Below are 72,089 nucleotides of genomic sequence, written 5' to 3'. Positions count from 1 at the left end.
GGAGGTCAAGGAGCCTTTTCCTATTTTCTTCTAGGAGTCTAATGGTCTCAGGTCTTTAATCTAAGTCTTTAGTCTGTTTTAAATTAATTTTTGTTAGTGGTGGAATATCAGGGTTGAATTTTATTCTCTTTCATGTGAATGTCCAATTTACCCAACACCATTTATTGAAGAGACTATCTTTTCCCCACTGTAAATTATCACCTCTTTTGTGGGAAATCAGTTCACTATGTGTGGGTTTCTTTCTGGGCTCTCAGTTCTGTCCCATTGGTCTTTTTGTTTTTATGTCATCACCATACCTTTTGGCCACTATAGTTTTGTAGTAAGACTTGAAATGAGGAAGCCTGATAACTCCAGCTTTGTTTTTTCCTCATAAGGTTTCTTTGTTCTTTCACAAGTCTGCTTTGGCTTTTGGTGTTATTTGTTGTTTCCTAAGAATTTTAGTATTTTTTTTCTAATTCTGTAAAAACGCCATTGGAATTTTGACAGGAACTACATTGACTTTGTAGCTCATAGATAATATGAACGTTTTAACAATATTAACTCTTCTGGTCCATGAACATGGGATATCTTTCCATTTAACAGTTTCATCCATTTCTTTCACTGACGTTTTAGTCTGTAGGCCTTTCACTTCCTTAAATTTATTCCTAAATGTTTTATTGTTTTTGATAGTACTGGAAATGGGGTTTTTAAGTTTTTCAGAGAATTCATTTTTAGCATATAAGAGTGCACCTGATTTTTCTACTTGGATTTTGTTTCCTGGAACTTCACTGAATTCATTTATTAGTTCTAACAGGTTTTGGTGGAGTCTCAAGAATTTTTCTATATATAAGACCATGTCATCAGTAAACAGAGGTAATGTTACTTCTTCCTTTCTGATTTGTCTGCCTTTGAACTTTTTCTTGCCTACTTGCTCTGGCTAGGACTTCCAATATATGTTGAATAGGAGTGGTGAGGACCATCTTTGCCTTGTTTCTGATCTTAGATGAAATGCTTTCAAGCTTTCGCCATTGAGTATGATGTGGATTTTTTCTATGTGGCCTTATTAGGTTGAGGTATGTTCCTTTTATACCCAATTTGTTAAGAGTTTTTAATCATGAAAGGATATTGAATTTACTCAAATGCTTTTTCTTCACCTATTGAGACCATCATAGGATTTTTATCCTTCATTCTATTAATATAGTATATCACATTTATTTATTTGCATATATTGAACCATCCTTGCATCCCAGAGTAAATCCCATTTGATCACTGGGAATAATCCTTTTAATGAGCTGTTGAATTTAGTTTGCTAGTATTTTGTTAAGAATTTTTGCATCTATATTCATCAAGGATATTGGACTTTTTTTTTTTTTGTAATGTCCTTATTTGGCCTTTGTATCAAGATAACACTGGATTCCTAAAATAAATTTGGGATCTCTCCAGTTTTTTGAAAGAGTTTGGGAAGAATTGGTTTAATTCTTTAAACATTTGGTAGAATTTACCCATGAAGCATGTGGCCCTGGGCTTTTTTAAGAGAGATTTTTGATTTCTCATTCAGTCTCCTTTCTAGTCTATTGGTCTATTAAGACTTTTTATTTCCTCATGCTTCAGTCTTGTTAGGTTATATGTTTCTAGGAATGTATCCTCTATATACGCTGTTTATATAGTATAAAGACTTCCTAGTAAGAAGAACTAAAAACATTCATAGGAGAGGTATTGTTTATATATGCATTTTCTAAAAACTTAAGCTATAAAAGATTAAAGTCCTACATTTAATATATATATTATGTATATATAAGTATATATACACATGTATATACTTATACATATATACAAATGCTATAAACATGATATATGCTATTATAAAGATAGCCATTCTCCTCTAAATTGTCCAGACAAGACTATAGTTAATGTTCTATTTGTTATTATTGATTTTTAAAAGTGTGTGTGTATGTGTGTGTGTGTGTGCATATATAAATGGACAAGCTGAATCTTAAATTTATGTGAAGAAGCAATGAACCAAGTATAACCAAATATAATCAAAAAGAATAAAAGGACTGCCCCACTAGGTATTGGGATTTACAATTAAGCCATATTAATTAACACAATGTATAATTTGATGCAGGGATACACAGAGCAAATGTCAGTAATTACTGTAACAAATTGATGCTTTGGGCTGCAAATAATGGGAAAACAGTGACTCAAATGGCTTAAGTGATTTAATAGGAAATCCAAAAGCAGAGTTACTTTAAGGGTTGCTTAACTTTGTGGTTTGACAGCATCATCAAAAAAACAGGTTTGCTGTATTTCTGTTCTGCCATCCTCCATGTGGTGGCTTTGCCCTTGGGGCTAGTACCCCATACAGCCACAAGATGGCTGCCACAGCTCTAGGCATCAGAGCCAGAATCCTTGATGACAGAAGCAGAAAGGGTAAATAAGTATCTTCCTTTTTTGTTTTTCTCTAAGTTTTTTTTTCTCCTAAGTTATCTTCTCCTAAGTTAGGAAACCTTTTCAAAAAATCCCCCCAGAAGTTTACCCTCATGTCTTCTTGGCCCCTGTTACATCACTCAATTCCCAAACCAAATATATGCATTCCTAAATCAAATACTGGCAAGGAATTGAGGTCATCATGGTTGTCTTAGACATGTAATTTTAGGTAGAATGGATGTTGAGATGTCAAATATCAAGACAGTAATGTTCATCCCGGTTGATGAGAAAAAGATTTTTTGATGTTATTCTTTAAACTTTCCCCCCCAAAACAAAAAAAGCTAAATTAATCCATCACTGAAAGAAATTTAGATGTCCTACCTAAAAACCATCATATTCCATCCTCTCTTTAGATGAGGATAGTTGAAAAACATTTGTTGAGTTTCTACAAAATATCAGACACTGTGCTGAGTACGCCATTATATTCAATCCTTACAAATTTCTTCTAATTTCAGTGATTCTCATTCTATGAATGACGAAATGAAGCCTAGGGAAGGAACAGGATTTGCATGGAGTAACCTGTTGAGTATGTGGTAGATCTAAAACTATATACTGACCTTTGAATGAGGGCCCTATTCTTTGACCTGGCTGTTCTCTACCATTATTGAACTACCCTTATTTGTCCCCACCATCTAGCAAACCCCGGAGACTCCAAGGCAGTGCTCTGGAAGACAAGATGGTCTCAGAGCTGTCTCTCTAGGGCCTGAACAAGAGACAATGCAGAAGGGTGGGCCAGTCCCCCTCCATTCTCTCCAGAAAAGAAGGGATGCATTCAGACATCGGTCTCTCAGATCTTATGGTTTGACATATGGACCCATATACCAAGAAGAGTTGTCAAATATCTCCCAAGAGTGAGGATTTCTTTCCCATGAACTATAAGAATAAAGGATGATAAATTTCAGAATTCTTAAGACCTACTCTCAACCAACAGACAATGTGTTGGATTCATAGGAAATAAATCTGTCAACACAGCCTGGAAGAATTTAAGAAACACAGAAAGTCTGTGTAAGGCAAACATTCTTGTGTGTCTCCCTTACTCTCCCACTGCCACCCCATTCACAATACTTCTAACACCAGATGGGTGGACATTCCACACATCAAGGGACTCTGTGATACCAGCTGGGTGTCCTATAATTCAATTCTAACACTAAGTGCTCTAACACTAAGAGTTAATACAGACTCCAAGGTCAAAGTCTCAGTCCCAGGGGAGATGGCCTCCCACTTCAGATGTCAACCTCAAGTAAAATGTCCCAGGTTACCAGGCTCCTATGACCACTCCCCCAACTTGGATTCCATTATTTGCTAGAACATTTCACAGAACTCAGGGAAAACTTACCAACATTTACCGTTTTTTAGTGTTTTTTTTTCTTTTTTATAATAAAGGATCCTGTAAAGGTTACAAGTGAACAGCAAGATGAAGAACTACCTAAGGCAATGTCCAGAAGGGTCCCAAACATGGGGGCTTCTGTCCCTATGGGGTTGGGGTGTGCTGCCTTCAGCACATGATGAGTTTACCAACCCAGAAGCTCCCTGAATACTTCCTATTGGAATTTTTTATTAAGGCTTTCACATGGAGACATGATCAATTACCAACCTAATTTTAACCCCCTCTCTTCTCTCTGAAGAGTAGGAGATATGGCTTGATCTTTCTGGTGACCAGACCCCATTAGGGAATACAGTCGCCTCGTTAGAATAGAAGACTCTGCTACCAACTGGGAAGTTCCAAGGAATTAGGAGCCCTAGGTCAGGAACCTGGATCAAAGACAAAATATTAGAACAAAAGGTACTCCTAGTGCTCTTCTCACTTAGGACATTACAAGGATTTTGGTAGGTCTCCATCAGGAACTGGGGTCAATAACTAAACGTTAGTACAAAAGATTCTCCTAGCCCCCCCATTTCCAAGGGTTTGGGGAGCACTGTGCTAGGAACTGGAAGCAGGAATCTTTATGTATATAGTCAATATGATAATCTCCCTTTTCAGCCTCCCCATTGTACTCATTCATGAAAATCAACTTTCATAAACCTTGGGACACCTCGGCTTCCTGAAGGTGTGTGTGCATTAGGATGTCACCAATCTAGGTCAATGAGGCATCAGGTGATGAAGGGCAGAGCACCAGGGGGAAAGTCCTGAGAAGGATAAAGATCAACCTGGCGGATCAGGCAGAAACTAAACAGCCCAGTGCTGCGGAGGATCGCCAGACCAATGGTGCAGGTGTGATGGATAGGCCCCTCTGAGGCTGCCTATGATTGAAGCCACATTGTCAAAAACAGACAGTAAAACCAGGAGAGAGAAGCAGGAAGTTAGATGGTGCTGTCAACGTGCCAGGGGATATGCAGCAAAGAGTATGGACTTGCATGAAGAGTATGGAGAGGAAAAAAGGAGGAAAAAAAGGGGGTGAGGCTATGGATGAGTTTTTAAACAGCCTCCAAGGACACCCGTGAGAAAATCTGGGCCCCATCTGATAGCCTAACAATGATGAGTTTGCAAAAGGTAATCTTCTCACCTCCCAGGACAGGAGGTTCTCTGCTGGGACCTGGTCTGTAACTGGCTGGAACCAGCAGAGGTGGGACACCCACCACCTAGCAAACCCCGGAGATTCCAGTGCAGTGCTATGGAAGATGACAGGGTCCCAGAGCTCTCTCTTTAGGACCTGAACAGCAGACAATGAAGAAGGGTGGGCCAGTCCACCTCCATCCCCCCCAGGAAGGAAGGGATGCATCTGGGGCTATTAGGAAGGCTTGGCTCTGTTCTAGAGCTGCGGCTCATAACTCCCGAGAACCATGGGGCAGCTGCTTCATGAATTTCATCTTAAATTTTACTGTAGAAGGACAAGCCTGTTAATCTGCAGCAGACCACAAAATCCAAAAACCCCAGGGGAAAACTGGCAATGTGCTCTACAAAGTCCTAGGCATTCTGTGAGAATGTCTCAGGGATATAAGTGGTGGGCAGTGGGGACAAACAGCAGATGGGGCTCCTAGGGGAACAGCTTCCCCTCCACGGGTGTCAAGTTTCAGCTAATATTTATGAAGGATTTACACATGCCAGGCACTGTGCTGAACAGTTCCACCTGCTTAGTTCTCATAGCAGCCCTAATATGGGGATGCTGTTAATATTTCTATCATACGGGAGAGGAAACGGAAACCCAGAGAGGTTAAGAAACTTCCCCAGAGTCACACAGCAGGTATAACTGGCTGTGGTGGGATTTTAACAGAGCTCATCACAACTGTGTTCTCAGAGGTCCTCTGTAAGACTCCCTATGATGGAAGGGTTTTCTACCCACCCCCTGCCCCCAACAGAAGAGCATTTATTTCACAGGCAGCCACCTTAAGACTGACAGCCTGAGATGATCAAAATCTCTGATGGCAGCTCTGAAGAAGTGAGTGTCACAGCTGCTCTGCAGTTTATTCTGCCATCTGTTAAAATGAGGAGAATATTAAATATTGACCTCTTGTGGATCAGGCAGGCTTTGTGAGTTTTAAGGATTTAATGTCTGAAAAGTGCCTCTTGCAGTAACACTAAGCACCTTACAGTAGCCCTCTGGCAGCATCAGGCTTTCTCCCTTCCTCACCCCAGAGATGATGAAGGAGCAGAAGCCCATGTGAGGACTTTCCCCATACAGTCACCGCTGAGGGCAGTGTCAAGAAAAGGAGGAAGGAGAGAAACGGGGAGTCAGAGGTCTGGAAGTGCAGCCGATGGAGTGAACTTAGAGTAAACATGGGAAATGAATAAATTGATGTCTTTTACACTAAAAAAGGAAAGAGTTTGTCTTCTGATGAGTCACTGTGTTGCCGTGAGACCACTGAAAGACAGCCCTGGTGTTTCTACTTTACCTGTAAGAGGACTCCAGTTACATTTTATGTCCGATTTCAATCTATTTCCTTAGCTTAGAATTTCGGCAAGCAGCGTCGCCCTGACGGTAAAACCCAAAACTATGCAAAATGAGGTAACTGTGTCTTGTTATGCTCAGGCTTCATATTCTTTTGGGGGAAGTGGGCAGAACGTAATACATTATTATGCTAAGATGGAAGAGAGTATACACTGGCCCAGGAAACTCACTAAAAGAGATTCAGTCCTTGATCACCCAGGATTTTCTCTGAAACAATCTCCACTTCGGAAACAAAGTTTGAGAAAAAGAATAATAAGTTGCTTTTTTAAAACTTTGTACTTAATTTAGAAGTGTTTAAAATTTTTTAATTAACTTAAAATGTTGATGATACAGAAAGAATCTGAAATAAACAAGGAAATACTAGCATCTCAGTGGTAGGCACGTGGCTCTTTCTATGGATTTGAAATAGATCATACTTTTGAAAATAAACCCAAATTACTGAGAAGAGAAAAGTCCAGCTGGCATGAGAATTAGAAGCTCTGGACAGCCTGGTCTGGAGGATATAAAGAGCTCATAATTGGAATCTGAAGTCGAGTGAGATTAAGGTAAGGAACAAAACTCTGAACAATCAGGAGGCTGCCACTTAAATCATCTGAAGACATTTATAGAGCTCTACTGTATACCTGGGGCTTTTCCAGGCCTTGAGGATATAAGGTTGAACAGAATATATGTGCTGCCTAACTCCGAGCTTCCAGCCTAGTGGAAGAACAGACAAGAAATAAACGGGTGAATAGTTACGCAGTGTGGTAAGTGTTCTGACAGGGGTGCCTGGGTGGCTCAGTGGGTTAAAGCCTCTGCCTCCGGCTCAGGTCATGGTCTCAGAGTCCTGGGATCAAGCCCAGCAGGAAGACTGCTTCCCCCTTTCTTCTGCCTGCCTCTCTGCCTACTTGTGATCTCTCTCTGTGTCAAATAAATAAATAAAATCTTTAAAAAAAAAAAAAGTGTTCTGACAAACAAGCATGTAGGGCTGAGATAAAAATGATGAAGGGGTTTTGCTCAATTTAGACAAGGTGATTACAAACAGCCTCTATGAGGAAGTTCAATTTAGCTAAAAACCAAAGGAGAAGGAATAAGAGAGGAGCAATCCAGAGTGAGGTCAGTGGATATGTACATGCCTGAAGCAGGATTATGCTGTATAAGTCCCGGGGACAGACTAGAGTGGCTGGCATACGTCCTTGAGGAGGGAGAGGAGCGAAGATGTGGTTCAAGAAATAGTCAGGGGCCAGACCAGGCAACACTTTGGACAGATGGGAAGGAGCTGGCCTTTTATCCAAAACAAATACGGCAGCCACTACACATCGCAGTTACAAAGGACTACCTGATTCTGAGGATACCCTGAAAAAGATCACTCTGGCAACTTATGTGAAGAGTTGGCTTGGAGATTGGTCGGAGTGGAAGCAGGGAGAGGAGGGAGAACAGGGATCGTCTAACAGCAGCCTGAGAGCCGAATCTGGTGGGCTGCGCTGCCTCTTTTGTATGTAAAGTTTCATTGCAACACTACACGCTCCTGTTGCGGTATGGTCTGTGGCTACTTTCACACTACAACAGAGTTCACTGGTCGAGACAGAGGCTATATGGCCCATTAACCCCCAATATTTCCTATTGGCCCTTTACAGAAAAGATACGCAGTCTCCTGAGTTTGAAGTTAGCATCACTAGCCCCAATAATGTGATAACAGCCAGTCAGCTTTCATCCAACAGTTATTGAACATCTCCTGTGTTCTCAAGGGAAAGAAGGACCCTAGAAGGATAAATACTGATAATAGACCAGATATTTTCTTTGATAACTGTCCATTCCATCAGATCGGTCCCCTCACTTAGCCTTACCTAATCCTACTCTTCTGATGCCTCCACTGTTTTCTGAAGCTTGAAATCTGCGTCAAGTCCTAGACCATCCATAAAGCTTTCCCTGACTTATACCTTACCCTATTTTTGAGCCCCAGCCATAAGCATCTCCTATGTTATGTTCGTAGCCCTTGATTAGGCTCTATATACTTATGGTTTTAGATGACAAAACAGTTTTCCTATGGTTATAAAAACATGAACTCTCCCCACCTTGTCCCCTAGCCTCCGGGATGCCACTCAAGCTTTTAAGCCAATGAGAGAACTCTAGTTCCAAGGTGACAGCAGTTGCTTCAGAGAAAGAACATGACCCTAACAGAAACTTTCCTCCAAGGTCATCTGCCAGAACCAGTGAAAATGATCATCTCTTATCTTTGTTGTGATGGTACTAAAAGCTTCTGAAAGCCTGGGACTGCCAACATCCTGACAAATGGGCCTGTTCAGATACATACACCTGACCCACCTTCAGGAAGGGGAGAGGTAATGGTGAAAGAAGCAAATGGGTTTTCTGATGGTTTTTCCTGCGCCCTGCCTCTCACAGGACCTCTCATTTTTACTAAGGACACAAGCTGATAAATCTTGACTATTTAAGTTGACTGGGCTTCTGCCATTTCTAACAGAAATCCTGGACATTATAATAGCCTTCATCAACTCTGCCAAAAGAAGACCAGGTCGGGGTCTTTGGGTAGCTGTATAACCCTCCTCCTGGTGCCAGGGAAACACAAATTGCTAATATACTAAATGCTGGCTATTTGGCAGGCACACAGGCCTTTACACTTTGACCTTGGCTTCACCTACAATCAGACTCTGCTAAGAATAAATTTAGGGAGGGTCTAGTACAAACCAGGATACTCTACCTTTCATTACCACGGGGGCTGGCTTGGCCAGGAACTTGCTGTGTGACCTCAGGTAAGCCCTCAATACCCTCATGCTTTTCCCCCCTAGAAAATGAAGAAACTGGTCTTTCTGAACAACCATCTCCATGCCCATTCCTGAGCTTGGGTCTGCCCAGTTCCTCCAGGAAAAAGTGCATTTTTATCCCATCACTTTGGGACCAAGGTGACTGTTTCCACAGAGCATTATTTGATTTTGTTCTAGAAAATTTAATCTCCGAGCCACATGTAGAAGCAGGAGCCTGATATTTACACTGGACTTCTGGGTCGGCTCGGACTGGGCAGCCTCCACACACCAGGCAGGGACGGGCTAAGGGCAATGGGAACACTTTTGTTTTTGACTGTGGTTGCATCATGGGTCTCCTGAAACACCTCAAGAGCTCTTGAAAAATGTATCAAAAAAGGATAAAAAGATTTTAAAAAGTCTTAGAGGCCAGTATGACCTATGAAGAATTCTAAAGCTGGCTGAAAATGTTGGTTTTCTTGTTTCCTACAAAGACACCTTATTAAAAACAAAACAAAACAAAAAATAAATGATCTCTGGCAATGGTTTCTTGTTTCTGTCCTTAGCTGCATTTTCTTGAGCTCTGTTAGTCATGGACAGCCCGGCTATAATACAGGTCACGGTCATCACAGTGTTTCTCAGCTAGGGCACCGTTAACATTTTAAATGAGGTTTTTCTTTGTGCTTCAAGGTTCCCTGCATTACAAAACATGGACCCTCCCAGCTAAATGCCAGTCGTACAGTCCCCTATCATCAGGACGCACAGTCCAAAAAGACTCCTAATCATTTCCAATAATCCGAGGTGAACAGGTACTTTTACAAATGAGAGAACTGGGATCCAAAGATGTGACATGATTCCCCAAGATCACGCATGTGAGAAAGGGCTAAGGGACAAAACTGAAGCCACATATTTTGACATCCAATCCCAATAATCCTTATACTACCTTAAACCATCCCTGATAGCTGTGGGTTTCAATTCTACAGCTGATGTTGTTATAAAACTTATAACCAACCTATTAATATTAGTCCCAATATCAGCCATTACCTTTCAATTATACTTTGATTGCACTTGATACATTCCCATACTGTAGTTCAGCAAGTTTTTTCATATTCATGAGGGTCTTCCCTATCCTATGTAGCTCATCATACTCACATCTGTTAGTAGATAAGAAGTAGCCTACAGAATTCAAAAGCAGACTCCTAATTCTTGCCCATTGCCCTCAAGAAGCAGAGAGAGGAACCGGTGGGCATTCCCCGAGAAGGTGGTAATCAAAAGATATTCAGCAACCGAGGAAGCAACTCGGTCCATAAAATCCTAGCATTTCTGACATTTGGAGAGACCTGTTTGGTCAATGTTCAGGTCTTCTCATGAGTTGCTCCTAGTGAGTGATTCCACAAGTTGTCTAGGATACTTAGAGGGGGATGGTCTAAGTTTCCAGCAGTAATCAGGTGTTAGGGGGGAAATCGGCTCCTCTCCTATCCATTACAGCTCCCCAGATCCCACTGTCACTAAGTGCTAGAGGAGATGCACAGATAGGAAAAGAGAGAGGTTGGTTACGTTATTACAGTAGCTGGCATTTGCTCTGCATGGTCTTCTTACAATGGAGTTGCTGGCAACAAGGATGGAAAAGCCTGCCCACATATCCTTGGTCTCAGAAGCCTCCTCACGCTCCTGCACACACCATCTCCATCAATACTGTAGCAAGGTGAAAAAGGACAGAGCCTGAGGACTCTATGTTCTCATGGTATTTTCAGAGCAATTCATGAGCCTCTTTTAATGCATTTGCCTCTGCCAAGATGTGTTTCAGACAAGCTCATATGATCAATGATCGAGCGATGCCCGGTCACTTTTTCGGAGTTTGGTAGACCAACAGGTCTGGAGTTGCATTTTAAGAGCCAACTCTCTCCTATAATTCAGAGTCTTCCCCGCCCCCCGCATAAGAAATTTGAAGACAGAAAATAAATTGACTCAAAAGTTTAATGCAAGAACAAAGCTAAGGTCCTAGGTTTGTGAGCATTTAAAGCGGTAAATATAAGGTCATGGGAATACCAATTTATAGCTAATAAACATCAGGGGAAAATGAAAAATAAGTATCTGTGTGACTGTGTGTGTCTGTGTGCATGCAAACCTCAAAAAAACGTGGTAGTGGCAGAGTTTTCTTTCCCGTTTTTAGCAGTGGTATTAGAAACTCATTAGGAGTCAATTACCGTTTTTATTTCTCTGTAATATCCAATTACGGTTTTGCTGTCAAAATGTTCCTGCATATCATATAGGCCATTTAAAACTAAAATTTTGCCCTTCCCTCTCCCCCCCACCACCAAAAGAAGGTCAATTTTGAAATACAAGCTCCAAAAGTCCTTTTTTAATTTTTGACTCTTATTTTTCAGGGAAACCAGAGAAACTGGCCGATTCCTACAAAAATGCTGGCAGCTAAGCACAAGGATGCCCTCTTAATCTCCCCTCCCTTTGTAAAGCTGAGAGCTATCCAGACTGTTCATCCAGATCCATTCTTCAACAAATATTTGTTGCAAACAAGGAGAAAGCAATACTGTTAGAAAGGAGAAAAAAAATGCTACATTTGTGACAGAGAGGGGGGAAAAAAGACCCTAAAAAAATGCAATTATCCCGCATGCCTTAAAACTAGTCGTAACTATTTTAAATTACTTTGTATATAAATATCAGTTACCCCAATGGGAAAATGTAAAGACCAAAAAGAAATGCCAGAAAAGATGGAGTAATAAATCTGGTACTATAGTTGGTAAAGTTATGCAGGACAGAAATGCTTAACACCCCTCCCCACACCCCCAACTCACCTTCAAGTCTTTCCTGTGAGGCATATTTGCATGAAAACTTTCTGATAGTGGGGTGGGGGGGGGGGATAGAACTTGGAAGCAAATCAAAATAACGGTTTCAGACAAAAACCACTAAGACTGATCTTCAACTCAATTATTTGCTAGGGATGAGGAGCTCTCACTACAACGTATTTGTAAATAATCTACTGGCATAGATTTGGTTTGCTTTAAAACACAGCTTTGTACCCTGCTCCGCCACTTTTTCATTCTTCTCCTCCCCAGACCTCAGCTTCATCCTCAAGAGGTCCCAATCCAGAAATAATCAGGGAGAAGATTATTGTCTTGTTGCAAACTACAGGTGGTAAAGTAGTAGTAGATGTGTTTTGAAAATCTTGTCACAATGTAGACAGCAGAATTTTCAAAGCTAAAGTGATTCAACTCAACTCTGATCATTTTGGATCCAAAATTCTTTGGCCAATAAAGTATCTCAAGCCTTCTGACCCTAAATAGTCAAAATCCTCAAGCAATAGAAAATCCTCTTTTGTATTCCCCCGGAGACCAATGTTCATGAGTAAAGATACCCAGGCCAAGCATGTCTTGCGTCTAAGGACCAAACTTTTGTTTATTTATGTGTGCGTGCACATACATACACACACACACACACACAGTGGGAGGATTGTTTAAATAAATCCCAAGGACAGAGTAGATGTTTTAGAAGAGCAGTCATCAGAAATACCATAGATGAAAAAGGCAAGAACCTAACAAAGATTCTCTCCTAACCAAATATTAGACTTCTTGAAGCCCTTTTTGATTAGACCTTATCCTTGGGCCTAGTTTTCAAGTACATGAACCCCCTACCCTCCCTGGGGGCAGGGTGGGGTGGTGGAACTGATAATCTAGTCAAATTCCTCCTCCCTCCCAACCCCCAGGTAATACCTGATCACTCTGGCCTGCCTTCTGCAAGCCTTCTGTGACATTGACTCATCCAGAAATGTCCCATTAGTAAATTTCCCATCCACTGAGCCCCACCCTGCTCCTTGGGTCTAAAATCCCCACTGGTTCATGTTTTTTGGGTTTGGGGTTTGTTTTTTTTTTTTTAAGATTTTATTTATTTGGGAGAGAGAGAGAGAGGAGCAAGAGAGAGAGCGAGCGGGGGGAGGAAGAGGGAGAAACAGGCTCTGTGCTGAGCAAGGAGCCTGTTGTACCTGAGTTTTCGCATCTGAGAGACCACCAAGGAGCCAACACCGATGCAATCACACAAGGGTTTATTTAGTAAGCTTAAGCTTGGGCCTAAGTACCAACACAGCGGAGTAGGAACTTGGACTGGGAGCTTAGTTAAGGCAGGGGTATTTATGGGTTCCTGTTACTAAAGCCGGTGGGGATTCCTGGAACCAAAGCAGGGTGGGGGTTCTTGGAACTAAAGTAAAGTAGGGGAAAGTTCAGCCCTTGGGCACAGGGGTCTGAGATGGCTGCGGGAGCTAAGATGGCTGTACTTATGATAAGGTTAAACCTGAGGTTGGATGGCCTTAATTTTTCTCAGCCTCCACAGAGCCCAGTGTGGGGCTCTCGATCCCAGGACCCTGGGATCATCACCTGAGCTCAAGGCAGATACTTTTGTTCATGTTCTATTTGGAACTGAGCCCAGTTCTACACTGAGGTCTCGGTTCCCTGTTGCAATAGTTCTGAGTAAATCTGTTTTTACCACTTTCACTACTGTTTAGCTCTGGTTTGCCTTGGTGGAAAATCATGGAAGTGCAAAAAATAAAAAGAGTCTGTGGGAGGGCATTTTTGGGGTAGTTTGCATTCATGTGAGCACCTCCTGTCTTTTTGTGGGGTTTGTTGTTGTTTTTTTATTTTGTTTTTCCATCGAATGGCCTCTAATGTTCAAAACACCATGAATGCAGGTGTGTCTTTTCTTTTTGTTTTCAAGTCTTAGCTCAAAAATCCTCTCCTCACTTTCTCACTTCCACAGAAGTGGGTGATGGCTACATGAATTCAGGGTTTCCTGTGGCTCCTATGCTCCTAGTCTTAAAAGTGGCTTTTTTTCAGAGAAGGAGCCAAACGGGAGGGGTTGGGGAGGGGGGGTGCGCAGAAAAGACCATCCTGGGTAACTGATCTAAAAAGAAAACTTTCAAGGTGGTCAGGTCACTGAAGCTTAATTGCTTCAACCTTTTTGTTTCCTTGACCTAGAGTCTTCAATGATTACAGTTCAGAATGTTACCCTAATAAAATTTTCTCTTTGTCATGTCAGCAATTACTAAGAGAATAGAAATAAACATTTGGAAATGGTTTTAACAACAAAATCCAGGGGGGTTAGCTATGATTTGAGGATGGGCTAACGAAAAAAGAAATTTTTAACAATGCAGGAAATGCAGCTCACCCAGAAAATGCCAATCCCCACACATTCTGATTTATTGAAGATGTGGAGCTTGCTTCTGAAATTGTCTTATAGGATAAAAAGCAGTGACATCAACTAGCAAGGCAGTGTTGAGGGTATGGGTTCTAACCTCTATTTTGACCATTTTGGCAGAACAGAAGGCACTCCAAGGAAATGGTAGGAGCTACACTTGGAAAGGGGGGGGGGCAAGGTGAACCAAAGATTTTGAAGAAAAGAAAGCCCTAATTGGAATTATGACTTAGAAAGCTCCCTGGGAGAGCTGATCCTTGATGAACTGACAGGGGAAAACACCATAGACAGAGGAACCAGTTAGGAGGGTATGGGGACAGTGCAGACAGCAGGGAGCCTGGCAGCAAGCATAGGAGAGGGTGGATCCCAGGGAGCTCTGGAAGGAGAAGCGAGATAAGAGGCTTGGTTTGGAACATGCTGGCTTCCACGAATGGCATTTGGACAGAACTGTTGGGAACAACGGGACATGATGGTGAAAGTGAGGAACAGGTTATCGGAAATACAGAACCATAGAATCAGAACCAGCTAAAATTCATGGATTTCCTGCAAGGTGCCAGGCCCCTTTAACTGTATAGGAGGTATTAACACAGCAAATTCATCTATACAACCAAACAGATACCACCTGCTGCAAAAACCAAAGAGCCCGAAGAGACCTCAGGAGTAGCCCTGCTCTGACAGCCCGGCCTGGAAACGGCGAGATATGCCGCCCTCGCTTGGAAAACCCTCGGCCGTGCACGTGGGTTCCTCAGCCGTGCACGTGGGTTCCTCGGCAACCGTGTCCAGCCAGTTACTAGAAAAATCCTATAACCCAGCTCCTCTTTCCTGGGGGGAGGGTATGGTGAGCTGATAAATGCTGCAGCTGGACCAAGGGGCTGGCGTGCCCTGACCCCAAGAGAGGGTTGTATTCGGCCGCTCCCTTCGAGCCCATCTCCGAGAACTTGAACCCTAGCGTTTCATTCCTCTGCCTTGATAAGATTCTTCTTCTCCCAGATCTTCCTGGCCCCCAATCAGGGAAAAGGTCTTCCTCTCAGTAAGGATCCCCCAAAGACTCAAGTGGACCCCAACATTCAGGCACGTGTCACTCACTTATCTGGCTTCAGGCAACCATGAGCTTTCTTCCCTTTGTCCCACTCTCTACTTAGTAAAACTGCCCGTTAAAAATAATGGAAAACCTCCTAAGTGCCCAGCAACACTGAGATGGGCTCATAAATTAAGGATCCTCCACGCACTCCAGTGCCATTCAACACTTAAAAATTCAACGAAGCTTATCTACTTACCACTGGTATGGAACAATCCCTAGACGCTCAGTTAAAGGAAGAAAAATGCTAATAGTGTGTTTTACCACCATCTGAGCCAGGAAAGAGGCTCTGGGTACTTGTATCCAACAGCTCTGGTACAACACTGTTTTTTTGAATGACAAGCGGTCGCTCTTGGAACGTAGTGCCCACAGGCTTGTCCCAGGGGTGGGAGTGGGGGGTGGTGTCGGGGGTTGGGCGGGGAACAAAACTTACAAGGAAATGAAGGATTCTAGCCACTACTTGACTTCTTCTATTCTACGGAAATCAGTAAAAACAAGTTTTCTGTTAGTGTCTTGTTACCAGGATACCATTTTTTCCAATTACTCACAAAGAGCAGAGATTATTAACCCTGTGATTTTCTTCCAGGGGGACTATTCAAGATCGCACTTCCTGCCATCCACCGAGGTTAAATAATGAATTACGAATGGCACAAATGTAATGAAATTCTCAGAATGAACTTCTGTGCGCTCCAAATAGGTTTTCTGGTCAGGGTTGAAGGGGGCAAAGAGAGGAAAGGCAAGCATTAAGAGTGTGAAGGTCTGATGGACCTGATTTGATTTTGTAGAACAGTGAGGAAGCCCCCAGAGCCTCTGCGAATGTACCCTAATTCCATTCAACAAACATGAAGCCACAGTGTCTGGGAGATTTTAGAATGAAATGCAGCAGGAACCAGTTGCAATGGTGCTCGCTGTAGAATTACCTTTGAAAGAACTTCTTTGCAATTTCCAGCGAAGGAGGACAGCTTGTCAAACTCTGACCTCAGCAGCCTTCCCTGTACAGAAAGGGAGTCGGTCTAGAAAGGCCTGCCCTGGCTCATTATCCCTTATACTGAGTTCACGGGAGATCTGGGAGGCCCTCAGGTGACCCCCCACATGCAGGTCACTGAGGGGCAGAAATGGGTACAGCTGGTCTGAGGGCTGAGGGCTGAGCCTGGGGCTCTGGCTGTTTATCACACTAGCAAGCCAAGTAAAAGCCAGAGCAGCCCCTGAGAGCTTGTCGAAAATGCAGAATCATGAGCCCTACCCCACACCTTCAGAAGATGCATTTTAACAAGATCCCCAGGTTATCTGTAGGCACATATAATTTGAGATGTACTGATGTTAAGTAGCAGCCATGAGAAGTGCTGCATTGAATACAAAACAGCAGGGGGGGTGGGAAATGCCTCCCTTTTCAGCGTAGTCTTGCAGAATGTTCCAAATTTATTTTCTCAAATTTTGGCATGGCATGGAGGCTTTGGGAAGATACTCCTGCCGACAAGCATGACCTCCCTAGTTCACCCCATACCAAGGGGTGAAAGAAGTAGGAACACTGCAGTGAAGGTTCTGTTGCAAGTGTAATTACTAATTTAGTCTGATGTCGGGCAAGTTCTCTGCCATTTCTGCATCTCATTTTCCCTGTGAGTGACATGAAGACTTTTTTAGAAAGAGACCATCTTCTAAGACAGTGACTGTCTACAGTTCTATCCATGACAAGAACAGTATCTGCTACGAGGTCTTCAATTTCCCCCCTTCATTGGCCCCTGGATTAGACAAGGCCCTCTTGCCGGAGCCTGTTTTGATCTTTTAGGCTTTCTTGGTTGTGCTTAGCAGCCTATCACTCTGCCAGAAGCACTCAGATTTACCTGGAGGCCAGCCTGGTCTGCATTTCCAGGACTCTTTGCTTTAGGGGACCTCTTAGTCACTCAAAGACACAGATTGTGAAAGTCTAAGCTTCTCTCAGGACATAAGGCTCCTTCACAGAAGGAGGGATTGCACCAGTACACAGAGAGAGAGTTTATGAAGATTAATAGTTTAGCTTCTCTGGTATTTGTTATGTGGTGATGACTGAGATCAATCTACCACAACATAAGCCCAGCTGATTACCCTGAACACAGAATCCCAGGGTGAAAAGTCTCCTTAAAGATCAAGTACCCCAATTATTATTTAAATATCCCCCTTTAGAACACAATAGCAAGCACATCTTTCAGTCACTGTTTAAGTATCCTGATTTGGGGGAAAATAATGACCCCAAGAGAGCCCATACCATTCCACTTGCTCTCTAGAAGTTTCCCTCAGCTTATAGGTCACTTCTGGTCACTCTGCCAACTGTGTCTGTTCTTCATCATAAAGCCCCTCAGCCCTGTTTCTTCAGGGTAGGCTTCCAGCTACTGTTTTCTAATGAAGCGTCCCATCCCCAGTTCCTCCTAAGACATCGTTCCAGTAGCACCCGGATTTGACATCTGTACTCTGGCTGTGGAAGAGAGCAGGACTCATCGTGGCTGTTTTGCTCGCTCTTTTTCAGGAAGGACGTGAAGGGAAGGCATGATGTGGAAGGACGATGTGTTGAGATACATTTTATGTTTTGTGCTTCCTCTTTGTCTCACCATGCTACCCAGAGCAGGTAGGGGGACCTTTGTGCTCCCATACTTCTGGGGTGGTTTGCGTTGCAAAATTAAGAACATTCTTGACTTTTGTTTTCCAGGATCTTATACTCCTTGACAGACTTGGGGGGTGGCAGGAAAAGCAGAGAGAAGGGGTGATGGCCCTCGAAGCAGAATGGGTGAAGCCAAAGAAAAAATTGAGAGATTCTTCAAGAATGAAAAGGGGATGGAGGTAATCCACAAAGTAGTGGCGACCTTTGCCAATGTGATGCTTCAGAGATGTGGCATCCCATGCAGAGAACCTATTACATTTTCAATAACCATTGGATATATTGCTTAGGCTATGGTTTAAAACCTTGAGCCCAAAGCCAGAACATCTGGGATTAAACCATGGCTCTGTGTGAGTCTGTGTAACCCTGGGCAAGCTCATTACCCAGCCAACATTTCAATGCCTTTATAAAATGGAGATAATAATAGTAGCTGGCTTGTAGGGTTTTGTGAAAATTAAATAACATAATCCCTGTAATGTGCTTGGTACATTTCTAAGTGCTAATTAACTATTATACATGGAGGAAGTTGACGTAAAAACATTTGACAAAATTAAACACATCATAAAAATGTAAGTCATCATTATTAAGTATTTGGTATTTCAGTTGACTTGAAAAGAAATTTCCCCATTTCCTAAAATAAATTAAACATCTGGATCTAAACATATAGAATTGTAACAACAAAAGGAGAGAAAACATTTACATCCACAGATGGGGAATATTACTTATTTAGGCCTAAAAATAACCCAACACTGTCATATAACTTGGATCCTGTTCCATAAATAATCATAGGAAGGTTAGTGATGGGACGTTAAAGTACAGTATTCAAAACTTCTTTTCTGCATATACATCTGAATATGAACATCTTTTAAAATTAAAGTTTTCCTTCATCTCCCAGGCAGATAATACAATGGTCTTATCAATAATTCATCCTGCCAAAGAAACTCATTACTCAGCCAAGGCTATGACGAAAATCCTGTCGAGAAACCTTGTTTTGGCTAAATAAGACAACTTAATTTAGTGCGAAGTGAATAATCCGACTATAAATCATTCATTCTGGGATTAAACATTATGGATTTCTCCATTATATATGCATCCCAGGCCTGGACACGTATTGCTTGGCCCTGAGGGATGGCCCCACGGGATGGCCAACCCAGTGTTCTTGGAGCCTCTCTGAAGCTACCAGGTCTGGTGGGCAGAACAAAAGCCAAGTAAAGGAGAATTTTGGAGAAGCTAAGAATTTAGAGTTGGAAGTCCTCAAAGTCAACCTTTTGCATAATCTGGGTGTCCCCTCCGTAACTACCCTGAAGGCTGGTCATCCCCTTCTATGGGAATACTACCATGAATGTGGAGTTTACTACCCATTTTAGTTAAAACTTTCTACATTTAAAAGAACAGAAAAGACAACTCAAGCTAGTTAAAGCAAAATGGCAATTTATTTCCTCACATATACCGCAAGAACAGTCTAAGATGATACTTTCAGTCTTGGCATGATTGAGGCTCAACCAATGTCACCAGGATTTGCTTTTTATTCCCCTGTCTGAGCTGTACTTCCCCTTGAAGAGTCGCACTTGCAAGCACAGTGGCAGCGGCAGCCTCCCATGCTCTTCTTCACAGACAGCAGGAAAAGACCAACATGCTGCATAACTGAAACAAAAGGCTTGGAATTGGGTCCTTGGGGCTCTAATCAGCCTAACTTGGGTCCTGTGTCCACCCTGACCTACTCATTAGTGCGGAGAAGAGGGGTAGGGTGATGCAGTGCTCTGATCCCCCAGGCTCGGTTGGATAGCAGATAAGTTGGCTGCAAGGAAACTACAAATAATGGAAAGGCAGAAGAGAAGTATCAAAGCAATCAGAACAGATGAATGCTAGGTAGCTACAACCCTACTCACCACATATTCAAAGTTATTCTGGTAAAGCATTCCTTTGGTTAGATAGAAATTGATTTCTGGAATTTAAAGTTTCCAGTCCTAAATTTGCCTTCTGGAATTACATAGAACAAGACTACTTCCTCTTTTCAATGGTGGTTCTTCAGCTGTTTGTAACACATATCAAATCTCCCTTGCTCTATTCTCCTCCAGTTAAATGTACCAACATACCAGAAAGAAGACTTTGGGGATTAGAAATAAATCAATGCATACTATTAAACAGTAGAATCTTATTGTGGAAGTAAATATATTGTCGTTCTGTTCATCTTTGTTTCAAAGAAAATGGTTTTATTAATAAATTTGGTAATGGTTAGTATTAGCAAAGCTCTTGGGGAAATACACTTTTAAGACCAATGATTCTGAAAATGTTCATTGGGTAATTTGGACTAACCATTGAAGACACAGAAGCCCAAACAAAATACTTCTCAGTGTTCTTTAAAATATCAAAGAGCTGGGCACCTGGGTGGCTCAGTGGGTTAAGCCTCTGCTTTCAGCTCAGGTCATGATCTCAGTCAGAGTCCTGGGATCGAGGCCCGAGTCAGGTTCTCTGCTCGGCAGGGAACCTGCTTCCTCTTATCTCTCTCTGCCTGCCTCTCTACCTACGTGTGACCTCTCTCTCTGTGTCAAATAAATAAATAAAATCTTTTAAAAATAAAATAAAATATCAAAGAGCTAACAAAATAATGAAAAATCACTAGGCCTAAAACCAAAGAACATGCTAAATCAGAAGGAAGTCTAGAACTCAAAGTTGCCTTTGTTTTGGAAGTGTTTTCTAATCTGGAAAAATATATCTGCAAAATTAAATTGTGGTTTTGGCTGCCTCATGAAGTTAGATGAAAAATGTCAGGGTGTAGAACTCATCAAATTTAGGGAGGTTGGTAAACCATTCTCAGTATTAGCTAGATCAAAAATGGCTATACCCTCAGGATAAGGGTGAACCAGTAGGAACTCTGGGCTCTCAGGAGCTTGCAACCTGACTTCATGTCATCTAAGTAATCCATGGAGCTTTAAGCAGTAGACTTGAGTTATGATGGTCCTAGACTGATGACACACAATATAGCAAATGCAAGTTCTTTCTGGAAAAGATCACGATATGCTGGGACTCAAATTATTCCTACAAATAAATACCAAATGCAATAACCTTTATACAATCAAGATAGCCAGGCAGACAAGAAATTAAGACACCATGAATAAGAATATGACAAGACAAAAGACAACAAAAACAGAACCCAAAAGACCCCAAAGAGTGGAATTATCAGACAAGCCTGCATAGTATTTTCAAAGAAATAAAGTTAAGCTTGAGTTCCAAGTCCATTCAATGGCAAAAAGGAACATCTCTTTAATAGATGGTGCTGGCACAACGGGACGTTCACATTCAAAATAAATAAATAGATAAATAAAGTTGGACTCCCTACCTCATACCACACACAAATCAAAATGAACCAAAGGTCTAAATATAAGACCAAACCAAAATACTCTTAGAGGAAAACAGAAGTATATTTTCACGACTTTGGATTCAGAAATAGATTCTTAGATATGACACTAAGATAACAAGCAACAAAAGAAACCATATGCAAAATGGACTTGATTAAAATTAAAAACCTATGTGTAAAGGGCACTATCAAGAAATTGAAAGACTAAATATAGTCTATATATAGGAGATATTTTCCAATCATATATCTGAGAAGAAATCAATATCCAGAATATATAAAGAACTCCTACAACTCAACAACAAAAAGACAAAAACCCAATTTAAAAATGAGCACAGGACTTCAATAGACATCTGTCCAAATAAGATGTACAGATGACCAGTAAGCATATGAAAAGATGCTCAACACTAGTAGTCATTAGTGAAATGTAAATCCAGAAGATATCACTTCATACCTACTAGGATGACTATATATTTTTTTTCAAATAGGCAAATAACAAGTGTTGATGTGGATATAGAAAAATTGGAACTCTCATACATTGCTAGTGGGAACTTAAAAAGGTAGAGTCACTGTGGAAAACAGCAGGATGGCTCCTCAAAAAACTAAACACCCAGAATTACCATATGACCCAGCAATTCTGCCCTCAGGCAAATGGCCAACGAAATTCAAAGCCAGTACTTGAATAAAGACGTGTATGCCAGTGTTCACTGCAGCATTATTCATGACAGCTAAAACACTGAAACAACCCAAGTGTCCATCTTTAGACGAATGAATGGATAAACAAAGTGTGGTATATACCTACAATGGAGTGTTACTCATCCATAAAAAGGAATGAACTTCTGATATATGCTGCAACACAGACACACCTTGAAAATATTACACTATGTGAAATAAGCCATATATAAAAGGACAAATAGTATACAATGCTATTTATATGAAATATCTAGAATAGGGGAATTCATAGAGGCAAAAAAAGTACATGGTCATCACCAGGGGCTGAGGGAACAGGGAATCTCCAGTTATTGCCTAATAGTTTCAGAGTTTCTGTTTGGGATGACAAAACATTTTGGGAATAGATCACGGTAATAGTTGTACAGCATATAAATATAATTAATACCACTGACGTGTACACTTTAAATGGTTAAAATGAAAAATTTCATATTATATATATATAAATAACAGAAATAAATAAATTTCATTTAATGATTTTTTTCATTTTACCCATTTTAGGTATACATATATTTAAGTGTACATATATATATCTCTCTCCACAATTTAAAATATATATATATATATATATATATATATTTATCTCTCTATATATCCACAATGTAAAAAGAAAAAAAGAATCCAGATAGAACCCAGAGCCTTTTTCTTACATTCTTCACTATTTGGCAGGGATGAAAACACCCCTACAATGAACCAAGATATATAAGGTGGATTTAAAATTGAAATGAAAAGTAACCCAGCATACATCTTAGGGGCAATAAAAATTCAGTGCAGGGTCCACTCTCCACATTTCTGGTGCTTTAAAATTATGATTCAAATTAAAAATGGTGCCCCTGCCATCTTTCTAGATCTTCATCCCATTGGAAGCCCAGAGGGGGTGGCAAGTACAAAAGGCATGCATGAGAGGCAGGAGATGATGGCAAATGACAGCCATAACTAGTGCATAGAAGCTTCAGGAGTGACAGGATCACTTTGGAACAGTTTTGTGTGGAACACAAGATTAAACCAGAGCCAAAGCTCAGGCAGGTAGGGGAAACTGACGGTACTAACCAGAGGGTGAGAATGTTCTGGGGCTGGCTATGGTGAACCAAGAAAGGACAGAATCAGAGCAAAACCAGAGCAGGGCACAGGGTCCGAAGACAAAGGAAGGAAAATTTTTAAATTTTTTTTTTTTTTTTTTAAAAACAGGATCAGAATCCAGGAAAGGGTGTCAGGGCAGAGTGGTCAGGAATCAGGCTAATTACCATGAGGGCTGCTTAAATGTCAACCTGTGAGACACTCTCAGAGGATCCACTGCCCCATGCTTCAGATCTCTACCAAGATCATTAAAAATTCAGGTAGCAGGGCCCAATCCCAACTCAGTGAATCAGCATCTCTGGGGGGTGGACCCAAGTAAATGCACTTTAACATACTCTCAGATGAATCTTAGGCCTTCTAAAGTATGAGAACCCAGATCAGGGGACCCATGTGCAGCTCCTGAGGTAGACCAGAAGTCCACAAGTTCAACATTCCAGTTCTGCAAGCACAGCATATGTATCCTCAGGGCAGAACTCTGCAGATCCTGCCAGCAACTTCCAGTTAACATAGACTTATAACACTACACTGACTAGGGCTGTGGACCTGAGCTAAGAACAGTGCCTACTAGTCATAGAGCCGCTACCCTGTGCCAAGCACTGGGCCAACTGCCCAGTATTGCTACACTTAATGCTTACTTAGGAGGGTCTCATGACTATCCCATATTTACAAACAATCAAGCTGAGGCTAAGAGATGGCAAGCAACTTGTCCTGGGCCACCCAGCTGGGCAAGAGCAGTTTTGGGCTCTAGGCCCATTTAACTCCAAGACCTGTGCTCTTTCCACACACCAACACGTTACAAAATTTTCAACAATAGTTTTAAAAAAAAAAAGGCAAGAAAGCAGGGGACTGGAGGTGGAGGTCATAGCATTAATTGATGGTGAGTCTCAGGTTAATTAAAAAACTTTTCTCACTACAGCATACCCAGGGCACCGTGGTGAAGCAAGACTCTGCTGTCTTTTCTAATCATCTTGATCCCCAAGCCAGAAGGTATTGTCAGGTAATGTAATCTTGTTCTGGCCTTTTCTTCATCTAGTGAAGAAGGGGCTGAGATTAAGTTTGGGAAGAGATTGAAAAGCAAAGCTCAGAGGAACAGATTAAAATGATGCTGAGGCATCCCCAAGCAGGAGAAAAAAAAATGATAGGACTTTATTGATGGAGCTGCTGAAGGGAGATAAGACACATCTCAGAGCTACCAGAGAAGGGAAGGAAAGAAGCTGAGGAGGGAACAGAGATAAACAGGGTGGAGAGAAGAGATAAGAGGCAGCATGAGGGCGAGGCAGGGAAGAGGAAGACGGGATCAGGGGCTCTGCCGGAGAGTGGGGCCCAGGCCCTCTGCTTTCTCTTTTCTCAGGTATATTTTTAAAGGGGGAGGGAGCCACACTCACGGAGTAAGTTAAGTGCCAGATCCTGATTAATCTCTGAGCCCAAATACACAGTCCCATTTGAAAGTAAGGCTAAACTTGAGTCTCTTCAAGAATGTGGGACCCTCTGGCTTTGTGCCCTTCACACTCCCGCATCCATTTTCAGGTTGGCCCAATCAACACTGAACCTAAGACCCCCAGTGCAATCCCATCCACCTCACAAGGGAGTAGAGTCATGAAGAGCTCACTAAGGCCCTTCATACACCTGGAAGGTCCAGAGTGCAGGGGTCAAGGACATGGGCTTCGACACTGCTCCAGGGTTTGAACCCCAGCTCAACTGTGGGCTACCTACTTTATGAATCTGGACTTCCATTTCCTCACCTGTCAAACAAGAATAAAACTGGCAACCCCCTCATAGAGAGATTCTTACGATTCTATAAAATCGTGCATGTAAAGGGCGTAGGGTAGCATCTGACATCCAGAAAGGGCTCAAGTAACATTAGTGATGACTACTAGCGCTGTTATTAGGCTCAGGCACAAAACTAGATACACACAGTAGGCACCCCATGAAAATACTTATCCATTGGGTTGAGGGGGAATCCGGACATTTGCTTCTAGTCCTGTCTCACTCACCATGGTGGGAACACAGGCCGTGACTTTACTTCTCTGTGCTTCCATTTTTCTCTCCTACCAAATGGGGATGAGCTCTTGCTCTGACAGAGTATTGTGGGTTTGGAAACTCTTAGAAAAGTAGGAAACCGCATAGAAATACAGAAGAGGTTATTTCCCTTACTCTACCGTTGCACGTTTACTCCTAGCTGCCTACTCTCTGACATACTTACAAAGTTTCACCATGGCTAAGAATTTTGCCACCATTTTCTTCACTGACCTGGGCTGAATATTTCTGCCTCATTCTTCTACTGATGCCTGACATTCGCATGAGACGTTCAGTTCCCCGGCTTCAAGAAGGTGTGCATGCAGAATTTCTAAGCTTTTTTCCTATTTATATCCCTCCATTCTTTCTGCTACTCAGGTACATTAAAAATGATCCAAACATTTAGAATCACAAAATGCATAATACAGATGGAAGTGGTTCTGTAGACTGGAAGCCGTCAGAGAAGAGGGACTGGGTCTGTCCAGTTCATTTATCTGCCCCAGCACCCAACAGGGCCCTTTGGCACACAGGAGACACCCAGGATATTTCCATTGGATGAATGTGTCAGAAATCAAGGTCGTTGACCCAACAGCCATTCCCAGTTTCTCCCTTGCTGATTGATTGTAAGTTTTGGCTAAATGGCTATGTGTACATCCTGGGGCTGAGTCATGATTGGTGTAAATTAGTCCCAGATATCTCATTCCCCTTGGCCAAAGGATAGGCATGTGATCCAGTGAAGTATATGGTCGATGAAACATACGGGAGGGTTTTCTGGTAACTTCTATGGCAGATTTCCATTTTTGATAAAGGGTAAGAGTCATATTAGGGGAAAAGTCCTATTCCTTTCCATGTCCTTCCTTCCTGTTTGGGATCCTTTTGTGTGAGGGCACATCAGAGTTGTGACAGCCATCTTGCAACCATGGGGGAGGAGCCAAAAGAAGTCACAGACACTCTAATATCTCATCTCCATGAAGCTGCTGAACCAACCCTCAAACAGCCTATATCCAGATTTCTAGTTACATGAAATAATTAAGTCTTTAAGTCACCACTTTTTAGTATTCTCTTACTTGCGGCTGAATACAATCTTTCTAAGACTATGAATAACTGTGCCCTAAGAAAGGTCTCCCATTATTTTTAGGTACAAGAGGGCAAAAAGTTGCCTATTTCCAAGTTCTTTACTCTGCAACAAAGGTTTCCACTTAACCAGTCTTCCGTGTTTCTCTTATAATCTTAGCATCATCCTATTACCCCTCCCATGTCTCTGAAAGATTAATAGTACCACCTTGACCCCCAGACATTCTCTCTCCATTTATCTCTTCTGTTTTCTCATTATCACTTTCCACAGACCAAATATTCTATCTTGGTTTTTAATTACTTTAATGGGCCTCATCCAAGGTAATTGAGACATTTAGGTGATTATCATGTCTCCTCAGATCTTCTTGAACAATTTTATTGATCATCTCTTTGAGCAAAATCATGTGGGGGTACCAGACCCACATAAACTTGTAACTTAGGCCAAAAGTTGTCCAGATTAATTAGCAACATTTCCTTCTGGCGCAAAGCTGCCCTCCCTTTAGAATCGTGGTTCACAGTCATTGCTGTGTATTGAGGTGGCCTAAAAACTCCCCTGATAGCCAGGTCTCCCCCATGCCCCTTAAAATCAGGATTTCAGAAGGGAGTCAAACATCATTATATTTTGTTACTGAAATCGCCATATGATTTCCTTGTGCAGCTGACTTTGAAATCAATCAATGCTTTAGGCCAGTTCTCAATCTTTAATGTTCATACAAATAACATGGAAACCTCGTTAAAATGCAGATTCTGATTCTGGTCTCTAGGGTGGGGACTGACACTCTGCACTGCTAACAAACTCGCAGGTGATGACCATGATATGGTCTGAGCCCCACGTTTTGATTAACAAGGGTCTAGCACCTAGATTTAATAGTCTATTTTAAGACTGGATCATCGCAGCAAAAAAATGATCACTGCGACAGAGTCAAGAACTCAGGGTGGTTGTTTCCATGTCTGATTTAGTTACAGACTTCAGTGGACAAATCATTCCAGTTTGCCTGGATTTGTAAACATGTTCTGGTCATTAGGGATTCCCAGCATGCGGGACTTTGAGTTTTAAAATGGGAAAAATGGGGCGTCTGGGTGGCTCAGTCGTTGGACATCTGCCTTCAGCTTGGGTCATGATCCTGGGGTCCTGGGATCGAGGCCCGCTCAGGCTCTCTGCTTGGTGGGAGGCCTGCTTCTCCCTCTCCTACTGCCTCTGCTTATTTTCCCTCTCTTGCTTTGTCTCTCTCTGTCAGGAGTATGGATGGAATCTTTAAAAAAAATAGGCGGGGGGGACAAGTTGGTCACCCTCATTACAGGGTGTTCTTTAAAAAGGAACAGAACAGCCAAGCTTCACAGTTCCACATTCTCATTCCTCTTTCTGAGTACGGCAGTCCACCCCAGGGTCAAGGGTGTTCTGGGAAAGATGGTTCAAGGGAAAGAAACACTGAGTTGCATGCACCAGGAACTTAACATGACCTCAAAAGGGTAAACAATCAGGTAGATCCAGGTTGACCTAGAAAAATCCAAGAACAGTTTTATGACATGGCCACAGAGAGAAGTCCAGGAGACGTGGTTTAGGTCTGCCCTCTGGGCCCGTGTAGCCTGGGGTAACTCAGTTCCCTTACCTGGGCCTCAGTTTCATCAGATAAAACATGAGAGTTGAATTGCTGGATGTATCAGGATCTTTCCTGGACACCCTCCCAGCCCCCACTCCCCACGCAACACCAGTAAAGCATACAGCTGCAGAACAGCACCTTTCCAGCTCAGATGGAAAGTAAACGCATCTTCTGTTTCATGAGCAGCTAGCCCCAGCACGCCCCAAGACCCTCACAACAATACCAGCATTCATCTTACTCCAGCATCCTTCTCTTTGCTGTCCTTTGATGTTCAGAGAGCTGAGAACTCACGATGCTTTTTTTTTTTTTTTTAATGGCGATAACATGTTGACAAATCCAAATGAAATTCTATTTTGAGACCCAGCCTTTTGGTTACAAGTGGCTTCCGCCTTCTGATCTTGCCTTCACCCAGGGAGCTCACTTCTCAACTTTTTGTTTTCTTTGGAGAGACAAAGAGACTCCCCAGCCACCCATTGCTGGATTCCTGTTAACCTTTCATTAAGCCCGCTGACAGCTGGCTCCAGCTCTTCCTGAGTTAGTTCAACACATTCCCATTTAAATGTGTCCCACCTGGCTTCATTAAGGTTCCTGCCAGGTTCTCCACTTGCGGCTTCCTCTGCAAATGCAAATAAGATTCTGAGTAAATAATATGGAGACAAGGGAAGATTGAGCTATAAAGGGGTTGGGATGGGAGAACCATCAAAGCACTCAGGTCACAGTGGATTTGAGCAAACTGAAATCCATTTGGGACCCACGCAGGCCAATACTGCAGTTCTGTATACACTAAATGTTAAACTAAGGCCCTGGTTGTGAAGTACAGGGTAGTGGTTAAGAGTGTGGAGTCCTTCCAGCCTGGTTCAAGGCCCTGGTCTGTCACAGGGGGTTGCTCCATATGACCTTAGGCAAGTTCCTTCACCTCTCTCTGCTTTTGTTTTCTTAACTCCAAAAGCAAGAGTCATAAGCCTGTTTTGCTGGGTTGCTGTGAGGCTTCAGTGAGAAATGGCCTTGAAACACTTGGTCAAGTACCTAGACCATAGCAAATGCTACTTAAGGATTAGATGTTATCTCTGATTTAGCCTAGAAAGGCCAAGGTCAAGGTTGTGGAATTAGTTTGTCATAAATCCTCAAGGTTGGATTGTGGACCCACCATGTAAAAATCAATTGTAAGAACCACATCTCCATCAAAGTCCTTCCTTGTGCAAATGGAAAATCAACACTCATTCCTTTCTGTTGCATTTCCCAGGTATGTTTCCTCTCATTTAAATTTTTAAGCTGTCTAAGGGAAGCGATCCTCTCTCCTGGGCCCTAGATACTCGGAAGTTATTTGTAGGTGGCTACCAATTCATCCTGATTGCATGGAGAGGGAAAGAGGACCAACAGTCTCCTCTGACCAGGAATCTCAGCTTAAGATTTATGTATTTATTAATTCATCATTTGGTAAAACCCACACCCTGCCTCCTGGACTTTGGAGTCTCAGACTGGTTTCCTTGTTCTAGCCTGTCGTCCTGGGTTGCCCAGGACGTTACTCTAAGTTGGAGTGGTAAGACCGTCCAGTGGACACAGACGTGTTCCACTCTGAACAGCGCCGGCACTTCCCTGGCCTCTCTCATCTGCGGTAGCTGCCTGGCCTCAGGCAGAGCCCAGGGGCTTCTTCCACACCGTGGCTAGAAGTTGGGAGACAGGACTCTGATCTGCATTTAGAAAAGGAGATTTCTGCCACAGTGTGGAGAACAAATTGGAGTGGGGAGGACTGAAGACGGCAAGTCCAACCCACGCCAGCTTAAATGAGGGCTCTGACACCCACCTCCACCTGGACTTTTACCTCCTGCTGCAGGAGACTCCTGACTCTGTGCCACCACACCCATCCCCACAGAGCCCTGGTTAAGGGAGAAACTTCTCTCAAAAAAGAAAACGTGAGCCAAAATGATGGTGAAGTTCTATATTGCTTCCAGCATTACGGATGAGACCCAGACCCAGGATTGCTCCGACCATCCCTTGACGGGGGCATGCACTCCGAAAGTTGGGCATAAACAGAGAGATACAAATGCATAGGAGGCAAAGGTAACTAGGGTCAAAAAGGAGCCCGAAATCGTGTCCCAGACGCAAGACAATTTGGAGAGACATGAGGCCCTCTTTCCCATATCTGGATAGCTGCCAGAGAGAAGAGAGATTACACATGTTCTGTATAAACACAATGAGTTCAGCTATGACCCATAAGCAGATGCTATCTGGAGACAGACTTTGTTTTAAATATTTCTAAGTCTCAGAACTGTCCTGATCTCCTTTAGATGTATGTGGTAGTGAGCTCACCACCACCGAAGTTATTCAAGCACAGTCTGGAAGATCACTTAGCATGATGCTACCTGGGAGATTAAAGCACCTTCCACTCGTGAAACTAAAGCAAGACTGGACCAGGACACCGGTGGAATCGATGGGGCTTTAAAAACAAAACAACATAAACAACACATTCTAAGGCTTGTATTGATGATTCCCATGTGATGTCCCCATCCTCCATCCTGAGAAAAAGTGGCACATTAGAGCGTGAAAAGACCGTCTTCGTCTTCTCTTCCACGCTGCATGTCACCAAAGTTGTTTTTACATTCTCCAACATTGTCTAGCCTGCAAGGAGAAAGGGGAGTCTGAGAATGGAAAACGCAATGACCAGAAAGAAATGGACGTTGCTCACCCACAACATAACTAACCACGGTTGTTAGAGTTTTGAAAAGGGCTCAGACTCCGTCCAGTCTAAGCCTCTTTATTCACACATGGGAAAACCGACTCTGTAGGAGATAAAGGGCTTTTGCCAGCCTATTCCAATAAGGGAATTAAACGTTTCTATATTAACAGAATATAAAATCAATATCACAATGTGTATATGACTTTGGGAAGCTGCCTTGCTGAGTCTCAGTTTCCCTACTTGTTAATATTTATTTGGTAACAGATAATTTGGTATTGATGCAATTAAGGGAAGGCTACAGTCTTCAACAGAGTTTACACCACTTCTTTTCAATTCTTTCCCCAAAAGCTATAGAACAGGACAGATGTCCAGAATCTCTTTCCAGAGACGCTTCAAACTATTTAAAACAAAACAAAACTGTTCTGATGGTCTGATATTGGGCAGAGGAACCAAAACCCAAGAATGATACTCTACATGTTTTTCATGTTCCACAGTGCCAACTCTCTTTCTCCATAAACTCCTGTTTAATAATGTCCTTTTAAAATGAATTGCCCAGGGGTGTCTGGGTGGCTCAGTGGGTTGAGCCTCTGCCTCTGGCTCAGGTCATGATCTCAAGGTCCTGGGATCGAGCCCCGCATCGGGCTCTCTGCTGAGCTGGGAGCCTGCTTCCCCCTCTCTCTGCCTGCCTCTCTGCCTACTTGTGATCTCTCTCTCTGTCAAATAAATGAATAAAAATCTTAAAAAAAATAAATAAATGAATTGCCCAGAGTTGAACAAACAATTCGGAGCACAGAGGCATATCACCTTCTTTCTTTTGCACGGCATGCTTCTATTAATGCAACCTGCCTTTGTATTTATATTTAAGAGAAAAATAACAGTGTTAACCAAGACAAAGGTTAATGTGAGTTAAATCCCACATCTTTTTCACCTCTAATGCCACACTTCTCTAACCCTTAATTTAAACAGAACACAAACACAAGTCATTAAACCACTGAGTAGTATCTAATCATTTGTAACAGCTTGTAAAGTCATTACAACAAGCAGTCATGCAAGATGAATTACCTTGTGTGTTTCGAGAAACAACTGGTTTTCATGCCTTTCCCTGAAAAGACAAGGCCATGGGTAAGCAGGGTAGCCGTGCTAGAACATGTGAAATTCTGGGAAAGCCCAAAGCTGCCTTACCAAGAGCAGAGTTGGGCCAAAGGTGAGAATTTAGGGGCTGGTTTTGGCAGACAAAGCCATTCCTTTTACTTCTTTGGGCCCCAAGGCAGTGCCCATCAGTTACGCATCTGTTCTGGCTTTGTTGGCAATAATGTTAAGCTGCTTCATTCTTACGTCTTTGGCCCACCCAGAGTTGAAGCACTCTCTTGAGTTTTAAAACACTTCCTTATGAGACATACTCAGAAATTCCAAAACTGTATGAGGACCAGTGGCCTCTGCCTTTACAAAAGCCTTTGCAGGAAGGCTAATCGCAGGCTTCCTACTGAGTTCTGAATTTCCTTTGTCCATGTTCACTAGGAACAGGTATTGAAACAGGCAAGTTTCACTACTGTTGCGTGAAAGGGCCAAGATGGTTAGCAGTTCTGTTTCCTCATTTACCACCTCAAAACAGTTTCTGTTAATGACTACAGAACAATTTTCCCCCGTTTTACAACAGAACCAGATGTCACATACCTCTACTTTGCATGACAACTATAAACCCTGTTCCATGACTCCTTTTTGCAGTGTGTTAAAACTATTTCTTTGAAGAGGTGGGGTGGGGTGGGCAGGTGAAAGTTCACAGACAGGTGGGGAATCTAATATGACTGTGGACCCCACCCCCTGAGAAGTGCAGATCAGAACATGCAAGTACCTTTGCACAGGATTCCAAGGGAATCCCTTTCCCCTGAGGTCTATCTGTGGAGCCCAGGTAAACAAAGCTTGCTTTAAGGCAAGAAGAAGCCTGAGATCATTCATGGCTTGCTTTCTGGGGCAGTCCTAGCCAGAGCAGCGGGCTGGACCAGGGTTTCCTCCACCCTAAGACAATGATAATAATAGCATTTTTCACTTAAGGCAGTCATGAGGAGGAAAGGAGTTAGACCCATCAGGAAAATAACAGCAGAACTGTCAGTGATTGAGTTTGCAGAAAAGTTCTTGCTTTTCTTTTCCGAAGTATAAACTCCATCAGGAAGATGATACGTGAAGGCTTTAGCATCCGAGGGAGAATAAGTTTCCCTGTTACGGCCCTGACCAGGATGGAGTCAGTGATGGAAACGGGACTCTGGGGGAAGGAGACAGGGGCAGGAAGCAGAATCAGGCCACTCCCACATCCTCCTGGAGGCTCCCCAGTTACGCGAAGGGCACCATCCCACCTGGGCCTGCCCTCCTTACCTTGAAGGAAAAGCGCCAAAAGCAACGCCAACAGTATGAATCCCAGGGAGGGAGCGATGATCATTAGCAGGTCGGAGTTGATGATCATTTTTACCTGGTGAGACACAGCGATGGCGATTGGGCCAGCCCTTTCTGAACATTACCCCTGCATGATTTTCCTGTCCCAATCATACCTTCCACTCGCCAGCAGCTTCACTGCTCCCCCCAACCCCCAACTTTGCCCGATAGGGCTCAAGATCGAGGCAAAGCAACCTTACAAATCAGAATTTAAAAAAAAAAACAAAAAACTTTGCAAATCTGGAACATTTACCCAGACCACCCAATTCTCCTGTCTTCGACATTAGGCATATGGGCTGTGGGGTTCCGGGGTCTGAAGGTAGGAAATCTTCTGCCCAGTCCTGGGCAGCATTCCTCACAGCTGATTTAGACCTCCGGAGGCAATAAGATTCAAGAGAAAAAGGAACTCAATTTCAAATTTTCTACAGTTTGGTTCTCAAAGTACAGCCAGGGGACCCATGAGATCAAAATGATTTTCATGAACATTATTTGCCATTTTCACTGTCATTCTCATGAGATGGACAGTGGGGTCTTCCCCGAGGTGGCTTGACCAGTGATGTGCTGAGGTCATCCTTCCAATGCTAGAATATGTAAGCAGATGCGACATTCTCTCTGCTTCCCACACAGCCTGATAGTCGAGAGATTTGCAGAAACGTAAAACAATGCCACTTCAGGCCATTTTTCTAACATGGTTTCATTGGGGAAAATATAGTTGTATTTCCTGTTATTCATGTTCACGTGTCATGGATTTATTTTGTTATTCTTGCTTTTAAATGAATTCACCAACATCGTTTTCAATGTCCGTTTTAATGTTCATGAGTATAAAGGGGTCCTGACACCAAATCGTTTGAAGAAGGCTGTTCTTCGGGCAGCTCCAAGTTCTGGGGGAGCCATGCCCCCCTGCTGCCCAGGCCACGTCCATTTCCTCACCTGCCTGGCCCTTTCTCGGACACAGCAGCAAGGAGAGCCAGCAATCTCCCTCTCAGGAGGGAGAAGGGAAGGAAGAAAGAAGGGATGTGGGGGGCCTTCCCTTTTCGCTTATAGGTGTCAATTCTGCCTGCAGTTTTTAGTTAAAGCAGCTTGAATCACTTTGGTGACAATAAAAATTAATGAAGGGTACACTCGGCAACTAAGAAGGATACTGGTGGCAAGTGTCTGTCCTGCAGGATGTCACTAATCCTGGGCCACACACGAGGCACACAGGATGATTTTTCTATGTTTTTGTACTTTTTATTTCTTTTTGTTTTTCAAAATGTCTTCACATAGAGAGGTAACGATAGGAACGTGATTTCTGCCAGGAGCACAAGGCACCGGCCTACAAATTGCTTAACTATTTCCCCTACAGTTGCTGCTCAGATGTATCTGCCTCCCTGGTTCATTTCTGCAAACCTCTATTGTGGTTAAAAATCAAAGTCATATGCTTCAAATACTTCTTAAAAACTTTACCTGTTCTGATTCAACTCCATTTTGCACAGGCATTTCTGTCTCCATTTCTGGGAAGGAAGAAGATTGGAGGGGGAATGTTTATATTTCCTCTGGGAGAATAAAATACCACATCCTGCAACAGGCATTTCAAAGCTCATCTGGAATTTCAGTTGACATGTTTAATCTTTTAATCCCATCTTTCCTTTTTCGTATAATTTATTTACAACACATTTGTTCTGAGATGGTTTCATCTGAAGCTCACCCGCTATCCAACATTATCCCCCAGGAACATCTCCATTTTATAGATGGATAGGACGGGGCATTAGGCCAGCAGGCGACTGGGTCTACATTTTCGGCTGGTGCCAACAACGTGTCCGGGCTTTTATCCAGCGAGAAAATGTTCCATCTATCAGTTAACAAATACTTCTGAAGCATTTATCTGCCAGCTTTACTATCACCCTTGTTGACGAAGCTTACAACTTAATGCAGAAAACCAAATTTCAGCAAATAAGGTGAATAGCTGAAAAAAGTGTTATAATTGTGCAACATTCTGGGAATAAAGAGTACAACGGTGCAATGTTCTAGGAATAAATAGTACAATAAGAGTATGATAAATAGATATGTTTAGGGACATACCACAAGGATGGCTGATCTGTTCTGGAGGAACAAGGGTAAATGTCCTTGAGGATGTAAATTTTAAGCTGAGACATGGACTCATTTATTTATAACTGATAGCTGAGTTCAAGAAGCGAGACATACTGTGCTAAGCACTGTTCCAGGCACTAAGAATACTAAGATGAATTCAGCTCCCCCGCCACACACCATGAAATTCACAGTACATTAGCGAAGGCAGACCAGAAGCTCATGTCAGTCTCACAGGTCACTGGTGATGATGGAGTGTGCGAGGTTGCCTCGCAGGCAGAGCGAGGGGCACATAGCCCAACATCATAGCTCAGTGAGAGCTGTTAGAATCAAACTCCTTGAGGACAGTGTCCCTCTCTGCTTCCTCGACAGGGGGACCCTAACACTGCCTGGCACACACTCGGTGCTCAATAAGTGTTTGTTGAACGACTAACATCTGAGCTGAATTAAGATTGTGTTAGAATTAGCAAAGAAAGATGGTAAAGGCCTTTTAGGTAGGGCGGCATCAGCAAAGCCATGGAAGTGTGAACCAGTGTGGTTCCGTGTGGAATGGCAGGCAGCTGGGAAGGCAGAAGATGAGTGGGAGGGGGGAATAGCAGGGATGACCACAGAGACGGGCAGGAACCAGTCAGGGAAGGCCTTTGTTTCATGCTGGTAAGTCTCCGTTTAATTCTGTAAGCAGTGGGAAACCGCAGAAACATTTTAAGCATACTATGGTCCAGTTAAGAGGATAAGGAAATAGCCAAGATGAGAAGATCAATTATCCTCTGATGCCAGGTCTGAAATTCAGAGCTAACAGAAATGAAGGGAGAGAGGTGGATTCTAGAAATGCTTGGAAGGGGGATCAAGAGGATGTGGAAACTGAACATGGGGGTGAAAAAGAACCAAGTCTTAGATAACTCACAGATTCTTTCTCGAGACTCTGGGCCATTGCCCCACTGTCCACCAAGACTGGACACAGCAGAACTGAAGGGTCCGTCCCGGGGAGACAGACGCCAAGCTCAAATTCACAGTCATGGTGTAAGGCGCTGGAGAGACACACACAAACACGAGTCGCCTCACACGCAGTTGATGGATTTGAATCTGAATCGAACTCCGGGGAAGGTTGGAGTTGCAGACACTGATTCGGGAGTCAGCAGTCTCCAGGGAGAAGTTAAAATCCTCTGAATGTATAAGAAATCCAAGGGTCACGTGTTCAGAAAGAGAAGAGCAGGGATCCTGAGAAACCCCAGCTCCTGAAAGGTGGACAGAGAAGGCGGGGAAAAGAGAGAAATAAACAGCAGAGAGCAGCAAGTGAAACCAGGGTCACATAAGCCAGGACAGGGGAAAATGCCTAGAAAGGACATGAAATCATATGGACAATAAAACCTGCCTAAAGAAACAGAACATAACGCCACACATATACGGGGCCTGAGTAAAACAAAAATCAAGGTGAATAATTACTGAAATTGATCATTGTTTCTCCCAAGCTTCTTTGCACTCTAGGTGTGAGAAAAATGTGATGGGTTTTCTAAAGCTCATAATTTGGTACAACAGAGCTTATTTGTTCGATAGGGAAAGTGACTTGTTGAATGCCTACGAGCATAAAACTCTGAGGGGAAAATTCAGCGTGTTTTCATATCCTACAACTCAGTTATTGTTGTTTTTCTCTCTGCTATTATTCCCTAGAGCTGGAAATTACAGGTAAGAATTCGAAACTCCTAGCCCTGTTCTGTCAAAATCCTGTAGTATTACAATCATTTGTGATAGATAAGACCGAAATTGAAACCATCAAAGAGAAAAGCCAGCCTAGGTCAGTTTTGTCAGAGCTAATCTGTATTTTAAATTGGAATTGTCTAATAGGAGAGACATTTTGCAAACACAAACACTGCCAAGGAATACTGAACACTACTTCCTCTCCCCCCCCCTTCCTCCTCTTCCTTTTCATCCTCCTCCTTCTACTCTTTTTTCTCCTCCTCCTCCTCCTCTTCCTCCTCCTTCTCTTCCTCTTTCTCCTGCTCCTGATTTTCTTCCTCCTCCTTCTCTTCATTCACCTTCTCCTTCTCTTCCTCCTCTTCCTCCTCCTCCTCTTCCTCTTCTTCTTCTGAAAATGCCAAAAGCCGGAGTGGGAAGCACTCCAAAGCGACAGTGTTAGACACGGATGAACAGCAAGGAACACGAGTGGATGGCGATGTTTGATCCTTGCAAAACAGCAATGCTGGCAGCTGGAGGGTGGGGTAGACGAGCGAAGACTACTCGTTTCCTGGTCTTGTGTGCTATCTTGGCCCTGACATTCTTAAGACCCTGAACCCTTAAACAAGCACACCCAGGCAAAGGTAGGACTGCCCCATACCCCAAACTTGCACAAAAAGCAATTCTGGGAGAGGGGAACTATGGTAGGTTGAATAGTGTCCTCCTCCAATGCATGAGCACTCAGAACCCCCGACTGTGGACTTTTAGAAATAGGGCATCTTTGCAGATGTAATTAGTTTGAGGATATTGAGATGAAACCATCCTAGATTTAGGATAGGTCCTAAATCCAACGGCAGGCGTCCTTATAAGGAGAAAAGACGCAGAGAAACACACACACAAAGAATGCCACATAAAGACGGGCAGAGATCGAAGGGATATGGTCTCAAGGCCAGGAATCCTGGGGGCACCAGAAGCCAGAAGAGGCAAGGAAGTCTCTTCCCTTAGAGCCTTAAAAGAGAGCATGGCCCCCCTGACACCTCAGTTTTAGGGCTTCTGAGCTCCAGAACTATAAGATAATACATTTGTGTTGTTTCGCACCCCTACGTTCTGGTAAATATTTACAGCATCCCTGGGAAATTCATACAGAGACATAGACTCTGTACAGGCTCATGGTCATTAGGATCTTCCATGGGAACCTCAGCCCTGGGGATGGGCACAAGGAATGTGAGGAAGATTGACCTTTCATTTAAATGTTTTTGTACACTTTGTACCTTCACCATATATATATATGTCTTCTATCTAAAAGAAATTAATTAACATGTAATAACAATAAAGAATCTTCAACTTAACTACACTTTTCCTAGGTCTATGGACTCACCAATACTTCTGATTAATATTAGATTTGCTACAGGGTGAGAATGTATTTACATTAAAAAAAAAAAAAACCCAAATATGGACCCTCTAGGCAGAATTCTCATTGTAAATTAGTAAGTTGGCTTTCTGGTTTAATTTTAGGCTCTTTTTTTTTTAAGATTTTATTTATTCATTTGACAGACAAAGATCACAAGTAGGCAGAGAGGCAGGCAGAGACAGAGGAAGGGAAGCAGGCTCCCCGCTGAGCAGAGAGCCCGATGCAGGGCCTGATCCCAGGACCCTGGAATCATGACCCGAGCCAAAGGCGGAGGCTTTAACCCACTGAGCCACCCAGGTGCCCCTAATTTTAGGCTCTTGATTGAGTTTTTGATAGGCATGGGTACTCGAGCAAAATGGAATTCCTACAAAACTTAACCCCAGACCTTGAGCACTGTGAGGCTGCCCCCGGGCTTCCCCTACCCTTCACTGTCACTGAGTATCTGTATGCCCCACATTTCTCGGCTGGGTGACCTCAGGCATGACATTTCCTCTCTCTGAACCACAGTTTATTCATCTGAAAATGATGGTATTGCACAACTGATCTCCTATGTCCTTTTTATCCTTTCTATTTCTGGATGCCTTTTTACAAAAAATTTGAATGACCCAAGAAAATGATAATTTCACAGTAATTTTTTAAAAAGGATTTGAAGTTATACTTAGTATAGGAAATGAATATGTAAATATTTAAGAAACACATGCATACCTCTTCCTTCACAAAGAAAATTTTAAAATACTGAAAGACTAAATACATCTGACTTTGGGTGGAAATATTATAGGCAATTAAAATTTTCTATCAGTACTCCTGTATTCTTTCTAAATCTTCTCAAATGAGAAAATTTTAACTGTAGGATATATACCATGTGTCAATCACTGAAACTTGGCAAGATGTCTGAGTCAAGAGCCAACTCTTGTAGCATTTCTCTGAACAACTCCACAGTGACCGTCTAAGTGAAACTTTGAAGACTGCTGTTAGAAACCCATTAACTCACAACTAAAGAAGAGCTGGGTGATGCTATTAGTAAAAGACACACCCCTAGATATAAGAGTCTGGCATACAAAGATGTTCAGGATATGTATATACTTTTTTAAAGATTATTTATTTATTTGACAGAGAGAGATCACAAGTAGGCAGAGAGGCAGACAGAGAGAAGGGGGGAAGCAGGGTCCCTGCTGAGCAGAGAGCCCATGCGGGGCTCCATCCCAGGACCCTGAGACCATGACCTGAGCTGAAGGCAGAGGCTTAACCCACTGAGCCACCCAGGCACCCCTGTATATATTTTTTATCTTTTTTTTGGTTGGTTTTAAAGAATGGATGCATGTAAAAACTGGGGGAATCCAAGTAGAGTTTGTAGACTTGTGAACTGTATGGTGCCAATGCCAATTTCCTACTTTAACCACGTGCTATAGTTATGTAAGATGTTGGGGGGAAGCTGGAGGAATGTAAAGGTTTCTCTGTACTATTTTTGCAAGTTTGTGTTGAGCCTAAAATTGTCTCAAAACAAAAAGCTTTTAAAAAGTGGTTTAAATACCAGCATTTCGTATGGTTCAATCTAGTATCTGCATGATACACAGTGGCTTTGCAATAAAGATTTGTTGAACAGGGACGCCTGGGTGGCTCAGTTGGTTAAGCGGCTGCCTTCAGCTCAGGTCATGATCCCGGTGTCCTGGGATCGAGTCCCACATCGGGTTCCTTGCTGGGCGGGGAACCTGCTTCTCCCTCTGCCTCTGCCTACCACTCTGTCTGCCTGTGTTCACTCTCTCTCTCTTTCTCTAACAAATAAATAAATAAAATCTTTAAAAAAAAAAAAAGATTTGTTGAACAAAAATTGTTGAATAAATGTTAAAGCAAGTTTGAAAATGATTTTGTAAAAACTTTTAAATTTTTTGTAAAAAATAATGATAGATGTTACTATGTCATTAGAAAATGATCCAGAGCGCCTGGGTGGCTCAGTCGGTTAAGCATCAAGCTCTTGGTTTCAGTTCAGGTCATGATCTCAGGGTCCTGAAATTGAGCCTCACATTGGACTCCAATCTATGCCTGGAGCCTGCTTTGGATTCTCTCTCTCCCTCTCTCCCTTGGCACCTACCTCTCTCTCTCTCTCTCTCTAAAAATAAATATTGTTTTTTAAAAGAAAAAGAAAATGATCTGAAAGGATATAGCCCATACTATTAGAGCAATTATTTCTTCTTTTTGGTCATTTGGGGTGAGGAGTTGGGGAGAATGTTTGGAATGCAAGGAAATTCACTTTCTACTGTTTTACCGTTTTCTTTTTATAAGCATGTACTTATTTTATAATATAAAAAAATTAAGTGTAAATGTGAAAACAATAACATAAAAACACTCGCTTTACCTTTAAAGAACTTATAATCCAGTAGGGTAGGAAGCTGTATTCAGTCCTGTGCTGGATGAGCCCTGTTGAAAGAGAATCACACTGCCCTTTCTAAAGAATGTGTCCTATGTCTGGGTGGTGTAGATCAAGGGTTGGCAAACTAGAGCCTGAAGGTCAAATCCACTCTGATGCCCATTTTTGTACAGCCTGAGAGCTAAGAATCATTTCCATATTTTTTAGTGGTTGAGAAAAAAACAAAATACGAATAACTCCTAACACAGGCAATTCATATTTCCACGTCCACTGATGAAGTTTTATTGGAGCATGGTGGTATCCATCTGTTCACATTACCTTGGGCTGGTTTTGCACAAAAGGGCCAAGCTGAGTAGTTGAGACCAACAGCATGACTTGTAAGGCCTAAAACAGGTACCGTCTCACCCTATCCTGGAGAAGTTTGCTGACTTCTGGTGTAGTTATCAGAGCATAATTTTAATCTTAAAACCTTCAGACCTTCAGGCCCTAAGGTGATGAGACTTCCCCTTCAAGGTGATTATGCCTAAGTTAGGAGACTTGAACCCACCCACTGAAATAAAACTATGTGCTCTGTGCAGATCTGGAATGGCACTGAATTTTTAGATAAGAAAATCTTTCAAAATCCACTTTGAATATCACCATCCCACTGGGCAGAAATTGGCTTCAAAATTACTTGGTACTCCCTGTCAGAGTCAATTTATTGAGCACTATAGTGTGCCTGACATAGTGATAAGTACTTTATGTAAATGATCTCATTTAATGCTTATCCTATCCATTCTACAGATGTATAAACAGAGGCTGAAAGAGTTTAAATCACTCACGTAAGGTAACACACATAATTAAAAGGAAATTTGAACCCAACTCTGAATGACTCAAAAAATCATGATTATAGCCACTCCGAGAGAAAAGATAAAGAGCATATTAAAATCCTGTTTGAAAATACAGACTCTCTAGCCAGTGGGCTTCATGCCAGAAATCAACCGGAAATAAAAGCGCTCTATCTTCTCCGTGGGTACATTTAAAACCGATATTACATATTTTGACTCACCATTCAATTCATAGACACAAGGACTTAACTGTCTCTACTTTTAAAACAAATTTAGTTCTGATATAAGTTCAACTCAATGATACAATCTTAACACAATCATAGAATCTTTAAAAGTGACAACCTGAGGTCTTCGGGGGTTCTTTCATGGCAGGATCTGGCTTATGCTGCCCCTCTCTGGACGACTGGTGGTATGGTCTTAAATAATCCAAAGGAAAGAAAAAAGATGCCCAAAACCATAGGAGTATTTTAGACTTGAAAAGTTATCTCCTCTGATACCCCCCTTTTTTATCATCACCAAGAGAAAAATTAAAATCTAGAGGAAGTTTCATTTACTCAAGATTTCACACCAATGAGTAACAAAGGAAATGACTAGAACCCATATTTTCTGAACTTGCCTGGCAGCACTCATGCAGATCTGGAATTTCCAAAAGTCTTTTGAAAATAGAAGTGCACATTTATTGACTTCACAGACCTCCCTTAAAGTTCAGAGACCGCTGAATGTTTTTAATATGAGCAATGATCAAAAAGAGCACTATGTACTTAAATAAATCAATCATTATCTCCGAGAGTCAGATGTTCTTTAGTGCCGGGGCAAAATTGGGTGAGGACCTTTCTTTTTTTTTTTTTTCACTTCTGGAAGGGAACAGAGACCAAAATGTTTTGGTACCCAATGTGGTTCCTAAAGCAGAAGGAATGGTAAGATGACTTCACTTTTTATGCTGATGAGATAACAGAAGGAAACCAGGGACTGTAGAACAGCACTATTTAAGACTCACTGACCCTGGGTGGCTCAGTGGGTTTGGCCTCTGCCTTAGGCTCAGGTCGTGGTCCCAGGGTTCTGGGATCAAGCCCCACATTGGGCTCTCGGATCTCTGCTTTCCTCTCTTTCTCTGCCTGCCTCTCTGCCTCCTTGTGATCTCTTTCTCTCTGTTGAGTGAATAGAAAAAAAAAAAAAAAAAAAAAGACTCACGGAGTTCCAAACTTGGCCTCAAGATTTGACTGCCTCTAAGGATTCCCCACCAACAAAAACGTCATCATTGTGAGAACCCAGAACTGTCACCTCAGGCTTCTGCTCTCTCATGCCAATACCTGAGGGTCTCACTGAGGCATAGATAAGACCCCATCCCTAATCTTTCCCCCACGGAATCCTCTCTGAGGGGCAATGTCTGTATGGCTCTTCCTACACCCAGATGATCAATAAATCTTGATTGAGGAAGATCACAAAGTCCTCATTTTACCAAGAAACCTCAGAAGTCTTAACAACAACAAGAACAATAATAAACAGACACCATATACCAAGCACTAAAGCGTAGTACATGCCAGGCACAATGAGAAGGACTTCCATGTTTGATCTCAAAAAATGCTCTGCAGGAAATTCCATTATTGTGCTCACTGCACTGTGAGAATCCTGTGACCTACAGATGTCAGGTGACTTGCTCAAGTCACATACTAGGAGAGGAAAGAGCAAATCTCAGAGCCAGGGTTATCTACCTGCAGAGCCCAAGCTCTTATCCTCTGAGCTCTACAGCCTTTGGAAAACATGGCAAGCACTCACACACACGTGCTATGGAAAGATCAGTACTGGAGAGTGAATGATCTTGCTACTTGGTAGCGATCCATTTGGAATCTAATCTTTGGCTGCTTTGGTGGGTGCAGTTTCTGGAAAGGAGATTCTAACTATTATTGTTGGTGGTGATGATGATGAGCACAAGGTAAGCAGCTCGAAGTGCACAAAACGCTTTCACATATATTATCACTTTTGAACTTCAACATAATCTACTGATGGAACCCTCGGGTGGTTCAGTTGGTTAAGCATCTACCTTCAGCTCAGGTCATGATCTCAGGGTCCTGGGATCGAGCCCCACATCAGGCTCTCTGCTCAGTGGGGAGCCTGCTTCTCTCTCTCTCTCTGCTATTCCTCCTGATCATGCTTTCTCTCTCTCAAATAAATAAATGAAGTCTTTTTTAAAAGTATTTTTAAAAAAATAAATCTGCTGAGGTAAGTAAACTTGGACAGAATTATTGCAAGAGGAGGAACCTGAAACTCAGGTCCTACATCTTGCCCAAGCCTGCATAGCTAGTAACAATTGCTAGTAAATGGTAAAGCTCTGCTCAGTGGCATCATAACCAGCTAGGTTTACCTGAGGCATGGTTATTGTTGATTGAAAACTTCCCAGTTATATCTGCTTCCACACTCCACATCTGCCCCTTGCCCTCCCACCCCACCCGGCGCTGTGCTTCTGAGCATCCCAGGGTTCAACAGGCTGCCAAGGCTGGGACTCTTGCCAAAGGGTATTGGTACCTTTAGCCAATGACTTGATCACAGTGGGAGAACAGATGCTTCACCTCCTCCTAGATCTTGCTGAGGTTTGCATTTATCCTACCCACTGGGAGACCAGAGATCTCTCCAGTGCCTAGCTCCGTGTCAGAGGAACATTCTGGTCTGCAGAGTGTCATCCAGCTCACTTGGTTTTCCAGTAACAAGGACCCATCTTAGGGCCGACTCCAGGTTCTGTTTCAGTGGCTGGCACCTTCTTTCTATTTCATTCTGTTTGCTTTCCATGGCCATACCTCTCTTAATGCTTGGCAACCTTCTTTGTTCTTATTTGGTTGACCTTTCTGAAGGTGAGCAGTTAGATGTTAGAATTACACAGATTCGATCCCAACTTTATTAATGAAAAAATATCATTTGTACAGTTGGTAGAATAGAAATACTATTGTGAGAAGAATCATGAGAATCCATGCTTTGTCCTTTGCCTTTATCCCCAGACTGCCGGCCTACCAGCTGATTCGAGCCTGTGAACAGCGTGGCCATGAGCGATAAAACAAATCGGCTAATGCCTCGCAAAAAATGTTGACTTTGAAATCAACTGCATCCAATTTCTTTCCTCCTAACAACGACATTTGTGAGTGAAAATGAGCTTTGCTTCATTCCCCTACCTTCCTCTGTTCCTTCTGCTGCACTTGGACTGAAAATGGTAATCCCCCTACAATTTCTTTGTGTCCTTGACCAACTGAGGACCCAGAAAAATGTCAAGTTTTGACACGGTTCGATTTTGTCTTTAATAAAATAGCACAGTGTAGGGGAAAGAGCTCTGGTTTGAAAGCCAGAAAAGAGTCTACCTGGGGCCTTGTTCCCACTTCTCTTTGAACTTTTTTATGCCTCTCTGCCTCAGTTTCCTTCTATATAGAACAAGGAGTGTGCACTATACCAGCAAATCCTAAATGCCTTTTTGGGGCCAGGGATGGGCTAACTTCAAAACAGTCTCCTGAAGAAGTTTGTTAAGCAATTTCTTGGACTCACACCCAGAGGTCATAATTCTGCAAGTCTTGGGTAGACCAGAGCAATCCATGTTTTTACTAAGTACCCTGTGTTTCCAGGCCATGGCCAAGTCTAGTAAACATGGACTGGATGACAAAAAAGTTGAAAGTCTCGGTTCCTCAGTGTTCTCCTGTTCCCCTGGGAAGTCAACATGAGATCAGATGGCTCCACACCTTCATTTATTCTAGCCTCGTTCCCTTTTCTCTTCCCTCCATTTCTAGACCAAATCCTACCTCCCCTTCTCCTACACCAGGACCACCCTTGCTCTATTCACTCTCCCCTTTTTCTACATAATTCATCCTCAAACCCCTTGAAAGAACACCTAACATTCATTTCTTAACAGTTTGTACTTAGTCTTTAACATCTTGGACATCAGGAACTCCACCCATAGAGTGAATGCTGTTCTCCTAACAGTCCCCCTGTCACAGTCCACAGCCACCTAAGTGCTCATCCTGTTTGACAGGCATTCTGAATTTCCTAACATTCGACTACTCCCTCCTTTACCCGTGTCAGCCCAGCCCTCTCCGCACTCCTGCTCTCCTGGATCCCTTCCTACTTTTGCTGTCTCCCTCCCTGCCTCCTCTCCCAGTGTGGTTGTTATTTTATGAGCTTCTGCCTCTTCATTTCCCTCTTCATCTCACACAGTATCTTTAGGTGATTCCGCAGGAGCTGCAGTTATCCCTGTGCTAACGAGACAATATAATAAAGTGTTTAAGAGCTCAGTTTCAAGAGCCAAGAGACCCAGGCTCAAACTCTGGAAAAAATTTTTTAAAGCTTATTTTATTTATTTGGGGGGTTAGAAGAGGGGTAGAGGGAGAGGGAGAGAACCAGACTCCCCAATGAGTGAGCGTGGAGCCTGACCAGGGCTTGATTCTAGGACCCTGAGTTCAGGACCTGAGAGGAAATCAAGAGTCGGACACTTGACTGACTGAGCCACCCGAGCTTCCCCTGGCAAATTTCTTAACATCTCCAGACTTGAGTCACTTTCCTTTATAATGGACATAATAATAGAATTTTTCTCACAGATCCAGACAATGCTTCACGATAAGACAATGTACCCAGGCTTGGTATATAATAAGCATTCAGTAAGTATCATTTACTATCAGTGTTTCCCCAAATTATACCTACAGCCCTGAACTGTCCCTTATGAGATAATATGTATAAAAGCATTGCTTAAGTAGCAAGTTCCTGTTCAGCAATTATGTGAATCACAGGAATTATTATTTTTTTTTAGATTTTTTTTTTAATTTATTTATTTGACAGATCACAGGCAGGCAGAGAGAGAGGAGGAAGCAGGCTCCCCGCTGAGCAGAGAGTCCCACGCGGGGCTCGATCCCAGGACCCTGAGATCATGACCTGAGCTGAAGGCAGAGGCTTAACCCACTGAGCCACCCAGGTGCCCCAGGAATTATTATTTGATCAGAGGTAAGTGCCAATCATCAAAGACCCCCATCCCCACCCCATCTTTAAGTCAGCCCAGCCCCACATTTCCAAGGGACTCTTTGAACTCCAGCTCTCCCAAACAGATTTCACTCTTTCTCCTGGGGTTCCTTACTAGTTAACCTGTCACATCGATCTAATCTCCCGAGTACAGAGAATCCATCATCCTTCATTCTTATTTCGGTTACCAAAACCTCTCGATCTCAACTCTGGAGTGACTCTGACTCTGTCGCCTTTCATAGCTACTGCTGCCATCATTCTAGTCTAGCCAGAATCCCTGGCCTGAATTATTGCAGGAGCCTCCTGGGTAGTCTCTCCACCCCCAGGCTTGCTCTCGCTCATATACCTTCCACACTCTAACCAGAGCAATGCCGCCTAAAACAGAATTAGAAATGTCATTCCCTACCCAGAAAACATGAATTGTTCCTTATCATCCTGGAATAAAAATCTAAATTCTTCAGCCTATCAATCAAGTCCTTTAAGAACCTAGACCATACCTTGCTTCCTGTCTCCACTAGATTAAACTAGACTATTAGACAATCTCCAAAGATTTCCTGCTCTTAACAAGTCCCCATCTCTTTGCTCATGCTATCCTACCTGCCTGTTCACCCTTCCCTGCACAAAGAAATGTTCTCATCCAAGGAGGAAAACTTTCCATACTTCTATCCCCAAACAAAACCCACTGGGTGATTGTTTGCTATGCACAGCCTGTCCCTCCCACTAAAGTTTGACCCCTGTGGAGCAGATGTCACAACTCTTTTATTGCTGTGCCATGTATAGAGAGGCCGCTCAGTCAGCCATGTTTAATTAATGACAGATTTGAAAGGCTTTTACCAAAAATCATGTTACCTGTTTCCATGTATCCAAACCAAATGCCAAGATAAAGACAGAAAATCTCACATCCAACCACTTTGTCCTCTGAGAACCCTTTGACTCCATGGAAAGGTCAGTTTGCCCTGGAGCGTGAAGCTTGGGATGACTTTGTAAAATGGAAAGGTACGGGAATAGAACAGATCTTTCTAAAAGCATTGCCTCCCCATTCTCTCACCATCCTACCCTGGGACCAAAATAAAACAACAACAACAACAACAACAACAAAAAGCAAAACAAAAAACACTATAAAACTCTTAAGAGAGGGAAAATATTATTTATCAAAGCATGTTCATAGGGTGCCTGGGTGGCTCAGTTGTTAAGCGTCTGCCTTCAGCTCAGATCATGATCCTAGAGTCCTGGGATCAAGCCCCACATCAGGCTCCTTGCTCAGTGGGAAGCCTACTTCTCCCTCTCCCACTCCTTCTCCCTTCTCCTCCTTCTTGCATCCCCTACTTCTCTGTCTCTTTCTCTGTCAAGTAAATAAATAAATTCTTTTTTAAAAAAAGCATGTTCTTTTATTTTCTAATTTTATTGGATTGATAGCAAAGTCCTCATGCATATATAGGTGCCTTACATTTGAAACGTTTCTGCAGCTTTGACTTCATGCTGGTGATGAGTATAATGCTCCATCTAGGGGCTGAGAAAAAGTGAATCCTAATACTTTAGGAGCAAAAATGAAATCTCCCCTTGGGGAAGCTCCATTGAGAGACAGTGGCTGCTAGTCCTCGAACAAAGGCCAACTATACATGGAATCAGGAGAACTGGCCGCTGGTCTCATCTCTCTTCCCAAGTCACTGCAAAGCCTCTCAACTCACAAGCCTTTTCTAGGTTTTAGTTTCCCATCTTCTCAGTTTTCTGGTTTTCCATAGAAAACACCCCTCCCCAGGAGTTCATGAACACAAGTTTAAAACCCTTGAAACCTGGGTGTGAGTCTCAGCTCTTCCCCTGTCTAACCATGTGATCTTGGGCAGGTCATTCCACATCTCTGAGCATCATTTCTAGGCAGCCTTAGAGTGGACGCGAGGATTTGCCAGCCTGGGTAAGGCCTCTTCCGATGATGTCTGCAGCAAATGCCGTAGAAGTGGAGGGGGCGCTGAAATGGGGGATACATCCCTGGAGTTGTCTTATAAAAGGTATAACGTGAATCTGGAAGCTCTTCCATGACACACTCAACTACAGCTCTTTTTCCAGCACGACTCGGTTTCCAAGCCTACATTATAGAGTGGAGTCTCCCTATCCTGAGCAATATGAGAGGGACAAAAGTCAAGGGGCAGAAGATGAAGAGTGTCCAGAAGCAGGGATGAAACCAATAATTGGGAAATCTGAGGGCCCAGGTGAAGGGACTCAGTGAAGAACTTTCAGAATCTCAGATTTCCTCCATCGGTGAGTAGAGAATGACTACTTGATATTCTAAAAGCTTTTCTAACTTCCCCAAGTTTGTAATTTTGTCACTCATTGGCTATTTCCCTGGTATGGTTAGCAGTTAAAAAAAAAAAAAAAAACCCTTAAACCAAAAAGTGTCTGTGTACTTATAAGGAACAGCAAGCCAGCTGGGAGCTGGTGGCAGCGACCTCTTGTCACCTGTTGGAGTGGCCTACAGAGGAAGGTGTGAGAGTAGGAAAAGCAAAAGAGGTGGAAAGAAAAGAGCAAATAGGTGTCTGGCAGGACGACTGTCATTTACTAGCCACTAGTCTGTCTCGTGCATTTCTTCACTGAACATTCATGTGAACTAAGCATTCCTATTATCTTCATTATACATTTTGAGGAAACTGAGATTTAGGAAAGGATAGAACAAGTAATTCACCTGAGGTTTTGGAAAAACAAACCAAAACAAACCAAAACCCCCAAACAGCACCTCCATACACACACAAAATGGCAGAGCTGAGATAGAAGCCTGAGACTTGAGACCATGTGGTGAGCTCTCAGTTCCCACTCAATGCTACCTGGGAGACAGTGAGGGGGAAAGACTAGGAAGAAAGGATCAGAGATGTTACTGAGGCAGTAGAAGTACCAGAGGCATAATCAACAGAAGACTTGATCCCAGGCTAAGTGATGACAGCTTCAGGGTCCCTCCCCAGTTAGAGACTAGATCTAATGGAACAATCTGGGACCATTTCACACATTCCTGCTGCCAAGAAAGCAATGAAATTAACCCACAGGCTGGACAGAATGATCTGAGTTCCTAAGCACCTGGAGGGGTCAGAGCTTATATTCCTCGAACAGACTCTCTTGAGCTGAGGGGAGACACCTATGAGTGTTTTTATTGTTGCTGTTTGTGTTTGAATTATGGTTCCAAACCATCTGGAGCTTTGCAGCATTCCTGGAGAATCTCAAGAAATGCCCTAGACTTTTCTCTCTGAAAAACAATGTGTGTGCACATATACACACAGAATGATATATATAATTTCACGGGGTTCATACCCTCTATCCCATCCATAGACGCTCCACCCAGGAGCCCATGGACATAGTTTAAAATCTCTGAGGTCTAGGTGTGAGTCCCAGCTCTCCCTCTCCCAGCTGTGTGATCATGGGCAAGTCACTCCACATCTCTGAATTCCATTCTAGGGAGCCATGGAGTGAGGATGAAGAATTGTCACTCTGGGTAATGCTAATTTTAGGGAATAATAATTTTGACCAGATCTTCTTGAAGGATTTAAGCCAGCCTGCATTTATGGAAGGCTTGCCATCCAAAATTACATGAAGAAATGGGGGGAGCGGGCAGGGATATTTAACCAAGGGAAAAAACCCACAGAAACATGTGGGCCCCGAAATGAGTTGAAACCATTTTCATGGGGATGAAGAAGTAGGATTCATTCTGAATTATTCTGTAAGTGGCTCCAGCGGAGGGTACTGGGTGGGGCGTGGTGGAGAGGGAAGCCGCTCAGCATGGTGTCAGAGTGGCATCACAGTTGAACAGACACAGGTTACACTGAGGCTGTCATTTTAAGTGAATAGCCATCATGGGCTCTGAAACGGAGGGACAATTGTACCCATCTCCTAGGATGACCTGTGAAAAGTCAGCTGAAGTAATGCGCTTAACCCGTACCGTGTTAAAACAGAGACTTCGGTGGATGGATGGCAGCTTCTCTAATAATGTCTCTGACCCTCCATTTCTTTGTCTGGAAAAGGGGGATATTTTCTGTACCCGATCAGAAGGTCACTGTGAGATTTAAATCAGAAAATGCACACAAAACACCCTACCTACAGTGCCTGATACATCATTGAGTCCTCAGCAGGTGGGATGTGCAATGATGATGACAAAGTTTTCATGACAAAAATTGATAGGAAGAGAGGACGGTAAAGGAAATGAGCATAACTTTTTATTTCAAAATGGAAGGGGAGGCAAAGATAAATAAATAAATGTATGTATATATATATATGTATATGTATGTATGTGTGTGTGTATGTATGTGTGTGTGTGTGTTTGTATGCATATGCAAGAACTCAGAGCTAGACTTCCTGCATCTGCACCTGAGAGTAGTGTGGCTTGGGAAAGTTGCACAAAATAGGGATATGAACATCAGCTAAAAAGGAATTGAATGAAGCGACCCATGAGAAGAGTTTGGCTCCACACCACCACGTAAAACGTGTTCAATAAATCCTGGTTTCTTCCATAACAACTAAAGGTAACACAGAGATAGACCTTCTTAGAACAAGCTCCTCTTCAGCAGTGTAGGCGAGTGTTCTCTCTCCTCCAGGATTTAGCAAGGAAGAGAGAAATGAAATTACCAGGGATAATACAGAAGAGGGTAAAACATCAAGATGACCCCTTGTTCCCTTGCAATTCAGTGTAAGATAGTCTGAGTTTAAATGGAATGAATGATAACATTTTGAAAAGTCCTTGCCTACCCTCCATGATTTTTCTAGTTGCTACCTTCCCTTCTGCCAGAAAATAGTCCCCCCGCCTTTACCCCATGCCATGGACAAAGAAGGTTTGGAACTTAGGCATCTAGCTTCCCTTCATTTCACAACTAGTCCAGATTTTCTGTCTTGCCGCTGGACAAGGTAGCACATGCCAGAGCTTTTCAACATGAGATCAGCATTGCATTTCATCTCGATTTATAGTCTTCTTTCAAAACGTATCCCCCCCCCACTCACTCTTGTCTGTCCCCTCCAATTGCGTTTTCTGAACCTTTGCAAGTGATGTCCCATTGCCTCCTTCACAGAGCTAAAGAACTATCATTTTCTGGCTAGTAAACATATAGAAAGATGCTCAAACTCTTTGTGAATCAGAACAGCAAAAGCATAAGATGACGTTTTTTCTTTGGGAGATTAAAAAAAATTAAATAAATGGTCATATCAAGGGTAGGAAGGATGTAGGAGGACAGACACTCTCTGGATGGGAAAATAAATTGGCAAGCCCTTTCCGGAAGACAATTTTGCAATGGCTATTGAATTTAAAAGTGGACATTTCTTTCAGCCTAGCATTTCTCCCTCTGGTCACCCCCCTAGTGAGAGAAACACCGGCATAGACACTTGAGGCAACTCTCACATACAAGGATGACCCCTGCAAACTACTTATGGTAATGAGCTATTTGAACGATCTCAATGTCCCTTAGTGGGCAATGATACTATAAGTGTCCATAGTATAAAATACCATACAGAAATTTAACACAGTGAAGCAAATCTACATGGACTGGAGAAGAAAGTGGTCCAATATATAACATCAAATGAATAAAACAAAATGCGGAAGGCTGCATACACTAGGACAGAATTTTTTTAAAAATCCACACAAAACAAAGCTGAATTTTTTCTATATCTATACACACACATAAACAAATAGAAAAAGATCTGAAGAATGCTCATTTTCTTTTTTTTTAATTTTTTTAAATTTTATTTATTTGACAGACAGAGATCTCAAGTAGTTGGAGAGGCAGGCAGAGAGAAAGAGAGGAGGAAGCAGGCTTCCCGCTGAGCAGAGAGGCCGATGTGGGGCTTGATCCCAGGACCCTGGGACCATGACCTGAGCCGAAGGCAGAGGCCTAACCCACTGAGCCACCCAGGTGCCCCAAGAATGCTCATTTTCAACTAATAGCAATGATTATCTCAGAGGAAAGGCTGGGATTCAAGACAGGGAGTCAAAGAGAATTGTTTTCTCCTCTTTTTATGTCTCCCTAACAAAAATACATTAGTGCAGTATTTGGGCAATCTACCGTAAATTACTAATATTTTTTTTTAATGAATGAGTGATTTTTCTCACACTTCTACCTTCAAGACAGAAGCAGCTAAGGAAGAAGGAGAATCCCAACAAAGCAGTTTCAGAAATGAGGCAGAGGAGGGAAGAAGCTAGCTCAGGAAATGTTAGCACATTTCACTTTCATCCTAGCTTGTGGGAAGACAGAGGATGTGACCACAGTGGAACCAAAAGAGCTGAATCCCAAGAAAAGCAGGCAGATGACAGATCCGATTGTTCCCACGGCCAAAGACAAAACCACGCAGGAGCACAGCCCCTTACCTCCTGTCTGAAGAAAAGTCACTGGGTCACTCATTTCCCACATGGAGGCCTGGGATGTTGACTGGAGAAACCAGGATTCAGACTCTGAAGGAAAAAAAAAAAAAGGAAAAGAGAAAACAAACTTAGTAAATACCTCTCTATTTTTTATTTTTGGTGCCTCACTGTCCCCTAAACTAACTTCTGTCATAAAAAATAAAAGAAAGCCAATGTTTACTGAGCATGTAGTTCATGTCAGACAGTGTTCTAAGTGATCTCCATGCATCCTCTCAGAAATCCTCAGAAAGAGACAAGGATGGGTGTTGTTATTAGTCCCATTTTACCAATGTGGAAGCCAAGGCCCAGAGAGACAAAATAACATTCCCAGAGTCACACAACAGAGAAGAAACTACCTCCCTATACTCTACTAATGTAAGAATTGATTGATTTTTTTTTTAACACTCCATACATGGCTGCTTTCTTCTACTTGAATAAAACCCCATAAGTAATATCTCCAACTTGAGGCATGCAGTCATGGCCATTGTATGCATGAAGTTATACAGCTCTCCAACTCACCTGGGAAGAAACCGAGGCCAGAGACCCCTGGCAAAAATGAGTAGAAGAGGGAGCCAAGGCTGGGCAGTTCTCTCTGGCAGCCCCATGGATGTGAATCATGCCTTATCTTTAGGGTAGTCTCTGCCCTTGGACCCTAGTAAATACCTAAAGAAGGCTTGAGGGATGGATGGAAGGTCACATGGATGAAAGAATTCTCCCTCTATTACAGAAAGCCAGTGAGACAAGTGAGGATATCCCTCAAAGGGACCTACAGAGATCGTTGTGCTTGGAATTAGAATGAGAGAGTTAAGCACTCCCTCGCCTAGACCGGAAAGGCAAACATTCCAGAGAGTGCTACCATGAAGAATTGCTCAAACAAATCAAGGTCAGTCCCAATCTCTCTCCCTCTCTTTCTCTCTCTCTCCCTAGCCCCCTGTCTCTCAAAGCCACAAGAGTGAATGAACCACAAATATTGTCCAGTTTGTCCTAGGTGGGGTTCATGGCACACAGGACCCAAAAGTCATCTCTAATCATCTGATTCAATAATACTTTACTCTCCTCAGTGTAAGAAATGTGGAAAAGAAAAGAAATTGTCCACGTACCTTTGGATGTCAGCAAGGCAGTGCTTCCAGAAGTCACCTCAGTGCTTCTTTCAGGGTCTCTGGAGAGAAAGAAAGTTTCTGACTCTGGAAGAGAAAAAAATTTCAATAAAAGGGAGCAAAAAATAAGTGTTTTGCCCAGTGCTGGGATTCGGGCCTATTTTTATAGTTGTCTTTTCTGCTTTCTTATGTATTTCAGGTTTTCTTCAAGGATTCCAAGTAATTTTTAGGATCAAGGGGAGAAAACTACAAATATATACACACACACACACACACACACACACACACACACACATATTATATGTTATATATAATATATGTGTATATACATATATATATTATATTTTAAGGTGATTATTTTAAAGGCCAAAAGAATAAAAAATACATACAAAAATTGACTGGCTTATGGTTCATGGATTTTAGATGACTACTCAGAATATACAAGGATTAGTAAATTCAATGTTGTCAAGCTATATAAACTATTTAGGCCTTACTAAGTCAGTTGGGACACCTAAGAAAGCCTTCACACTATCTCTTAATGGTTTTCTAATATTCTTACATCGGAATCAGAGGTTGAAACATGGTGGGACTTTTGATAAGCCCTGTAAGTAATGGAGCTAGTAACTCAATGAGGGTCCAAGACACAGGATCAAAAAGGATTGGGGGGAGGAAGGGGGGGGAAGGAACAGAACAGAAGGGAGGGAGGGAAGAAAAAAGGAAGAAAAATAAATAAGGGAAGATGGGGCACCTGGGTGGCTCAATTGTTAACATTCTGCCTTCAGCTCCGGTTATGATCCCGGGCTCCTGGGATCGAGCCCCACATCGGGCTCCCTAATCAACGGGAAGCCTATTTCTCCCTCTCCCACTCCCCCTGCTTGTGTTCTCTCTCTCACTGTATCTTTCTCTGTCAAATAAATAAATAAATAAATAAATAAGCATAGAACTTGTTCATCATCAAGGGTATTTTAAGGCATCTGGAGACCTTTCCTCAGTCTCTACTGCCCAGGCAGAGACTTAGCCCCTGGCAAACTGAAACCAGATTCTGACCCTGGGTGACATTTCCTGGTTCTTCAGTAAATATCTCTGAGATTCCCAGAAGGTCAACTGGAGAACCAAAAAAAAAAACCAACAACAATAAAACTGACTTTCAAAAAAAGGGGGGGGGGAATAGGGTGAAAAAAGGAAACCATAAAACAAAGAAAAGGAACAGGTAGTGAAACCACATCCTCGCTGACACCCACACACACGAACACACGTACACACACACACTGCTATAAGCTGAATTATATTCCCCAAAATTCATATGTTGAAATCCTAACCCCCCAAAACCTGAGAATGTGGCCATATTTGAAGAAAGAGGTAACTAAGGTACAATGAGGTTATATGGAAAGGCCCTAATTCGATATGAGTGGTGTCCTTAGAAGAAGATAACTTTAGGCCACACACTCACAGAGAGAAGACCATGTGAAAACACAGGGAGAAGGTGACCATTTTAAGCCAAGGAAAGAGACCCCAGAAGAAATCAATCCTACTGAGACCTTTATCTCAGACTTCTAGCATCCAGACTGTGAGAAAATAAATTTCTGTTGCTTAAGTCTCCCAGTGTGCAGCATTCTTTATGACACACCTAGCAAACCATCGCGCGCGCACCCACGCATGCACACACACACACACATCCAAGAGCAAGTCTCTGGACTGCCCCATCAGTAAAAAGAACCCTGTTTCAAGGGTCCAAGGGACATGTGACCAGCAGAAGGGAAAGAATGGCCAAATGTACCACGTACCTGCAGTGAGGATGGGCCCCTCCGTGGAAAGCTCAGTGGTTGGAAGCACTGTGGTGGCTTCAGAAAGAACTGTTGAGGTGGCTGGAGGGCATGTTGTTGCCACTGTTGTGAGGGCAGCGGTGGTTCTTGTCTGAAGTGGTGTTCTGGTTGTGAGCTCAGGTGTAATCATAGCTGTTGCTGGAAGCACAGCTGTGGTTGTTGTCAGAGCAGTGGTGGTGGTTGGGAGACGTGTTGTGGAGCGCCTGGTTGCTGGGGCTGTAACCAGTAGAAGATACATCTGGTACCAATCAGAGACAGGGGAGGAGGAAAGCCCTTTCTGCTGCCCTTACCCGGTCTCCTGAGCTGAACCACTGCACTGCCCATGAAAGTTGGGTTTCTTACCTCTACTCTTGGCCTTTCCAATCTGCTCTTCACAGATTGGTTAAAATAATCTTTTTAAATGACGAATAATTATGTCAGTCCCCTGTTTGCAACTTTTTACTGGGTCCTCCATGCCCCTGAGATAAAGGACCCAGTCCCCAAACTTAACGCACAAAACTCCACCTGATCCTGCTCTTTCTTTGCAATCTCATGTCTCCACTCTACTCTTCTTGCTCTTCCCCAGCCCACTGACCTTTCTTCTTCTCTCTGAACAGTGACCTCACCTTGGAGGGATTTTGTACCTGTTGCTCCCTAGCCTCTCACTTTATTAGGCTAACTCCTACTGAACCCTTTTGTAGCAGCTAAAAGGACACTGTTGCAAGGAGGTCACCTATATTCTGCCATTGTGATTAGGTTCCTTGCTTTTGCACTGCCATACTTTGCCTTCACAGCATTTACTGCATTCCTAACTGAACATTTTATCTGACGATTATGGTTTAACACCTTCTTCTCCCACTTGACTGCAAGCTCCATGAAGGGAAATCTGGTATTTACTTTGTTCTCTGCCACAAATCTTATACCTACCCCAGTGTTGGGCACATAGTAGGGGTTCCAAAAACATTGCAACAGTGAGCAAACGAACAATTGCATCAAAAGTGAGCCCAAACAGGAGCGCCTGGGTGGCTCAGTGGGTTAAAGCCTCTGCCTTCAGCTCAGGTCATGATCTCAGGGTCCTGGGATCGAGCCCCGCTTCGGGCTCTCTGCTCACCAGGGAGCCCACTTCCTCCTCCCTCTCTGCCTGCCTCTCTGCCTACCTGTGATCTCTGTCTGTCAAATAAATAAATAAATTCTTTAAAAAAAAAAAGTGAAACCAAACATAAAATTTCAGTCAAATAAGATGAAGAAGCTCTAGAGTTGTGCTGTACAAAATAGTACCTGTAATTAACAACAATATGTTATACACTTGAAGATTTGCTGAGTAGAACTCATCTTAGGTGATCTTTCCATATAAGATAAAATTAAACTCTAAAAAAAAGTGAGCCCAAAATATGCAACATGGGTTGAGAATATAGTCTTTTTCAGATATTACAGGTAAACTTATGCCAACACCACTGACCCCTGATATTTGAATTTGGGCTCATCAGCCACAATTATCCTATATGTGCTATCCTCTCTTAAATATGACAAGTTTCAATTAACTCTAACAGATTCCAGTGAGCTTAGAAATGACCCATGGATATTGAGTTCAACAAGTATTTTATAAAATAATAGCTGGTTATATACCAGGCTTGAAAAGAGAATGCTTGTATTAGTATCATTTAACTTCAATAAATCAGAAAAAATACCTTCTTTATCACAAAGTCACTTTCAGAGAAAAATATACTAATGTGCATGAATGTTCTCTAAGGAGAAGCATCCATATAAGTTGTTCTCAAATTCTAGAGTGCATTGAAGTCCCCTGAATATCCTGTTAAGTGTCTGGCTATAAGCATAGGACCCTGCCTCCCAAGATGCCTACCTAATTAGGAACAGAGCACAAGAATCTTCCATCTTTGATGCAGGTTGAACAAAGAGCTTACTCTGAAAGGCTCCATTCCAAACAAGCAGGAAAGCTGATTACTGTTAGTATAATTCAACCTTAGGCTGCTTTCCATGAACCTCAAATCTTTAAGAGTTCCACCATATTCCAGTTTCTTCAAAAGCAACTAATAATAATAATCATAAGAAGAAGAAGAAGAAGAAGAAGAAGGAAAGGCCACCTGAAAACTGTTATGATGGTCTCCAAATCTCATGCCCTTTCCCCTCTGCTGGGAGTCACAAAGTATTGGCTGATGGGCTGAAGCTGACCCATGGACACATTTTATTTAGTTTACATGGTAGTTCTTTTCTTAATTAGTTTAATTAATTTAATTTATTTAATTAATTAGTTTAATTAATTAGTTTAATTAATTAATTAATTAGTTTAATTAATTTAGGCAACATGCAAAAATCAATGCCATACACAAAAAAAAATGGGGAGATCTGAAAATACTGCACACAAATTTCTGCAAAGGGACAATCTCCTAGGTAAGAAGCAGATGCCCTCTGCACACTGATTCTGAAATTCACTGGTAATCTTCTCCATGTACCCTCCACTCACTCATTTCTAAGGTCTTCCTGGCCCCCATGGCCATTTGCTCCCTACTGTGGCTCCTCTAGCCGTAGAGACACATCTTAGATTTCATCTGCCCACTCGTGCTTAAGCACCTGCAGCCTGCCCAACAGCACCCACTGAATCCATTCCTCATCCACTGTTGGCATCTCCTTCTGCAGATACAAGCCCCTTGGTGCACGTACCTTTCATCAACTGCAGGCGAATGTTCTTCTTCACGTCATTGAACCAGCCAGGGACCTCTATGCGGCAGCAGTACACACTGCTGTCATCTTCATTGGTGTTGAAGATGGTCAAGGAGACATCGCCTCTCCAGATAATGCCCAGAAGTTCATATTTTGGTGACTTCCTGGACAGCACCCTCTTCCCATCGGTGTGGAGAAGCTCATTAGTGCATTTGGAATTGGGACACTCGCCCTTGCCCCAGCACATGCTGTTCCTTTTGTGAGACCAGGATGAGTATATACAGGGCAAAGTCACCGTCTGACCCAAATACGCTCTCACAGTCTCTTCTGCAGCTGAACCTGTGAGGAAAGATGAGAAAAATAGGCTGTGTGGTTCTAAAATCTCTCAAATATTCTACATGGCGTTTGTGTAGATAGCTGCTTCCAAGATGATGAAAAGAGTTGTAGTGTATACGTTTTAGCCTAAATTCCAACATGTCCTTAGCTGCTGCTGAGTCCCTAACTCCACACCCTTTTGTACCCTCACTGGAGACAGTTGACCCATGTGAGTATCCAGACTTGTCTCCACAACAAGACGTTTTGGCTGATCTTGGGGCACCTGGGTGGCTCAGTTGGTTAAGCATCTGCTTTTGGTTAGGTCACGATCCCAGCCCACATCAGGCTCTCTGCTCAGCGGGGAACCTGCTTCTCCCTCTCCCTCTGCCTCTCTCTCTCTGTCAAATAAATAAATAAAATATTTTTAAAAAGTAAATAAAATAAATAAAAATACCATTAATAAACAAACAAAAAAATGATCTTGAGTACCATTCCATAAACAAAAAAATTGTCCCATGAAAAGGCCATCATTTTAATCCAATCCCACTAACTCATATGAGCAGATCCAAAACCAACACTCTCCCCACTGTATCTCAATAAGCAGTGAGCATGTACTACAGTCCCAAATGCCTCAAATGGGATTCGCTCCACCCTCCAACCCAGAGAAGACCATGGCAGTAACATAGGCTTTTGAACTACATTTTATTTTCCTTCTCTTCTTTCAGTACTGGATACAGAAATTAATTGCTCTGGACCATTTATTTGTTGTTAGAGAATATGAAGTTAGGTGGAGTTTGAAAACATTTTTAATGTTAGAACTGGAAAGGACCACAGAAATTAGATATAATGGCAGCTGTGACGTACAGGAATGCTGGAAGGTTAGTCTTAGCAGATGAGCTGTGTAAGAAGAAAGGCATCACTATTTCTAAGATGAAGTAGTCATCTTTGCCAGCTTTGGCTGCTCATCAGCATGACCTGGGGAGCTTGTTAAAAATGCAAATTTCATTGTCCAACCCTGAATCAGAACCTCCGAGGCCATGGAAATATACCTAACCAAATTCTCCAAGTCATTCTTTTTTTTTTTTATTTTTTTTTTATTTTATTTATTTATTTGACAGAGATCACAGTTGGTGGAGAGACAGGCAAAGAGAGAGAGAAGGAAGCAGGCTCTCTGCTGAGCAAAGAGCCCGATGCAGGGCTCAATCCCAGGACCCTGGGATCATGAACTGAGCCAAAGGCAGAGGCTTTAACCCACTGAGCCACCCAGGTGCCCCTCTCCAAGTCATTCTGATGTCACTTGCTACTCAACCACTGTTTGAGGACCAAGAGACAAGCTCTTCTAAGATTACTTCCATCTCTGAGAATCTATTAAATATTTTCACTGCTGCAAATATCCAGCCCAAATATCAAGTAGTTTAAGAGAGCATCAGCGATTATTCTAACACCCTCACCCCCAAAAAACTGCTCTTGAAGACAGGCTGAAGCTCCAGATCATCAGGACTTCATCCTGCACCTGCAGGGGTCTATATATCCTGCTTATTGTTTTCTCCAGTGTTTTCTCCTCTCCATTCACTAACTTTGTGGACCTATACGGCTAAGTATAAGACAAGGCCAGCATTATCAGGTTCCTCTCTGACTCAAGTGTCAGGAATGCCCACATAACCCTCTCTAGAAGAAGGTGAGCACAAACTTTAAGAGTCACCAAATTGAGACCGGCCTAGAGCCTTCCCTGAAATCACAGTTTCTTCATTTCATCCTAGTAGAAATGTTTCAATGATTGTACATGCTCTGGAAGTCCCTTCGGCCCACCACAAAACCAGGAAAAATAAATAAATAAGAAATTCATTGTCATCACTTTCACCTATATTAACAACACAGAACATATGCTCCTAAAACTAGTAACTCCTACAATGTGAGCTGACTCTTATATTTGGAAAATTAATAACAAATATGTGCAGGAATTATTTCAGCGGGAAATTTGACAGTTTATTTTGCTAGTATCATAGTATGGAAGGAGGCCTCGTATTACTCAGTAAGAAAAGACCAGATACAGCAGACGAAACAGGCACAGATGAGGAAATGTGAGCGGCCAGTAAATTTCACCTGTGAAACTGGCAATAATTTAGAATGTCATTGATATTAAGGTTGGCCAGACAGGGACCTAGGACATGATTTAGACTACTGGAGTATACTGGAATAAAATGGAAAGTTCATTGACAGAGCCACACTATGGGGCAATCTGGCAGTTTCCATTAATACCAAACATGCATATATCCTAGCTAAGCCTTAGCAATTTTATGTTTTGTTATATACACTAGAAAAACACACATTTGCAAAGAAACCTATTTGCAAATGTTTGCTGCAGCTTTCATGTATATATGAGTGAAATGAACAATGCGTGCATGGGGAATGGCAAAACTATGGCATATGCATTCCAAGGAATTGTGAATGAATCATTCATTCCCTGTAACCATTCCAAGGTTAGTAAAAGTAGAGAGATCTATATCAGTTGACAAAAAAACTCCTTATTAACATATGAAAAGGACAAATTCATAACAATGCATAAAATATAAAAGCATCTGTTAACATAAATAAGACAATTTGCTTTTTTTTTTTTTTTTGGTGGGCACAGATGAATGAAGGTAAATGCATAGAAAAATGTCTGGTGAGATACACCTAACTCAGTGTACCAGTCACCTCTGTGATCAGAGAAAAGGAACTGGGGCTGGAAGTGGTAGTCAAAGAGATTTTAGCTTTATAATGGCTACTATTTTTTCACCAAGAGTGTTTCTTTATCACCGATCTGATTAAAAATTAATATTAAAAAAAGGAAGCAGGTAATTTGGTGTGGCAGAAAAGCACTCATTAGGCTTATATTGTAAACCTCATTCTGCCAGTTACTGCTTTTGTATTCTTGGAGGAAATCCACAACAATCCTGACCTCATTATCATCAAAAGACAAAGGGGATATATAATACTTGCTTCAGAAATAGTTCAGCGTTTCACATGCCATGAAGTATCAAATGACACATGAAAGTAATAAAGTATTGGTAGAAGTAACCAAATATTTCAGAATTTATAAATAGGATGGGAACCTGTTCTTTGCCATGATAAAAGCATGTTGGAGTAGAGGAATCATTGGCATCAAATCAATTCCCCTCTTCAGAAATGGTAGGTGCAATGAAGCTTCCCTGCCAGTTTGTTTCCTTCTTCAGCTGGTGACCTCAGAAAAGGTCCTTTACCAACTTGGGTTTCAGCTTCACCATTTAGAGAATAAAGGGTTTCATTCCACATCTTTTTCTTTTTTCTTTTTTTTTTTTTAGGATTTTATTTATTATTTATTTGAAAGAGCAAGAGAGTGCAACAGAGGCAGGGGGAGGAGGGGCAGAGGGAAAGAGACAAGTAGGATCCTCCTGACAAGAGGCTAGATCCCATGACTCTGGGATCATGACCTGAGCCGAAGGCAGACACAACCTAGTGAGACACCCAGGCTGCCCCTCATTCTGCATCTTTCAAGAGCATCTCCAGCCCTGACTGATTCTTTGTGATTCTGAGCAGTCACTCTCTTCTTAATTAGTCATTTTGGAAAAGGCACAAATGAAAAACAAGCAACCGACCATTCTCCAGATACAGCTTCCTACATGTAAGGTTAGAGAAGCTCACACAATCAGCGTCCAGCCAGTAGCAAGAAATGTGGATCTAGACTCCAGCAACCTTCAAAATGATGAAACCGCCACACCTCAACTTACTCAGGACAAGATAATTAATTGTCAAATTAAGACGAGTGAGGACACTGATAAAGTGACAGGGATTGCCTTTTTTCGGTGAACTCCTACAGAGTACCCACTGAGCCAGGCAATTAAATGATCAGTTACCTCAGGGTGATAAATTTTCTAATGAATGACTCCATGGGAGATAAGAACTCAGAGCAGAAACACCTAAACCCCTCCAGAAGCTCTGGGTGCTCAAGAAAAGCCTCACTTGGGTGGAGACCTGAGAATGCCGTAGTTTCAGAGGAAAGAAAGTCAGACAAAAAACAGCATGACAAAGGTTCAAAGGGTAGAGATTATACATTTGTTTTCCTTGGAACGGGGGTGTTCTCTCATGCAGCATATTTGAAAGATCAGTGCAAATAACTATGAACTTTAAAAAGTGCTAGGGACATTGGATACTGCCTAGTTCCAGAATCACGTATTGTTCAAATTGGTCTTACCAAAACCCCTCATTTCATACATAGAAGAGTCAGCAATTTTCGAAAGGTTCCCAATGTTAATGGTTGGTGACCAAGACACAAGGGCAGCTCAGTGCAGAGCATTTTGCCCAATGCTGCCAGGATGCAGAAGTCTAAGCTGGCCCAAACTGAGTGTATACGTCTGCCGCATCCAAGACCTGGAAACAATGCACAGAAAAGAAACCTCACCTTGAAGCCTCATCCTCAGCAAAATAAAACAAACAAAAAGCAAACTATAACTCCTAAAAATCAAGAGGAAAGGTAAGAATTATAATAAGAGCTCTTGTAGGACAAATTCCCCAGACTCCAACTGTGCTAATAATACCTGCAGAAGAAATTTCTTTTTCCCATCTCATCTGACCCTTTATTTTGTGTTTCTTCTTAAAGGGTCCTTTCTGATATGAACACAAATTATCCCACCCTAAAACTCCAAAACCAGTTGCAGGATAAAAATCCTGTGTAACAAGAAAGGGGAGAGACCCTCAAAGAAGGAAGCCTGGAGGGAAAGAGGAATGAAGCAGGCTTCTGCTCCATGGAGGCCTGATCAGCCATGAGAATCCAACACAGGATGCCAAGCTATCCAGCGACTCTTGCATGGAAGGAGGATTCAGAACACTTACTCAGAGAAAGCCGCCCAAGCTCAATCAGCAGCCAGAGAATAAGAGGCCCTTTGGACATTTTGATGGTTGGCAGGCCCCAGGAGTCTGTCTGTCTGTCCAAAGCCCATTTCTTATACTCCAGTGAATGCTGACAGGGCAGGACCTTTTAGTTTCATTTCTCTTTCTGCTTCATAATCTTCCCTTTCCCCCCTCCTGAATGGCTTCCCTCAATCTGGGATGTATGATAAAATGTGCTGAGCACTTTTCTCTCGGCCACTAGTGTATGCCAAATGTGTGCACAGATAGTGAAGTTGCATGGGTATTCCTTTGTCCATGTGTATCGAGGTATTTCCTACCTGTGTGTTAGCATCAATGCATGTGCTGATGTGTATGTGCATGTGGGAGCTGTGCTCAAGCTACAGTCCTCCTGGTTACTGTGCAGCTCAGAATAAAATGCCATGAACTCTCCTCACTGACAGCTGTTTACAAATGGACTCCTCTTAGGGGCCAAAGGAAAGTTAGCCTAGAATTTGCCTCTGCTCCCTTTGCCTGATTCACCTGTTTCTCCATCACTCCGATCTTTGATTCCTTTACCCCAATAACAAAAAAAGAAAAGCAGGGCTGCAATCAACCATCACATAATGGTGATTAGAGTTTACTAGACAAGGAAAGAAGAATTCAATAGAAGAAGCATACTTTGGCCATTACCGGATGGGCTCAGATAATAAAGAAACCCAAGGTCTAGACCCAATTCTACTGCTTTTTAAGTGAAGCCACTTGATAAAAGATAATTCACAAACCAGATTACATGGTTTGACTCTATAGATTCAATGTTCTATACAAGAACCACAGAACCAGTTATAGAAGGAACCAAATCAATCAGTTGTGTTTTCTAAAATAGACTTAGGGGCACCTGGGATACTCAGTTGGTTAGGCGACCAACTCTTGATCTCAACTCAGTTCTTGATCTCAAGGTTGTGAGTTCAAGCCTCATGCTGGGCCTACAGCCTACTTTAAATTTAATTAATTAATTAGATTTAGGTAATCATCATTGGTTATTGAATCCTTAGTTATATACCAGGCACTCTGCTACATGATACAGATGTATTATTTAATTCTCACAATCCAAAGAAATAGATATATTTTTTCTCATTTAACACATGAGGAAACTGAGGCTTAAGGGAGCTACATAAATGACACTGACAGCTAAGAAGGTGTGAAAACAAGGCTCAAACCCAAGTCTCCCCGATCCCAAAGCCCATGTCCCTAACCACTGCACCCTCCTTTGACCTGTGATCCTTAGGGTAACACAGCCATGGGACCGCCCACACCAGTGGCCATCAGATCTCACCCAGCCCCAGAGAAGGAATTTAAGGATGCACAAATGCTCTAGATTAAAAAAAAAAAAAATCCTCAATTGATTGTAATCAGTCAAATGGGCCTCAGACATTCAACATGGCTCACAGTAAAAGTATTGGTGAAAATACAAATATTGGATAGGGCTCTGGACTCAGAGAAGCCAGAAAAATGGGGAAGGAATGAAAATGAGGGACTCAGGGAAAAGCCTCCCATTGAATACCCATTGAATTGTGGAATCCTCTCCCTAGGGAACTGGGGGGGTTTATTCTCTGGATAAACTGAGCAGCCCTAATAAAACATTTACAGATACTGATATTTAGGTTTTCCCCAATAATATTAACACAACTGCCCTTCAATAAAGTCACCAGTGCATGAGGCTCAGTCTTGTATGCAGCACTCCTAATTAGTGTCATTTTAAGTAAAAACAGACAACCAAGGATCTGAGACATGTGGGGAAAGTCTTTAGTATGAAAAAGATGACATCCAAAAAAAAAAAAAAAAATGAAAAAGATGACATCCAAGATGACTTTTTCCCCTCACATAGCAAATTGATAAGATGACTAGAAGACCTAAGAGTTGGATAGGCAACCCTTTCTCTCCACATGGCCTTTCCTCAAGGCACCTTGGGCTTCCTTACAGTATGGCAGCCTCAGAGCAAATGAAATTCTTAGATAGTGTCTGCCTTTCTCAAAAATGAGTGTTTCAACAAGCTCAGAAAGAATCTGCAAAGGTTGTGACCTAAACCTACACATGATTCAGTATCATTTCTACTGCATTTTGTTGGTCAAAAAGTAAGTTATAAGGCCACCCCAGATTCAAGTAGAGGGAACAATATGAAAGTGTGAATATCAGGAAGTCTGCTGGAAGTAAAGGGGAAGCATCTTTGCAGACTAGTTACCACAATGAGCAAACCAGGCTGGAGCAGAAGGGCAGAGAGATAAGGTTTGTGGTGGTGGTGTTAAGTGTAACTGGTAGATCATCTCATGCATTTAGGTATTTTGAAAACAGATTCAATAGATCTTTGACAAAAAAGGATCGAATGGTTTTAGATGAATTTTGATAAACACTTGGAAAATTAAGAAAAGGAAAATGCGAGACAATTATTACAATCAGGAAAGATAAAATATTGTACAAGAAAGAATATGTAATTATAGTACATTTTCTCAATGTGAAACACAGTTATATGGTCATGATAATGTAAACTCTGGTTACTAGTTTAACACAAAATTATAATATGAATACATTGGGAAGAGAGGCAGGAAGTGGGGGGGCAAGAAAGCCAAACCCTAGTCACCCTTAGAGGAGGTCAATAGATAGTGATCAGAGTAATCAGTCAAACACCACCAGTATAAGCACATTATTTGTAATATGGAAGGGGAAAAAAAAACCCAAAAACAGAAGAAACAACTCAGAAGAACTTACATTTTATGGGAAGGAGTAGGAAAGGAACTGACTATTTTTTTAATTATGCCTTTTAAGATAATTTTACTTTAAAAAATGTACATATTGAGTACACCTGACACCCAGATATTAGTTTCTAAATACCACTCTCCAATTGAAGGAACCAGGGATCTTTGGAGAAATGGCTGATTCGAGGACTAGTACTACAAATGAATCTGGAACATCTTGTACTAGAAAGTATGAAAGTGCTGAATAAACAAATAGATGTTAGATAGATAGATAATAGATCGATAGATCAATAGATAGATAGATGATAGATAGAACCCACAATGGTGCAATTGTTAGTGGAATACGGGAGACAACTGATAGAGTTCCAACGACCAAAGCTGGAACAACCTGACCAACAAAATAAACTAGTACTGGATTATAGCACAAAGTATAAAATAGATGTCTATATTGATATAATGATTGAATCAATAAATAAGTGAGGGAGAAGAGACAAATCCTCCATTCAAAAGAATTTCAAATAATTTATGTAGAGACTTCATCCTTAAAGGGAAGGTGGAGCATAACTCCCACTCCTCAAGTGTGGGCTAGACATAGTAACTTTCTTCCTAAACATCCAGCCGAGACAGTGAGAACAAAGATTACCTTTAGAGTGAAGAAATCTGGCAAATGTTACCTCAGGCATGTGATCAAAGTCAGCATCAACAGAGATAAGTCACGTTGATGGTTTGCACCCTTGATAGATGTGGTGTAAATGGCAATTTTCCTTTGTGGTCAAGTCTTCCTCCCAAGAATATAATCCTAGTATAATCATGAGAAAAAACATTTAACATCAACCAAACTGGGGCACATTCTACAAAATTATTTGACAAATACTTCTGAAAACCATTGCGTTCATATAAAACAAGGAAAATCTGAAAAAATGTGAACAGCCCAGAGAAAACTAAGGAGATGTGACAACCAAATGTCATGTGGCATCCTAGATAGGCTCCTGGAAGGGGAAAAGGCCAGTAGGTGAAAACAAAGGAAATTTTGGACTTTGGTTAATAATAATGTGTTAATATTGGTTTATTAATTATTACAAATATGCCATTCCCACAGTGTAAGATATTAATAATAGGGGAAACTGGGTGTAGGGTATATGGGAACTCTCTATTCTATCTTCATCATTTTTCTGTAAACCTAAAGTTATTCTAAAACAACAATTTTCTTAATACACATATTCTTTTATTTTAAGAAATACAAATGTTAATTTAGTATCTGGAAGGGGTTACACACTAGAAAGAGAGACTGAGACCAATCTTGGTTATCTTCTCTTCCTAAGTAAGGGTCCCTGGACAGTCTTTAGGGAATTCACAAACAACCTAATATTGGATGTTCAATTTGTATTGCTGTATTAAAGCATATTATTCTTGAGAGAGGGCCATAGCAGTTTTTGGTAATTTACGTCCTTACCACCTTCCTCTGCATATGGAGGTTTTGTCTGAAGAGCCAGTCCTTCCTCATTCTCAGTCAGTGCATTTTAGACAGCATTGATTTCATTCATGGCCATGGTGTTTGGATCAAGGATGAACAATTGATCCAAATAAAGTCAAGGATACATAACCTTGACACTTTTCTTGGAACTTTGAGAGATAGGAACACTCCCTACTTTCCACAGATTTTTCAACTGTGAGGATATGAGCCTGAACCCAAAGATATTATGTCACCAATGGGTGAAGACTTCCTGATGAGAGAACATATCAGGCAGAAGGTAAATGGAGAAATAGAGAATCCTAGGTCCTTGACAAAGTTTGAACCCCTGAAATAAGACACATCTATGTGCCAATAAATTTCCTTTTGAGCTTAAGCCAATTTACATGGGGTCTTCAGTCATTTGGAATCAAAATGCCCGATGTTCTTAAACCTAGAAGGACTTCTATACAGTGGCAATTCAGCTGATGGCTAAAGTTTTTCCAGTATTAAGAGTTTATACAATTATCTGGCCCAGGTACTGCTTCACCAAACACCTGCTTCACGCTAACCTTTCAATCATTCAGCAAGTGGCTTGTCAACCTATTATACTTTAGGCCTGTAGGAATTCTGCTAGGCTCTGGGGATAAAGACAAATAAGGCATAGATCCTACTCATCAGGACCTGACAATTCCAAATTTTAAGCAAAAGAGGTATTATATAAATTACTATTTAAAGATAAGGCTATTGGAGGCCAGAGAAGATAAAAGACTGTTAAGTAATATGAAAGAAATAGAATCCAGGTTTTAAAATAGACTTCTTTATGATAAACAATACTTCTGTTCTGGCAAATGAGGTTAAATATAACCCCACTCATTCATTTTTATTCATTCATTTCTTCATCAGTTATAGCAGAGGTCAGCAAATTGTGGCTCATGGACCAGATCCAGCCCACCATCCATCTTTGTAAATAAAGTTTTAATGCAACCCATATGTTTACATATTATCTGTGGCTGCTTTCACACTACAATGGCAGAGTTGAGTAAATGCAACAGATACTGCATGTCCACAAAGCCAGAGATACTTACTATCTGGTCTTAAGAGAAAGAGTTCACCAACCTTTGAACTATATATTGAGCTCATGCTATGTGCCATGCACTGTGTTAAACACTAAGACAGGAATATTAGACCAGTCATTCTTATCCTCAATAAGCTCACAGGCTAGTGCCTACTAGTGGGAGACAAGCAAGTTAGCAGACAATATAGCATGTTGTGATAGGAAAAGGACAGAATAGTATGGGAGTATTGAGAGAAGATTCCCAGCCAGTCTTGAAGGTGGAAGAAGAAAATCAAGGACACTTTTTAAATATAGACCTCAAGGACATTGGAGAGGGTTGGGATGTCATGGAAAGAAATTCAGGCAGAGTAAAGAGAATGTAAAAGCTCAGTGATGATAACAGTGAGATATTTTAGACTAACCAAAGAATTTCAGCTTCACAGGTCTTTATTATAGTATTTAAAAATAAATGTAGAACTGAGGCGCCTGGGTGGTTCAGTCAGTTAAGCATCCAACTCTAAATTTCAACTCAGGTCACCATCTCAGGGTTGTGAGATTGAGACCCACAGAGAGCCCTGCACTGGACATGGAGCCTGATTAAGATTCTCTATCTCTCTCTCCTTCCCTTCTCCTTCCCTCTTTCCCTCTTAAAAAAAAAAAAGGTAAATGTAGAACTTAAATGTTCACACACACAAACACACACACACACACACACACACACACACACACACCATATGAAGAAACAGAATAAAACCATCTCCAAGCTCTTGCTCTACTCTTGTGTTGGGTATCTCTGCCTCTGTCTGAACCGCTCCCCTTGACCAGCCTCCTCATGATTTCAACTCATTCATGGTCTCTATCATACACTCCATCCCCAAATCCTCTCTGTGATCCTCAACTCAGCTCTCTGAGCCCATTGACTCATTCTCTTAATTCTAAATTCCAGATTTCTGTGTGGGGTGTCCGGGTGCCTCAGTCCATTAATCAGCTGCCTTTGGATTAGGTCACGATCCCATGATCCTGGGATGGAGTCCCATCAGGCTCCTGGCTCAGTGGGGAGTCGGCTTATCCCTCTGCCCCTCCCTCCACTCATGCTTCCTTGCTCTCTCTTTCACATAAATAAATAAATAAATAAATAAATAAATAAATAAATAAATAAAATCTTTAAAAAAAAAATAGAAAGAAAAACAGGGCTATGTGTAGACCAACACTGAAACAATGTAGTGATCTGAGGATTGTGATCTGTGTGTGTGTGTGTGTGTGCGCGCACACGCACACACGAGTGTGTGTAAATTTCTCCATGGCTGGATCTCAGATCAGGAGGGAAGAAATGGAAGTGCTAAGTGAAAAGGCTGGAACACAGGCCAGGGAAGATCATGAAGGACCTGATAAGCCACAAGAAGGTGGGCATTGTCTGAGAGCAAAGAGGAATCCATGTTTTTGGAATGATTACTGAGCTTGAGAGCAAAACCCTTAAAAGAAAGAAGTCTATAACTGAGAGCATTTTCATCAGAATGTGCCCAGAACTAACTAGTTGTAAGATCTTTAAATCTCTTCCAGCTTTGGTAGGTTATGACTGTATTTCTGAGGTCAGGAAATGACTTCAACTTGGGAATGGAGCTATTTTCTGAGTTCTTTTACTGAGGGGTAGAAGGATACTCTCTCTTGCTTATTATCAACCTTGGGAATCTATTTGGCAAGCTTTTTCTAACTCAATGACCCCAGCATCAGCTTCTCTATTTTTTGTGATTTCCTGTGGGGTAAGAAATCACACTACCTAGGTTCCATCTTGACCACATACCAGTTGTGTGGCTATAAGCAAATTACTCAATGTCTTCATGCTTAATTACCCTTCTATAAAATGGAGATAGTAGTATATACACCTTGGATTGCTGTGAGCACTAAATGAGATGGTCTATGGAAAGAATTTAGCAGAGTGCCATGCAAATAGTGAACCCCCAACAAACAGTTATTATTCAAGTAGCTATTACTCAGGGAAAGTTAGAAGAACACAAAAGAAAGAATGACCTATTATAGTGACATATCTTGTCATTACCTACTCTGAATCCCTTCCTCTGTGGAACCAACCCTTTTTCAGTCTATGTGGACCCAGTCTGTCATATGCCTTAGGTATAATCTATTCCCTTGTGGGGATTGATACGAGGCAAAGAAAATAGACTGGTTTACTTGGAGAAGTTGGTTCAATCACATGGAGAACCATGGACTCTTGGAACCTTGGGGGGAAAAGACAAAGGATCACTAATTTACCCATCAATCTGAAACTTGATATATGTGGTCACACTTCTGCCTGCATACTTCCTTCCAAGCAGTCCATTTTACTTCTATGTAGCCCTACTTGTTAGGGAAAATAGAAAGGAATTAATAGTCACAAAATTGTGGCTATGTGCTAAGCACTGTGCTTAGGTGTTGTTCATATATAATCCCAACATGTATGTAAAAAAAATTATCATTTGCACTACACATACAATGAAAGAAGGATTAGAATATGTTTAAAATTTAAATTAAAATATAGCTATTATTCTTTAGTATGTTAGAGCTTTTTTGAGGACAAGAACAGAGGTTCACTAATATTGCCTGAAGGAAGAGCTGACTTATGACATGGCCACACATGGTCTGGAATCAGTACCCCATCAGGAATCTCCAAGCTCTTGCTCTACTTTTGTGTTGGGTATCTCTGCCTCTGTCTGAACCTCTCCCCTTGACCAGCCTCCTCATGATTTCAACTTGTTCATGGTCTCTATCATACACTCCATCCCCAAATCATCTCTGTGACCCTCAATTCAGCTCTCTAAGCAAATTTCCCTTAATAATTTATTATCTAGAGTGAGGCTACCAGCCAACTCTCAAATCTATCCTATGACATATTTATGACTAGTTTAGAAGTTTTAGGTCCATCTGCTGAGGCTGGGGTAGGGACCTGGGGTCTCTGAGTTCAAGAGATGGAATATGTCGTTTTCCTGAAAAAAATTAAAGAAGAATATTAAGAGAAGGAAAGGCTGTTTGTTGACCAACAGATAATATCTTCTTTAACAGTGCACCCTCCAGGACAAGGGACCATGTATACACACACCCTGCAGCTGGCCCCACGCCAGGCAACTGACAGATAATTAGTTCTTGTTGAGTAAATGAATGAATGAATGAATGAATATTTTGATTCATTAAAGGGATAAACTAATAACAAAGAAGGAAGAAATAAGACTAGGGTGGCTGTCAGGAGATGCAAATATTTCAAAAATCTCCATGAGACCTTGTCTTACCTCTCTGAACCTCAATTTCTTCATCTGTAAAATAACACTGAATAATTTCTTCATGATAAAGTTGATTTGGGGATTAAATAAGACCACTTATGGGCAAGTACTTTGGAATCATAAAAAATTAGGAAGATATTGTTTTGATTTATAAGCTGTAGAAACAAAGAGGTTCCTCCTGGAA

The 72,089-nt window shown here is 42.0% G+C and overlaps 1 protein-coding gene across 5 annotated transcripts; it reads right to left on the bottom strand.

Annotated features, from left to right (window-relative positions):
• Positions 1 to 30,312: 30,312 nt before the first annotated feature.
• On the bottom strand, positions 30,313 to 63,463 carry TIMD4 (T cell immunoglobulin and mucin domain containing 4). 5 transcript variants are annotated; one of them, XM_045998656.1, is made up of 9 exons: positions 63,383 to 63,463; positions 58,217 to 58,555; positions 55,520 to 55,774; positions 53,739 to 53,822; positions 52,606 to 52,689; positions 34,400 to 34,446; positions 32,897 to 32,990; positions 31,589 to 31,628; positions 30,313 to 30,468 (listed from the first exon to the last, which is right to left on the bottom strand). In XM_045998656.1, exons 1-9 carry the CDS (start codon positions 63,438 to 63,440, stop codon positions 30,384 to 30,386), a joined length of 1,086 nt encoding a protein of 361 aa, XP_045854612.1. In that variant the 5' UTR covers positions 63,441 to 63,463; the 3' UTR covers positions 30,313 to 30,383. The 5 variants fall into 5 exon arrangements, with proteins under 5 accessions (XP_045854612.1, XP_045854613.1, XP_045854614.1 ...); XM_045998657.1 differs by having other exon boundaries at positions 52,606 to 52,668; XM_045998658.1 differs by lacking the exon at positions 31,589 to 31,628.
• Between the last annotated feature and the right edge of the window lie 8,626 nt (positions 63,464 to 72,089).

This window comes from Meles meles, chromosome 3, assembly GCF_922984935.1.
Source record: "Meles meles chromosome 3, mMelMel3.1 paternal haplotype, whole genome shotgun sequence".
Taxonomy (NCBI): Eukaryota; Metazoa; Chordata; class Mammalia; order Carnivora; family Mustelidae; genus Meles; species Meles meles.
Note: the sequence above shows the minus strand (reverse complement) of the source record. Positions and strands in the feature narration are given on the sequence as shown.

Bases quoted from the DNA above. Each gene is read 5' to 3' on its own strand.
- TIMD4 (XM_045998656.1), bottom strand. From the start codon at position 63,440: ATGTCCAAAGGGCCTCTTATTCTCTGGCTGCTGATTGAGCTTGGGCGG. The intron at 58,556-63,382 runs GTAAGTGTTCTG...CTTTCCTCACAG, and splicing joins GCTTGGGCGGCTTTCTCTGA to GTTCAGCTGCAGAAGAGACT. The intron at 32,991-34,399 runs GTAAAGTTTTTA...GTGTCTCACCAG, and splicing joins ATGGAGTTGAATCAGAACAG to GTAAAAATGATCATCAACTC.